This window comes from Cyanistes caeruleus, chromosome 7 (assembly GCF_971803275.1).
Source record: "Cyanistes caeruleus chromosome 7, bCyaCae1.hap1.1, whole genome shotgun sequence".
Lineage (NCBI taxonomy): Eukaryota > Metazoa > Chordata > Aves > Passeriformes > Paridae > Cyanistes > Cyanistes caeruleus.
Genome location: NC_141707.1, coordinates 19,820,744 through 19,892,832, shown reverse-complemented (window position 1 = coordinate 19,892,832; position 72,089 = coordinate 19,820,744). Strand labels below are relative to the sequence as shown.

Here is a 72,089-nt window from a genome sequence, read left to right as displayed (position 1 = left end):
TTATCACAGCATACGATAAAAACAAAAGTCAGGAAGCAAAGGAGTTTTCACAATATTTGGCCATGTATTTGTTATAACTTGGGTTCTGGAGAGAGCAAGGGCACTTCCCTGTGATCTCCTGGGACGTCCCCTAAATCTGAGGTGAGCCTCACTCACATCACTTTGTGCCTACAGGTCCTGAGGAGCCCTGAACTGGCCAGGACCCACATCCTGGAGTGTCAGTCTCATGAAGGAGATCAAAAGCACACATGCACACGTGCATAGGTGTGTATAAATACATCTGTGTGTATTTTGGAGTGAGACATGGGTGCTGAGCAGTGGCTCCTGGTGGAGCAGGAGGTGAGCAGGAGCTCCTCAGCCCCCCTGCAGCAGCGGTGTGCTGCACTGGCTGCACGGGAGCACCGAGTAATTTGCTGCAGGGAGGCAGGGCTGGCCCTGTGCAGGCTCTGGGGTAGGCACTGCAGCAGAGCAGGCTCCTGTGGAATGCCACAGGGAAAGCCATGGCCTCTAGCAATAAAACAAACCAGCCCCCAGCAGTCAGCTGGAGGACCAAGGCTCCCTGTGCTAACCACAAGGACCAGACATGAAGTCTTTTGCTCCCAAAGCAGGGCACACACCTTTGTAGGAACAAGCCCAGGAATGCACTAAGGAACTGCCACAGAGCTGGCTCAGGCAAAGCTGTCCTGAAGCCAAATCACGCTAAAGCATCACTATCTTTTCAGAAAACTATGTTTGAGCTGTGCCAACAGGAACCCTGGAAGTCATAACTTTGCTCAAGATACAAAATATTGTGATACATTCCAGATGACAACAATTTTTTTTATTTTAACTATTTTCTAAATACTGTAGGAGTCTGAACACTGACAGTGTTTGCTAGAAAATGTTGTACAATTCTTGGGAAGTATTGCTTGCAGAGACGAAATGGTTTTGCTCTGTCTCTAGCTGTACTTCCTTTGGATAAAGGAAAAGAATCATTTAAGATGTGGGCTACATTATTTGTAAAGTTTATTCCTGGAGATATTCATGTCTGGAAAAAAAGCCTGTGCTGAAGTTTGCATTTAATTTTGAGAAAATTCTGCAGACAGCTCAAAGGCTAGGAAACATGTAAAGTTCACAGTCAGAATTGCAGAATAAAAGATTCCATTTTAGAACTAGCATCCATCTCAAATACCGAGGCTGATAGAGCTTATAATTGGTTCCTTTCAATTCCTGGTCAGTGCAGCATGTAAAACAATCATGGGGTTTTGAGATTGATACCTGTTCCATATTTCAGAAAAAATAAGATAGCAGATTTTCTATTCCCTGACTGAAGTTAAAATAAAAAAGACAAACAGAAAAATTCTTTCACTCCAAAATCACTCATTTGTTCAATTTCTTCAAGCTGGTATTTGTCCTCCAGAGACATGTTCATCTCTAGAGAGTTCTTTTAAGAAGTTACAAAGGAAGTTAATGGAAGACCAAAGCTAATGGCACACTCCAGGGAAAAGAAACTGGAAAATTGTGTTCTAAAAAGCAGCGTGAGCTGTTTGAGACGTGTGTTGCAGGAGCTTTCAGCTCCCCTGTATGACTAGCAAACACATTTCACTGCGAATTTTCATTCCCTTCTTAATCAGCATTCTTCTTGCCAAATTCCTCTTCATTTTAAGCTATCTGCAACAATGTGTTCATCTGGATTCAGCAGTGTTCTATTTAGCAGTGTTTATTTTTAAAACAGGTCTTTATTGTAATTTGTATAATATTATAGACAATAGGGTAGTTTGCAGTACTCGCTTAATGTACGGGCTCAAAATTATAATTATTGACAAATAAAAAGGCAGAGCCAAGGAGATTTTACAAAAGTTAGTTGCCTATTTCCATGTATGGTTCTTGTAACTCAGGATTTTGTGTAAGACCACTGTGCTGAAGTAAGCATACTGCATCTTCCATGGTGAGCAGCAACAAACCTAGACCAGAGCACACCTTTCTGAAAAGAAAATATGATGCAATCAGCCTACAGTTTTTGCTAAGCCCTGTACTGAAGAGCCCTGTTGAAGAGAAAAATTAGGAGAATGTAAAGGAAATAATATGGAGTGCTGGATTAACAAACGAAAAAAAGGTGACTATAACTAAACTAAATTATGCTATAACTAAAACTCAGTGTAGAACAACAACATGGAATGGAGACGGTAATGGATTGAGTGACAAAAGAATCCAGAACTCTAACAATTAACTGAACAAAACAGTTACCAAAATAGAAGCCATTTTCTAGGAAGAGGCAGGATAGAGGAGGGTGGGGAAAATATTTCATAGAAGAATATACAACCCTGAAGGGAAGAGAAATGAGATTTTACAAGGCTGTTTGAGCTTATGTCAAACACAAGAACAAGGGAGCATAAACTAAAGCTAAGGGAAGGGTCAGACCCTCAAGGAATTTAGTCAGAATTTCTTTAGATAGGGAGTAGTGAATATACAGAATAAAAGGCAAAGGGCAACAATACAGGAAAAAAATACCTCAAAACTATTTCAAATTGTTATGAAACAGAGCCAGCACTCTGAAAACAGTAAGAAACATTACGGAACAAAGAGAGGTAAACAGTTGGGTTTGCTTCCTTCAAGGCTTATTTTCTATTTTTCTTCCTCACAGATGCCAAGTGAGTGCTGCAGAAGCCCCACATGACAAAGAAATACACCATCTCATCACCAGCAGGACTTCTGGATACCCAGACTCTCATGACTTTGTGTTTTTACTGAGTACTTGCTTATCTCACCTTTAGGAAAGCTGAAGTCCTCATATTGCCATCAAGCCACCAGCTATCTCTAAAGCCACCCAAAATCCTCAGATGTCTTCCATTGTTCAACACTGATTTTTGACATGTACCTAAGTGTCTGTTTCCAAACAGGTCCTGACAATTTTGACAAACCTACAGCCTGTCCCTTCCTATTGTTTTTTGTGATCCACAAACAAGTTTTTCTTCTGTTTAAGCCCTGAGGTTGCAGCAGACCCAGAAGATGAAAGTCATGCACAAAATGCAAACAGTAGCCTTACTTCTTAAAGATATCACCAAAGCAGGGAATGAAACTCAGGTTTCACTGCTCCCAGCAGGGGCTTGTCCATGGACTATTTGGGTTCATTCTTGCCACTCTTTAACCCGATAAAGTTTTCCACAAAACAGAGGAATTTCTTGGCAAAATATGCAAAGTTCCTGCACTCAAAGCCCTCCTTCAATTAGGAACTCTCATGAAGGACAAGATGCCACCCTCAGCCTCTCTTCCAGGGAAGGGTTTAGGATCCCACATGCCAGGTAAGCACCAGTGGACACGGAGTTTTCACAGACAGGCACACCAGCTGAGGAGGAAGGCTTTCCTTCTGCCTGGTTGAATTGAAACGGTGGCTGTTTCCTGGAAAACTCCTCTGTGTCCAAAGCCAAAGCAATGCATCTCCAGGGCACTGCACCTGTGGGCTGCAGGGGCTGGGGAGTGGCCAGCCCCAGTGGTCCAGGCTGCCCAGACAGCTGAGCTGTGGAGATGCCTTGATGGGTGCCACTGCCAGGGCACAGCACAGCAGAGCATGCCCTGCGTCCTGCCCAGGCTCACACTGCTCTGCTCAGGACTGGTTCGGGTGATGCACCAACATTTAGGTACAAGACACGTTGCTGTTGCCATCCTCACCCATAATGGGTATCAAGCCCTTCTGCATTAGGTATTTATGCATCTTGCTTTCTCCAATTTCAGCAGGGAGGTGTTCTCAAAGATGCTTGATGCAATAGTTTTAACCAAATTACACCTGTAGATGATACACATGAAACTGTAAAAGCACTGATAAAAGTACATATGCTTCAGTTTCCTGCTCCTGCAGCTTCCTTGGCTGCATGCCTGCCAACATTTTGCCCAGGCTAAACAATATACAGGCAGCAGTTTGCACTGCTCCCCATGGACACTCGCTCAGCAGCCTAATATATTTCAGTAATGATTTTTTTCCTAAGATTCACCTTAAATTTTCTCTTGCTTAATTTCACCCCATCATTCTTAGTTATACCTTCGTGTACTGTCCTAACTATTCTCTCACTCTTTTTTTTTTTTTAATTCAGGCTCCTTTCAAACTTATCTATGTTTCCCATCAATCATCCTCTAGCAAAGTCATAGATATGGCACTTAGCTTTTTTTTAATCCTTTCTCATCATTTGGTCCCTTCTGCTCTGATTGCTTCGTTGCTCCTCTCACTTTCTCAGCAGTTTGTCAATATTTTCCTAAGGATGCTGTTCCCGGGATTTCACGCAGTGTTGCAGGTGTGGCCTAAGGCTGACACCTACCAATCCCATTGCCAATCTAACACTACATCCTTATACATAAAAGCCCAAACTGTATTGATCACCATTATTTCTGCCCTCTCATTCCCAGATCACTACAGATGGAGAGCCCAAGCAATAAATACTGTGGGTTGTAGGACTGAGTTTTCAGGCGATCCCTGCTTCAATTGCAACACCAGCTTGCAAAAAAAGCCAGCACCAAGCTGTTTCTGAATCTGGTCTTCCTCTGCAAGCCTGCTGAGAGCATGGACCCAAATGAAAGTAATAAATGCTTAAGAAAAACAAAAAAATCGGTTTTGAACTTTTTCAGAAAATTGTCTGGGGCATCACTCCAGTCAAATACCGTCAGAGAGTCCTGAGAAAGCCGGTGCAGCCCTAAAGATCCTTCAGCTGCAGCACACAAAGCAGTGACATTTTCACATTGGGAACCTTCTGCAGAAACAGCAAAGGCTCACTTGAAAAACTTCAGAGTTTGCTGTGGATTTTGTTTTTCACTCGGGAGTCTAGAGCTGGGGTACGTAAAGGGCAAACCTGTCATCTGTTAAAGAAAAGGCCTAGGGAAAGCCAAGCCTCTGAACCACAGTGATGCCAAAAACGCCACAGTGATGCTCCTACGCCACAGAGCTCTGCCAGACCACTGCCAGCTCAGCCACAGCCCTAGCACATCTACCAGCACAGAGAGACTGCCAATTCTGCCTCTCATCATAGAAACAAAGAGCTGAATCCCCACCAACACAACTTTAATAAAATTGCCCCTTTTTTTCCACTGGGACACAGTAGATCATATTTTCAGTAAGTTCTGACAAATCTCCCTTAATAGGGAAAAACTCTTTCAGGAATTCATTCTCTGGCACTCTTTTCTGCACATAAAGCTCAAAAACTTATATTTACCATATAACCACATCATGTGCAGTGTGTCTCCAGCAGACAGTGCCTAGCTAAAGAGAAGTGCAAAGATAAACTTTGGTGCTTACCACAGTTTGGGCAGTAAAGTGCTAACCCTCTGCTCACCAGGTACTTTGTGCAAGCCATGAAATAGTAACTTTATGGAGAAATACTTTGTTCTGTAGTGTTCAGAGAGGGGGAGTTGAAAATTAAAAAAAAAGGCTATTTAAGCTCCTTACCCTTAAACTAGCCCAGACCTGAGTGGTTGCGTATGAAATGAGTTTAGCAGTAATCCTGACTCCTTCCTGCAAAAGACAAAGAAGCAAGTGACCTCCCACTCATGTTTCCTTCCTGAAGCTTTCAGAGCTATATATATAATCAGCTATTTCTTCATATTTTGGCTCTTTTGCAAAGACATAACCCTCTAAGACTGATCATCTTAACTAAAATCTTTCCAGCTGTGATTCCTATTCACTCCAACAATGTCCAGGTGATCAAATTCAGGTCTATGGACTCGCCTTATTTCATACTGGATGAAAGAAGAGGCAGTGTGGATGAGTACTAACGTAGTGAAACAGAATAAGAAAAATGTCTGCTCACACCTTTACTTAAGTTTCTTGAAGTTTTACTCATATGGAAAGGCCTGCTAGGACAGGATGTGGGTGTACAGAGACAGTATGGAGACAGAGTTTCTCTGCCTAAACAAGTTACTGCTCATTAGCTGAGCAGCATAGCTCATATCTTCTCTTAACCTATCGTAATTACAAAGCCTAGTGTGTGAGCTTAAACCATTCATTACAGCTCACCCAAGGGACAGAGCCAAGCCATATAAATTCCTGAGACACAAGGTACTCAAACCAAAAAGGGCTCCGTGGTTGTCCCTTCCTCCAGCCCACCTCTCCTATGCATTTTTTTGTGCAAATCCCAAGGCAGATCCAAATTGCACAGAACAGCTGTTCTGAAAAATGCTAGGGAAGAAAAGTAGGCAGCAGTGGGGTATGGCCAGGGCTGGCATAGAGCTGGGAGAGCACCACTGATCTCAGCTGCCCAGGAATAATGCAACACGCTGCTGGAACTTCTCTGAGTCGAACCTAGATATGCATATATTCTAAAAGCAGAATGGCTTACTTCTTAATTAAATTTCTATAAAGACTGCTGCCACACCAGTTCAAAATAATGATCTGCCTAATGCATAGAGGGTCTCCTACCAAAGCTTCAGGTTTTTAGAGTCAGTGCAAGAATTCCAAGGCAGGTAAACAGAACTAATGTACGTAGGAGAGATCATTTCCTAGAGCCTCTGGATTATTCTTTTTGTTAGACCCTGAAGCCTGAGAGCTTCTGGAAGCCTGGCTGCCCCTAAAGCCAGGTACACCATGCCTAAGGTAACTCAGGAAGGACTGTAAATGCTGTAGCTATTTTTCAAGATTCAACAGCTATTTGGCTTAGACTGCAGCTGATTGCTATAAGTCTTTTAAGATGGGTTCAAATATCTTCCTTTTTTTGGCTGAAATGTGAATTTTATCCATTTAATCAATTGTTTTATTCAAGTGTCATGAGAAGAGGCAAAGTGGTTCTGGATTTACCTTCTCAATAGCATCTGTTACCCACTGTACCTCGGTCATGTCTCTTCTTGTTTATCTTCATCTAAATTGAATAGTACCAATCTTTTCACTCTCTCCTCATTCACTCTCTTTTCACATCTCCACAAATTTCCATCATCCCAGTGTAAGCTCTGTAATTCCTGCTATTTCCTTTTCGAGTCAGAGTAATGAGAACTTCAGGAAAAGTAAGTTTTTTACAATAATGTCATTCTAATAGTCTCACCATTATTTTGCTCTCCCAGTTGATACCATTCATTTGACTTTCAACTGCAAGATACAGAGGGGAGCCCTTCCCTGTGCTGTCCAGGGTGATGCCCACATCTCTTTCACAAGTGGTTACCATGAATTGGGAGCCTGTAATATGATCCAGATCTCCCCTCATAATCTCTGCCATCTCTGCTGATGCCGAGCGCCCCGGAGCCTCTCTTTATTCATTCTGTCAGACCAAAGAAGCTGATTGCATTTACTGCTCTCCTAAGGCCAAACCCCAAGGATTTTAGTCCTTATATTAAATCAAGCTTGTCCTGAAGGCAGTGGGAGTTTGCCAGAGCACAAAAACTGAGTCTAACTCAGTCCTTCAAACTCGGAGCAGCTCAGACCTTGTTCATAATGAGCACTGGGGCCAGAAGGTCAGAGGAGTGGGAGAAGCTGTAATTGAAGAACATTTATTGTCAAATCATCAACACAGTGTTTCCAAACCTTGCAAATCCTCCCCCCTTCACTTCTCTTTCACTGGCTTCGAAAGGTGAGACTGCAGAAAGATTTAGAGGCAACAAAAGCCTCCATTCCAGCCCCACCAGCCCCCTTGGCTGAGCTGATGAGCAGCACAACTCCGGCCCCAGGCACTGACTGGGCCACACAGCCCAGGGTGGGCTCACAGGGGTCTCGCTCCTTGGCCCAGCACCCTCCACAAGTACTGTCTTCTGTTTGCCATACCCAGAATCGGTGACAGACTTGCCACCCAGTGCAAGCAGCCTATGCCTCCTGGCATTTGAGAATAAGGGCAGAGAGTCTTTGCATTCATCCATTTAACCTGCCTGGTCCAGAGACCAGGTGCTGACCACCTGGACTTTGTGAGGAAGCACATTTTGGATCACTCATTTAAAAATGTGTTCAGTTCTCTTTATTTTACATACCCTTAGGTGCCTGTAGACTTATGTACCAGCTTCTTCTGCAACCTAAGAGATGCAATAGGATTTTATTGTCTGTTACAAAACTACATTTGCATGTGTTTGTGTAGCAGATACTAGGATGCATTGTTAAGCACGGAGACACTTTGTCACTACCTGCTATTAAAATAAAATTTAATAATCTGTATCCATCAACTGTAGCCACCATAGACCAACAGGGACCACCGCTCAGTCATCATGCATTTCTAGCATAATGAATATATTTGTACAAAATACACAGTGGGCATTTCAATTTCTAATACCACTGTCCCTGTACCATTTGCATTTGTTATTTGTATTCATGAACATTTCCAGAACTAGGCAAGAAAATAAAATCTTTTTCTTCAGGAATCTGAGTGAGTTGCTGGACAACGGATGGCAGGATATCATCATGATCCAGTCTTTCACATGATGGACTTGCAGAATGTAATAATAATAATAGTAATAGTAATAATAACAATACTACCTATATCTATACCTATACCAAAACATAAAGGAAGAGAACAGTGTGGATATCCTGCCACTCTTAGGCAAAGCCAGTTGGGCTAAAACATTATGATCTCAGTTTAAAAATAATCCCATACTAGACCTGAGTCCTTAAAAACATAACACAGGAATATCAGAGAAAGAAAACCAATATTCTTCTCCAGTTTAAGCATCTTGCTTTTTGGATGGCCATGTTTTCACTTAGTTTTTCTTTGGATACGCTTGTTATTTTGCAAAACCTTGAGAAGAAAACAAAACCTCTTCTGAAACAGGATGCCTTTGTCAGGATGACTCAATGATGTCACAGGTCCAGTAACAAGGGGCCTAGAAGTTAATTCATGCTCATAGATTGTGCATAGAAATTGTAGAGTACTACGTTACACCAAACATGCTGAAGAAAAGCTGCATTTATTAATTTGGATGTTTTATGACTTTATATAATAAAATAGAACAGGAAAGAAATTCAAATATTAACCCAGAGCAACCCTGGATGGATTATGGGCTAACCATGAATGAAAATCTCAAATGAATGACATGCAAGGATTATTTAAAGGTCTATCAGAAGACACAGCTATGGCAATTTTGCCAAGCAAAATGTAATATTAGCCTCTGCTCCCAACAAAATTTTCTCACTAACTTTTTATTAGCTTGAGGTACTACTTGGTAAAGATCAGTGTTCAGAAACCATGTTGTTCATTCCTCCTGATGAATGAACAGCACACACAAAAAGCTGCTTGTCAGCTACACTGGAGAAGACTACCCAAAAGGAATTCTGTACCAGAGAAAACAATAAATACAGAACAATTAATTAGATCCTAACACACACATGACAAAACCACAGCTAGGATGGGGCAGAGAAGACAAAGAATTCCTCTAGATCTTGGGCTCAGGTAGTCCCTGTACCAACTCACCTGTCATCCCCCAATCCTAGCTGAGCCTGATAGAAGCAGCGTTATGGTTATGTCTTGTGAGATAAACACCTCTGTTTAACCAAGGTTTGCCCTTGAGAAATCCATTCCAGGCATAGATCCATTCTTCCCCAAAGCATTTTGCCTCGAGGTTCTAGAAGTAGCCTACGTGATACACAAGTACCTGTATTTCTCTGCTTTGGCTCCCAGACTTTGGCTGTGGCATCCAGAACTCAGCAGAAGACAGCAAAGAGTTAAATTCACATGTGCTATGTGAAATTTAGTTTTAAAATTGAACTGTTTGGAGTTATTTTTTACCAGATCTTTTTGTACTGTGCAAGAAATGGGGGTTTGGAAAACAAGTAAAATAGTTCTGCTGGAGGCTAGCAGAGAAAGGATACAAAAATGAGGTTGAAAGAAATGGGCCTATAAATCTGACATCCTGTGCCCTGGTCTTGCAATGTGATCTGCACCTGCAACTAGAGTGATTGATTTCAGCAGCACCCACCCAAACCCAAGCACCCAAACACAGCCCCTGGCAGGGCTGGGGCTTGCACTGCTGCACAACACAGCCTGGCTCAGAACAACTCAATCACACGCTGTGCAAGAGGGAGCGCAGATTTTCAAAGCACTTTTTGCAAGGAAAGATTCTCAGGGAACCTTTTGATTTCCTGTATTTTCACAATGCTTTTGCTGTTGTCTCACTACCATCATATCCTCCAGACAATTTATTTATGTGCCACACAATGAGTGGGTCTTGCACAAACACATACTCCTGTCTCCCAACAAAGTTGCCAGAAACATTATTTAAAGTTTATTGACTAATATTTCTAGGTAACATTCCCTGATTATCTGAATAACTGAGATGACTTGCACAATTGCCTGCTTCAATTGTAAAATAGTAAAAGAACAGAAATTGTGCACTTAAATTTTTTCTTGGTTTTTTTTTTTTTAATTATGCAAAATACCATGATGAGCTGCAGGATTCTAACAGCACCAATAGGTGGTGCTATCAATTTCTCTAATGGCCCATTATAACCAGTTGGAAAAGATGAGTTAATGGTGTGATGCTGAAGTTTGCAGAAGTTGCACATGCCCATCAATAAAGGCTGCAGATCTTTGTTAAGGCATATTAGCAAATATTCTCAGCAATATCTAAAATTAATGTGTCAAGAAAAAAAAAAACCAAACCTCTCATTGCTCCTTTTACTCTTCCCAAGATCTCATCAAGCTCTTAAAAATGTTGCCAAATTGTCAAAGAAGTACCTGAATTTGGATGGAGAACTAACTTCATGTGCTGAGTACAAGAGAATTGCACCTTTCATAAGTAAAAATTTGAAAGTATATAATCTGAAAATATTGTCTAAATGGTAGCCAAAGAAAAATTATGGTCCAGATTGACTTTCAAATCCATTTATTTTCAAATATACTTTATAGTACGTTGTGGATATATTATATTCAAAAGAGAAACAGGTAAGTAAAGCATTGTCCTGGTGGGCACATCCCAGCTGCTATTAAAATTACATCCAGGAAAAAAAAATGGATAACAATAGTGCTGCTTCCAAAATATAGGTACTTCCTGGGTTGATGAGTTCACTTATAAATCAGGCCCTTCTGAAATCATTACCTTTCTGCCATGCTGTATATTTACATCTACTGACTTAAATATTCCAAATATAGTAAGCAAGCCATTATGACCTTCTCCTAATTGAACGAGACAGACAAGAGTGCGTGTTACAGTACATCTATATCTGGAGGAGAGAGAGAATGTGCGCTCAAGACAGCGTGGGTAATGAGATCTTCTCTGCTATTACAAGCAACCTATGGCTCTGGGGCGCCCGGCTCTCAGGGCTACTTATGGAATTCAAGCCCGGCTCAGTTGAGTTTTCCATCAGTCTTTATCTGAGAGGTGACCTGTTATGTCCCGATGGCTGGTGCCATTTCGTTGCTGAGCGTTAACTAGCTCACAGCAAAGCGACTGCATCACCCCTCCCAGCCTTTAGCCCTAGCCAAGATGAAAAAGCTCATTTGGTCTGGCTCAGCTATGATCCAGTTTATGGCCATTCCTTTGTTCCCAATGTTCAAGTGAAGAGGGTTAATTACTTCCCTTTGTTACAATTAACGATGCTAAACGCCAGGGAAAGGGCAGAGCTGAAGAGCATGAATTACAGTTCCAAGCAACATTCTGGCATTAAAAAAAGAACTCTTCTGGCAAGACAAAAAAATTGAAATTTCCCACATAAAAAGGCGTATTGATTTGCAACTGCTATATCACATCTTACAATGCTACAACCCTTTTGCTTTAATAACATCATTTTATTTCAATTCTTGTCATTTAGAACATTATATATACATACCAGCCCTGATTACATATTTCAGTACTTCCCTGATAACATATTCAGGTCTTGTTGCGGTCAGGAAACATCAGGGAGGTGGGAAATGCTACTGTGAAACATTTTGAGGAATAAATAGATACACTTCCAGTAAAAATGTTTCAGCCATCTCTGTCTTTTTGACTGGCACAGTCACCTTTAAAAGGAAAATGTGCAGATTAATGGTTTTGGAAAGCACGCCTGGCTGGGCAGCTACACCCTGCCAGGGCCAAGCTTTACAGTGTGGGGGGTCCCAGGACACAGCCCCAGCTCCTTCGCTGGGAGTACCCAGCACAGCCAGTGCTGCCAAAAGCAAGGAGCCCCTGTCTGAAAAGGGCTGTCCCATGCCACCAGCACTCACAACATCACACTCTGGTCCCCCCAGGGCTGAGTGACACCGTTTGTGTCTCTACATAAACACTGTTGGCTTCTCCCTGACACCCCTCACCCTGCCTCAGCATGGGTCTGAGGAGAACATGCCCATTTTGGGGGCTAAAGCTCCCTCCCCTCAAGCCAGGGATGGTGTTAGATGCCCACACCACACTCCACTTGGCCATCATAGAAAAGTCCCAGTGCAAACACACATTTCTCTCATGTGCCAGTAATCTTCAGGAGAAGGCAGGTCAGTCACAGGCATCTGCCAGAGACCCACCCTTCCTCTTGCACGAGAAGCTTCTCACAAGCTCCATAGCTGTGCGATGCCATCCAGTCCTTCACACACCTCTTCAGGGCTCCCCCACATCATCTTCCTATGAATAAAATACAGTTTGCTGCCAGCACCCTAATGAAAGCTAACAAGCCATTGCCCAGCTCTGCAGGACGTGCAGGAGATCTGCCCTCCACAAGGACAGCACCAAAGCTGCTTTGCCACGGGTGGAGGCTGCTTCAGCCTCCTCAGTCCCAGACAGGTTTCCACACCCAGGTTGGCTCCAGGGCTCCCACACATGTATTTCCATCCCCTATCCACCCTGTGTGGATTGTCCTGGGGTAGCACTTGGGTCCAAGAGGGACACTACAAATACTCCAGCAAGAGAAAAAAAAAAATGTAACCAGGGAGCAGTAGTCATGTTTCACATTATCATCATTCTAAAGCCCAGCCAAAATATTTTCCTTTTATAAGGCTAAATGTCTCTTGACTCCCATTGAACCCCCAGTATAAATATCCTCTCTGCACCATGTACATCTATGTAAGATGCTGTAGAGAGGATATAAGCTGTATAAAACCTTGATAGAACAAAATAAAATGTGCACCAATGTGCAGCTGATAGATGCAGCAATTGATTTGTGGATTAGGTTTTTATTTTCAGCCCATTGAAAAGAAATAATGTATGGAGGCAATCTAGTACTAAGCATTTTAGAAAATCTATTTGAGATCATTTCAGCAGAAGCTCTGGCAGTTTGTCATAAGAGGGGAGGAGAGCAAAGGATAATTGTCTGCAGTCTAGTAAAACACAGAATAACTGCCATCACACTTGAGTGAGCTTATAGCCAGCCTGTCCCAGGGCCTCTAGAAGATAGAGCAGTTAATGTTCCCTTTTATTTCAGAGGTTATGTCACTTGTATCACAGATTTATACCATGATACAGCAATTTCATCCAAGCAGATGGATAATGATGTCAAAGGCAGAAACCCTGTTTTTATTGAGTTTTGCAAAGATTGCTCAGATAGCTGCTTCAATTGAAAAGCCTCAGCAGTACTTCAGCTCTTAATCTTTGTAATCTCTGTGGTATTAAATTTCATCATTTTTGTTTGAAGGAGGAAAATTCTGCAGTAATGGCTTCCTAATAGGAAACACAGAGGATACAAAGCTGGGGGCTCTCCATGCAGTGGTTCCATAAGCACTGCTGATTTATAGGGCTGTTTATGACAGAAAGGAAAATTATCTTCTGCAGGTATAAATCAGGTAAAGAGTAGGAAATTGAACTTAGATATCATCTTGTCAGATGCTTAATGTTCTTCCTCCTGTCACTTTGGATAGGCCCAATTTGTAGAATACTGCAGAGGTAAAAGAAGACAATTAACAGTGACAGTAAAGTAATAGATGAAGCTATAAAACCAACCTGCTGGTGCTAGATGCTATGTATGATTTTAAGATGAAGTAGTGCCAAAAGTATATATTAGCTCAAACCAACCATTTCCTGTGTTCAGCAATACCCACTGTGGCACTTGTTTGTCACTTTCATTGAGATCTACATACTACCCTTTACATATTAATGAATCTATAACATCTCACCTTTCCTGAAAGTCAAAGGAGCTTCTCACCAGTTTATTTGTTGTTTACTTATCAAAACCACATGGATTATTTGCTTAAAAAGCTTTCTCATTACCATGATCACATTACTGGCAGGCACACACCAACTAGATGGAGACATGAGCTACTTTCATTTTCTGAGGAGGAAATAACGGAGGTCTGAATGTCATAGCCAAGCTTAAAATCCTGGCAACTTTTTTCCCTATTTAGTGTTATGCCAAAGCAGATACTAAAAAGGAAAACAAAACAAAAACAAAACCCAAGGGCCAGCGGAAATGAACTCTGCATTCCATGGCAGAGAGAGGCTCAGAAGAAGATATTTCTGGCTGCAGCTACTTGCAGGAACTGCACTACTAATAGGACAGAAACTGAGTAGCTGAGAAGACCAAATACCTTCATGGCTTCTTCTCTATATAAATTCAAAGGTCATACTGTATGATCGATGATAGAAAAATTTGAATGTACAAAAATGGAAAAGATCAGAATATTTTATCTTTTAGAGATTACAACGGGTGGGAAGCTACAATTGTGTGTACCAGAAATGCTGGAGCCATAAAAAATCCAGTCTGAACATCATAGATCAAGCTGAAGGTCCAGTGCTTTAAGGAAAGGGGAAAACCTTCAGCCATGAGAAGTATTCAAAGTAGAACTAAAACATCCTGTGAGAAAATAAATAACGAAATAGGAACTAAATAAGACATACGCCAAAAATGTTTCCTTACAACCTTTTTGGCAATACAAGCCTGCATTTACTTTCTGCAATAGAAACTGCAACTGGAATTAAAACCAAAACCAAACAAAATCTTAATATAGACAACATAGACAAGGGGAGTGAGGTTGCTTCAGTGCAGCTGATCATACACACCCTGGTTTCTACCTGTGCTATTTTTTTAACCTTGTTGTAGGACTGCTCATTTCCTAGCACACACTGTTCCTCTCATCTGTATCGTAGCTGATTTCTCTCCCAACACATTTGTTACTCAGGGCTGAGGTGAGCAGAAGGGACATGTCAATTTGTTTAGGCACTTTCATTGTTTAAGCCCAAACCAAGAGAAACCTAAGGAACAAGCCTTTGGAGTTAACAGCAAGGCCACCACCCAGCGCCAAGCCTAGCCACTTGCTCCTGAAAAGCAGAGGATTCCCAGATGGTGGGGGGTGGGGGCTGCCTCTGCTGCAAACAGGGCACACGTACTGTGTGACAGGAAAATCTGTGTGTCCTCACAGCTCCCAGCTGTCCACTCTTAAGAGCTAAAGACAGCTTCTGCCATTTCACAGCGCTATTTATAAGTATCCCTGCAGAAGGAGCCTGGAACTGGGCACTGGCTGCCATCAGCAATCCAAACTGGCACAGCTTTCTCCTGGGGGTGTTTCATTTCATGCTCCTTGAGGTGCCAGTGCCACCAGTAACTGCTGTTCACTGCCATCCTGCTGGGCCCTGGCCCACCCTGTGCAGACGGGCACTGGAGGTCTCCAGGGCAGAGGAGCCCAAGCCTGGCACAGCATCGGCTTTGCTGTTAAGTCTTGAGAGATTTCCTTGCTTGTCTGTTTTTGTTTAAATGCTCTCAACAAAAATAATTTAGTTTGTGTTGGGCAAAACAAATGCCAAGGCCTGCATTTTCCCACTGCAAGATAAGGGAGAAACTTATGCATTCTCATACCAGAATAGCCACCACAAACACCATGTAATTGTTGACATAAGAGCTTCTTTCCCCAGTAACTGCATTTCCCAGAGCTCCCTGTGATTTCTTGGCTAAGAATACTTTCTCATTCAGTGAAAACAGACTCATTCTCTAGAGATACACCTTAGAACTCCAGTAAATAATAATTTTAAAATAACTTCCTTGCACTCCTAGCATACTTTCAGTATAAAAGACAGTAAATTAACATCTTAAAAGCATCTTTTCTCTCTAACATCACCTGGCCTCCCACCTTGCATGGAAAATGACACACACTGCCCACAAGTACAGATTTTCAACTAAGCATTACAGAAACCATTAACCGTTTATCAATAATACTAAATATTTCAATTCATAATTACTTGGACAAACACCACATTAGAATAAGACTTCTGAGGAAGTAAAAAATAAAATTAAAGCTGGTTTTAACCAACTCTTTGGAGCACCGAAATCCAAAGCATAACAACAGCCATAAGACATACATTACTCAAATGCAGCTGGAAGTACACTCCCCCAAGCAGCCCCAGTTTGGAAGATGTACAGACACACACCTTCCTTAGCCAGCCCTGGGTAACCAGGCATTTGACTGGCCATGACATCAGGTTTCTCAATCCTGCTGCCCAAGGGATGTTTTTCCATCTCAACTATTATGTCAGTGATGAAAATTAGAGTGACACCAGCACCCTTAAACTGAAGGGTGCATTTCTGAAAGCCACAATATTTGAAGGAACTTCCCTTCAGCCTCAGCGCAGCAGCCTTTTCTTCAGAACCTGAAGAAAACAACAGCCGGGAAACACACGCCTGACACGGAGGTGGAAGCAGCACCTGTGGAAGGATCTTATAATCACTGAGCCAGGTTTTCAGTGCTGCAGTACTGGCTCAGGAGGAAATCTCAGAGCTTTAACCAGAATGCACTATTCCAAATATGTAGCTGGATGCTCCACTATAAATATGAACTTTCAGCTACTTAACACTTTATAAACATATGCTTAGCAACTGAGCTTTTTGATATCCCATATTTTTATCAAGCTACTTTCTAAGCCCAAAAACAAAGATAATGGACAATCAGCATTAGTTTCTCCAAGGGAAGGCAAAATAGAACAAGATATATTCTTGTACATTTGGTATGCATATTTTTGGGAGTTATACAACTTTAGTTTTGCAAAGCAATTTTCTGAACTTTCACTGACAAACAAATCTGATCTGAAAAACTCTTACATCAGCAGGGTTGGTTTGCAGATGTTATTTGTGCCATTTATTTATCAAAAATAACTAGAAAATGTTTTTAAAACATCATTCCAGACTGTACAAATAGGAATGTGACATGGGCTGTCTGTTTTACTTATACTGTTTTACTGCTTCGTATTCTGAGCAAACAGAGAGGCTATTTTCCCCAGGGGTTCAGGAGGGCATACTATTTCATTTCTTCAGAAAATTGTTTCTCTGGATTTCAATCTTTTTAGCTAGATATGACAAAATATAATATCAAGAACACTTATGCTTTTTATCAGCTCTATTTTCAAAGCATAAATAATAGATCAGTATATATTTAAGTCAGGTGACCGAGTCTTATTTCTGAAATCAAATAAGCATTTTGCAATTTTTAAATGATGCTGTACATTTTCACTACAGCATCATTATGCCTTTAAAATGCTTTCAAAAGACTAATTTATAAGCATGAAGTGATTCTGAAGATATTTCACTAGTGTTAATAATACCTCACTCAGGTAGCATTCAATTTTCTGAATCCTTGGGTTAATGAGGCAAATAAATCAAAATTAAATTGGCCCAGGGAAAAAAAAAAAATCAAACAAAATTGCATCCATTATGTTATACATTCTGAGACTCCTTCAGCACTGTTCACAACAGCAAACAATATTGCAGCTCTCAGAATCATTACACTTACTCAGAATCTAAGATTAATCTCACAATCTGAGATTTAAAATCAAATAGATCAGACTTCATGACTAGACAAACATAACACCTTATTATGACGTATCAGGAGTATTCACAAGATGCTGTGAACAGCCTTAGCCAAGTCCTTTCCATTAAGTTCCCATAATTTCAGCTGCCTACCATTTCTCCAATAATTCAACCAATTCCTTCCAGGAGGATTTTACCATTGCAAACTGCTAGGTCTTTCATTTTAAGATAAGCCTTAAAAAGAAAATACATTCTGCAAGCAGGCTATCATTCACCATTTTTTAAAAAGCCCCAAAATCACACAGATGTAGGCAAATAGCTGAAACAAACAAAAATCCTAGCATTTCTGAAAAATAAATACTTCTAGTCATGCTGCTGTAGTAGGAATTGTGGAAAAAATATTACCTTCACCCCTTCCTCTAAAATATGAGAGAAAGGAAATATTTTATAGATACTATAAAAAGGATCCTACTGTTGGGGAATATGAGTGTTGTCAGCTCTTTCAAAAAAATGGTTAATAATATACAATACAGAAAACTAAAGAGGCTGAAGTTGTTACCATAAGTAATAAATTCACCATGAGCAAATAACAATCAACAAATACTGATATGCAATGAGCACTTGCCATTGTTATCCTCTTATGACTTGTAGTGAAGTAACAAATGCACTTCTCTACCCAGAGTCACCTACCTGCACAAGGGCAGCCTTTCAGCCTAAGGAACTTACTATGAACATGAAGCCCCAGCTGAAAAACTTCCTCACAGAGCTGTCATCACTTGCTAAGTCAGTAGCATAGACTCAAGACTTCCATATACACAGTATTTACATTTTTTTAATGGAAAACACTGCAGAAAAGTAGATTGGTTGGTTTGTTTCCAAAAAAAAGTTACTACTGGCTAGTAACATTTAAAATTTAATGACAGTAAAAAAATCCAACAACTAATTTTTTGCGTATTTTAAAGGAGTTAAGGACCCAAATGTCCTTAGGTGGCACAGGCCAAAAGCAACAACAAACAAAACAAAACCACGTTGCATGTTGTCCCCAGGTAGCACCTTCCCTGTGGCTTTCCAAAACAATTTGTATGGCCAAGAGCTTGCTTAGGAGCAAGTTATATGGTGGCCTAATAAATTTGTTTAGATTTTACTCCCTGGGGACAAACACCACAAGAGCTACTTGCTAGAAAATAATAAGCAAAACCAGACACCCTTCCATTGCATTAGAAAAGCTTTTCATTTCATCAATCTATAACAAGTGCATGTGTACAGCAAGGGAGCAACCTCCACAGGCAGGAATTAAATGACAAAGCCAGCCTAGCAAAAGCATCCCTCTGCTCACAGTAGGTTTGGAAGGGAGTGGCCCCATTCAACCCCTATTCCACATCAGCCACTGGGGTCTGCTGCCTCCTGTGCTCCAGAATGGCCAAATGGTGTTGGGGACTAGGGCTTAAAGAAAGCCATTCCAAAAAGTGTTGATTTCACCTCAATATAGAACAAAATAAGCACTGTCCCAGACCCTGAATTAAAGTTCAGTGCCTAACTCTGGCACACCAACAGCACTCAGTGCTTGGCTGCTAAGGAGGCAGGTATTTTACATGAAGTTCTACCTCAAATTATTCCTTTGAGTTTAGGTTATGACAGACAATACTGACAGAGTCACCATTCAATGGTTACTCAATTGCTTGCTCAGAATGACACAGTAATTTTATTCTGATTCTTAGTCCACAGAACAGAAACCACAACTGCTATCAGCCCTCTCAAGGCCTCATGCTCTTTGGCAAGGAGTTTTGATTTGTGTTTTTATAGCACTACCAGGTAGTGGTTCTGCACTATCATTATCCAAATAATTTATAACAAGTGAGAAAGAACATCTCGGAAACAAACCAAATGCATCTGGATCTGCTCAGGAAAAAGATGAAATATTGCCAGGGCACCTAAAAACAGCCTCTTAAATCAGTGTGTGATGCACGTCTGAGATGCTCTGATGTTCTGAAAGGCACTTAAAAGCATGTAAACTTGCATTATTACCATGCACATAACCAACTCATGAGTATTATCATGGGAGCAACATGAACACAGTGACATGTCAACTGCCTGCAGGATCAGGCTTTGGACATAAATTAAAATATGAAATTTAGATTACATTAAAACACAACAAAAATGGTTAAAGACACGCTCTCAGAAAAAAAGTATTGTAGAAGCCAATGGCACCAGACTCCTTTCTACCACTAAAACAATGTTAATTTAAAAGCTGAGATTCATTTGAAAACATTCACCTGTAAATCAGAAAGTCCCCAGAGATTAATTTCTGCACTTACACTATTTGCAAAAAATATTTAACTTAAAGGCATCCCTTTTTTCCTGAAATAATTGCTTGCAAGATGAGAACTAAAACACAATCTGAAGTGTAGTAAAGGTAATTGCTGCACTTACTGCTCGTGTCATGTTGATGTATTACCATGTATCAAAGGTCACAGTTCTGTACTCATACATTATCAAATTTGAAAGAGCAATATTCGAATCCGACCAACCTTTAAACTGCCCGGAATCTGTGTGAAAATGGATGCAGGCTAACTTGGATTTAAAAAAAAAAAGAAAAAAAAAAATGAAGCCATGTTTCGGAAGCTGAGGGGTCAATCAAGCCAGACTGACAGGGTTACGTGCCACTTCTGTGCATCTAATACCCTCTTAGATTATCAATGAGCTGCAGTACACTGATCACAAGCTAAAGCAGCTGTGCTAATGAAAATGAAACAGTCTGAAAAAATTAGGTAATACAGGCCTGTGACACAGGGCAGTACCTTGTGGACAATAATGGAGGAATAAGGACATAAATCACCATTTAGATACAATAAAACCTGCAATACCCACCCTGAAACGTCTATGGAATCGTGGGCCTAAGTCAGCATCTTCACAACTCCACAATTCTCTCTGAAGCTGCCACGTATTTTCAATCCTGAGTCAAGGCAGGTTTTCCCTGCCTCTACTTGAGCGCACACAAAATTTTGCAGTCCCGTGCCAGCCTGACCTTTGAGGGTGGAGAGCTGGCTGCTCATGCCATGAGCCAGGAGTTCTCACAATTGGTTGTAGCACAGACAAATGGGTCTTATCAGAAACTACTCAACCTTGAACAACTTTCTTCTCCTACATATGCCAGTCCAACTGGGGGGCAGGGACTGCACTAAAGATGCAGGGGCCCCCCTCATCCTTGTTTGGTAACGCATGGGGCCCTTAAAAACACCCAAATAACTACAAAACTCAAGTTGATTGAGTACAGCCAGCGCAGAAGAAACTATTAAACAGAATTATCACCTTAAATCATCAATTAAGCTCTGGAAAATAAATTGTTTTTTCATAATTAGTTTTTTCCTTGAGAAGTTACATACACAGCAAAGACAGCATATATTCAAATAACAAGCTATGCAATTTAGTTTAATATGCTTTAAAATTTGTTTCATTTGGTAAAATAGGAAATTTCAAAAGGGGAGCAGAAGTTCAAATATTTTCTCAATTGTAAGCAAAAAAGTTAAGAGACATTTCAGGAAGTCTATTAGAGCCTAAGAATTCACACTAATTAATGTTTTTGCCATTGATTTTAATGGAATTTCAACTGCAGGTGATGTATAGTTAAGGCTACAGCTAGGATTAAAATGATACTTCTGATTTAAGATAATATTTATAGTACATAAACACACATACCCTTTACTAATGCAACAAGGCTATTACAACAATATCATCTATAAATACACAGGATCTCCTGTTTAAATAAAAGCTCAATATACAAAAAATACAAGTACAAACATTCCTAAAGAAATAACAACTTTCACATTTCCTTTGAAACATCATTCAAAATAGTTTTCTTAAAATGAATTTTCTTGGTGGTTTTGTAAAATGCTTTTGAGTGCTGAACAAGTCAAAATTAAGTTCCGTCAACTGAGCAGAACTCCTTGAAGCGATGCAAGGAATTACAGGGCAGACAACTTGAGAAGAGCTGGAAGGTCTTTGTTGCTTGAGTTTTCTACAAATCCAGCTTCTCTATTTTCATTGAGGCAGCAAAATGGGGAGAGAAAGAGAGAAAGAATGATTATTTCAATATAAGTTACAAATTTAGAGATGACTTTGAATTTACAAATTGAACACGTAAAATTGTCAGCTCTCCAGAATCTGCACCCCTTGTTTTCTCCTATATCTCATTATCTCAGGATTCTGATGCATGTATTCCTCTCTGGAAGTTGCAATCTCCCTTTTGCAAATTATTTTTGTCACACACAAAAGGAGAATACATGATTTCACACTGGCAAAGGCTTATGAAGCCCTCTTGAAAAACATTAGTAATTGTTCACTGAAAATCCTAGCAGTACAATGCTAGGTACATACAGTGGCACTCCTGAAATAGGTTTATTACCACAGTGACTACTGTGAGAAATAACCAGGATTACAAGACCTGGTCAGGACATCCCCTTCTAGCCAAAAATTTAAGTCATGATCAAATTGATTTTATGCAACCTTGAAAGTTATATTATGATACAGTGCTTTAGATTTTTCACTCTTGGAAAGTTAAATAATCTATTGAGAATCTTTGAAGTGTTTGCATTAATCCCAAAACCCCATGGTTTGGGAACAAATTATTGTATAATCAATACATTTCATTTTAAAGCCCTTCTCACTATCCTGCCTATCATACACCTCTCTAGGTCTTATTCTTCATAGTCACAGAATCGTTATTCTTTCAGAGAAAAGATTGAATGTGACCTGACAAGACCCCAGAGAGGTCCACAAATCAAAAGCAACAGTGAAGTCAAATTCCATGAGACTCACAATCTTAAGGGACAACTCAATTTCTTATTTTTTTAAATGCTGGAGGGTAGCAGTTCCTGTTGTTAAACACTATTGGAACTTATTCTATTTGTTGTGTAAATAAATATCTAGTAAAAACCCAAGGCTAAGAAATTCCCACCTACTCAGGATGCCATTGTTTTCCTCCAAACACTGAGAATCCAAAGCAGGAAGTACACTGAATTTCAGACAATCTCAACTAGGATGCATTTCTGACAGAAGTTTACAGTTTGTCCTCTGACAGAAACTTTGGTGCACTGCTACACACCAGGACTTGAAGCCAACAACCTTATGCCAGTCAGCTCCATCAGCTGTAATTCCTTGCCTTCATCACCTTCCACAAACCTGAGATATATGAATTCCACCTAAAGACCACACCATAGAAGAAAGGAGCACTGCCAAAGACTAGTAATCATTTCACATACTTTTTCCTGTCAGCGAATCAAAACTTCCTGACAAACACCAAAAATCTATGATCCATATTCTGCCATTAAATACATTCTTAAGCAATCACATGCCATCAATCAAACATAACCCACTGGTCATGCAGCAATCTTTTATTGCCCTCTCATTCTCCAACTTCATTTTAAATCTAATCCCTCCTGCAAGGCTGTCTGTTCAAATTATTAGGAACTTTCAAACTTCCAGTCTTTATTCCTGGAAAACTTACTCTCCTCCTAATGTTTATACACTTGATGTATCTGCAGCCTTTTTTTAAATTACCTTGTATTAGGGATATGTTTTCTGTACAGCCTCCTCCAGAGGCTCACTACACCTCTGGAGCCACATCTGGACAGGGTTGCATTTTACTAGTTCTAGAAGGGAACTGAAACACGAGATGCTGATACCTGAGGCATTAATCTTTAACCACATGACTGGACAGGAAAGAACCTCTTAGAGAGATTAGGGGGAAAAAAAACAAACTAAACCAAAAACAGTCTGTAAGACACAGAAGGAAATGAAGGCCTAATGATTTCACTTGAGAACACTCAGAGAACTGGTCAAATGATTATTTGCCAAAGACACAAAATTAATGTTCATGGTTATTGTTCTAGTGCAACATTCTCAGACAGGACATCCCTTACCCCATTAACAGTTTTCCTCATTGTAGAATACCTAACAAAACCTCACTCCAGAAGCAGAATAAATAAGGAGAGGTAGCTTACTTAAAACTTATCCAGCACTCTTGTACTGAATGTGTTTAGACTTTACAAAAATTGAAGACTTTTTAAGTTTTTAATAGCAGACTTAGCTACTGAATAATGAAAGTTTCCTTTAGCTGACTCATTCCTCCAGCACCACAAATCCACAAGTGCACAAACATTGCTAAACTCAGAACCATGTACCAACAAATAAGTGTTTCTCCTAGCTTTTGAACCTTAAAAAAGTTTGCAAGTCTCTCATAACAGTTAGACAGATTTTTCCTACCAAGTTATTGTCATATACTTATTCTGGAATTAACTCTTAAAAGCAAAGAAACCTCTCCAATATTGTGTAATCTCCAATTGGATCCTTATTATTTCTGACGTAAGAACACGATACTAACATAAGTTAATCACCATGTGGTTACAGCCAAATCCTACTACATTTTCTGAAAAAAATCTCTTCAAGCTCCTATTTGTTATGTCTTGATTAAGACTTTGTTCTAAAAGAAAAAAGACATCCCTTCCCTCCCCCCAATAGTTCACTGTCATTTTTTAAGTCCTTCCATTGGCTTCTACTCATGTATCACACGGGGTTCATTCTTCTTGACTTCAAGGCAACCATACCCACCCTTAGTTATTTGCTTTTGATCATCTCTAGACCAGTCCTAAACCATCAGCTTTTGCATTATCTTTATTTGCCATTCCCTGGGAACTTCTTTTTCCTGCATGGAGGCTCAACAGATTTAAGAAATTGTCATACCAAGATTTCACTAAATATTTTAATTCTGTCAAAATGTCCAAGGGCAATCAATTGCATTCTCCTTTAGAAGAAGTATTAGACTTTGAAATACTATTGCCTTTTTTAACTCACTTGTAAAGTAAAATTTAAATTTGACCACCTCATTTTGATTTATTTTGAACTAGAACACTCATTTGTCTTTTGTGGCAGTTTTTATACAGTTGAGATAACTCCTCCCTAATTTATAAACCTTAAGTGAATAAAGGACATCTCTGCAGTTATTCATGATATTCCAGAGTCAAGAAAAACTGCACGAACAAGCTTGCTATCACTATCCCACTCAATTTTGCTTTTCATCCCAGCCACAGAAAGAAAGAGGGCTCCTATGACATCTTAGAAGCCTAGTCCTGTGCAAAATCTCAGTACTTCTGAAAAAACTGAGATTCCAGTGCATGCCAATAAGTCAGAAGACAATAAAACATGGAACCACAGTGTTTATTTTTTTTCCCCTCTACTTTCTTCCATTTCCTTAAACTGCAGCTGGATGAAATATGACTGACAACTGCTGTATTTTTTTTTTTGTCTACATACTCCTACTTCCAAGGTTTTTTTGGTGTTACAAAGACATGACTAAGTGTGACTAGTGCTGTTCACTTACAGGTACTTTTGGATTCAATTCCTGTTGGATAGGTGCCTTCTACTATTGCCTCACTTATAGTACATAGAAGCCAAGAAGCAACTGCTGCAGAAACAGAATCCTCTTCCCATATTTATATCAGGACTGGGGCATCCACACTTGGCAGAAGGAACATGTGAATGCTTACTGTAAATTGAGAAATGCTCAGTCCATAACAGTCATATGTATCATCATGAGTCTCAATTCACCCACAGATTAACCCTGTGCCCTTATTCACTAGAGCTGCTTTAAAACCCTGAAAAACTAGAAAGTTAAAAATGGATTTTTCTCTACCAAAATTCTAGGACATCCTTAATATAATCTTCGAGCCTTCTGAAGCAGTTAATGGAAACAACAGCTCAGGCACTTTTTTTAAATATGAAAGCTCTCCAGAACAATTCTATCATGCACTTAAAACAGACTTAGATCTTCCTGTGATTAAAAGTTATAAGTATTTTTAGGTCACAAAGCAAGTTTTCACATTCTAAAATATATTTGTTTTCATATCAGGGCAACTGTCTCTACTTGATCCTTCAAGTGAACTTATTAAACAAAAAGTACCAATCACTTCTGTGGGTAGTTGCTCATGTCACATTTAAGAATCTTGGGAGAAATAATACCCTACCCCCCTCCAAATACTAAATCTCCTTTTTTAAAAAAAAAGTTCCTATTCCCAAAATCCTAAAAAACATCAATTTCTTTGGCAAAAGCAAGAATGTGAAAATATACGTGTCCCAGGCTAATGAAAACGTTTTTAATACATAGGTCCATTATTAACAGTTTTCTTAGTCAATTCTACAGATATTACATGCATCACAGCTTAGCCACTGCTTGTCATGGAAAAGATCTGAAATTACTCTACAAGAGACCAGATACTTCAGATGCACATTTTTAAAAGGAAGTAATAGGTGTACCTAGAGTAACCTTAAGTTCTGAACTGACAGTAATTCATGCCTTCATCTCCCATATGATGAATCAGGATATCAAATTTTACTTATTTTTAGCACTTATAATGTAAGTACATCCAACAATTTGCTGTGCTGAATTACTCACATGGTCTGTGATTTTTTCTCTCCAAAGAAATAAGCCTTTAAGCAGATAAATCAGTGAGGCACAGAATGAAGTGCAGATTAGCAACTTACAAAATAGTAAGTAAGCTTTTCCATCTTCCAGGCAAAATTATTTCCATTTAAATAGATTCTGTAATCTAAAATATATTCTCTGAAAGCATTAAAAAATTAATTCCCCTATCACTTTGTACTCTGTACTTTTCTTGTACTGTAAGATATGTCCTGAAAAGGGACTGTTTTCTTCGTATTCCCAACTAAGACAGCCACACACAAAATGCTTATTTGCTAATTGTTCATATAAGTATAGACAAACACCTGTGAGTAATCCTTTAATCACATGCCTACATTCTGTCTATTAAGACTAATTAAAATGTTAATTGCAATTTACATAGTGAAGCAGAAAAAAATTCCCCCTTAACCTAAACACAGACCACACTTGATTCTGCCTGATACAAGGCTGAGCTTCTAAACTATACCCAAAGAATCAGAAAATAAAGCATGCAAACGTGAATACTAAGGTGACATTTAGAAACATGCTTTTCCTGCAGAAGACTCTTAAAGTACTAAGACTGAGGGTTTTTGTTGTCTTTGCAGCACAAAAACCATCTCCTTTCAGAAGACATTAGATTAAAAATTGTTTTGAAATTTCCCCTCCCTCTGTAGTGAGGTATAATAAAACTTAGCACAACTATTACTAGATCAACCAAGTCACATATGTTCAGCATTTATTTCTAAAAAATTCTGATTGACTTAGGTACCTCACAGACATCAGAAAACTTCTAATCCAGGATTCCAGCTGTTATATTTAACAGGAAATGCGTAACAAGTGTCCTTAGCTTAAAAAGCAATGCAATTTTTAAAAAATTACATTTTCAGTAATCCAGCAGCAAATATTCATTGCAATTGTAACATTAAATAGTATCAACAAGCTTTAGGTACAGTTAGAAAAGCCTTTTGGCAAATGCACATGCACTTTATCCTTTTCATCAGGGATCTATTTCTATTCTATCAAAGCCACCTTAGCTACAAATAGACATGCTCCTTTTAAGGTGGCACATTCCTTCTGAACTTGCACAAAGTAACTGTAGAATAGCTGCATACAGCAGAACACGAATTCTCTTCAGTTTTAGGAATCACAAAGCAAGTATTGCTGCTAGATATCTTTATTTTCCTTTAACAAAATACACAAAGGCACAAAATTCACTTATATCTTGTCATTATTGTACAGGTATAAATAGTGCTTTGTATTCAAGTACAATCAAGTGCAGAGACTTATTATATTTTATGTAAACACAAAACAGTTTTGCATGTAGGTGCCTCTGGTTCATCTGCAACGCAAACACCAAAGGAGATGCCATTTATCCAAGTGCCATTTAAGTGAATTCTGTCAAAAAGTTAGACAATGAATAATATTAACACCACTGCAATGACACTTCCATATGCTGAAGTCAAATGTCAGATGACAGTTTAGCTTGTAAACATCTGTGTATTAAACATATACTCAATCCATTTTAACAGGGCAGCATCAAAACGCACCTTAAGTTCACTAGACCAAACTTACTAGGTCAGATGCCATCAGTAATTGCTCTTTATGTGTGGCAGCTAAAGAGATGTCAAACTGTAAGTCACCCTTAGCAAAGCTTGTACTCTGAAGTTTTCAAATCTGCAAACTAAACAAGGGCTACAACTGTTAGACTTCAACCAACTACACATTCTATGTGTTAACTTAAAGAGACATGCTTAATTTACAATACCCACTTTTACACACAGCTCTGACACATTGTGGCAGTTGAGGCAGTTTAAGCCCAAGCAAGATTTTTAAGTTGTACCATTAAAAAAAGCTCACCTGAATAGTAACAATAGGCATGAACAAAGCTAAAAACTAGCTACAGAAGGCACTTGAAGTATTTTATTCTGCATTTATGAAAGATTCTTCACTTTGTTCAGCTGAAGCAGACTCTGAAATAGCCTCTTCAGTTGTTGAAATGTTTTCTGCTTCCTCTTTTTCACCTTCTTCAGCTAGCTTATCATTTAGATGCTCAGAACTTGGTGCTTTATCATCTGTGTCACTTGTCTCAACGAGCTGGGCCATATCATCTTCAGATTCTGTTAAAAGAAAAACAACAAAATAGCTACTTCCAGAAATTAAGAGGCAGCTAATATTCTTAAAAATCAAATGCAACATTCTGCAATCACATACAGATTTTGACTAGTAACTGCATGACATTCTCAACTCATAAAAACTTTCATTTTTCTAAGACAGTCACAGGTACAACAATTAAAATTTAAGGGAAAAGAAAATACTATGGAAAAGAGCTTAGCTCCCACTAAGACTATGTATTATTTGCATATGTTCATCCTCAACAGAAGCTTTCTAAGCTTGTTACTAAAGTGAGACATTAGAAACACACAATGGTAATTCAATTTCTTTGTGTTTGGTAATGTCAGTTTCACCCACTGTTTAACCTTGTTTATAAGGGTTCTATCTGCACACAAACAAAAACATTCTACTTGATGGAAACTACTTTAAACATAAGGAGTCTGATAATCAGGGAAAAAAAACCCCACCCAAACAAATATATCCAAACCAGCCAATGAAAATTATTACATATTCTGTCTTCCCAGGAGTAGTGTAGGAAAGCTGTACAGGAGTGACTATACTTACTCTTCATCCAGGATGGGAGTTTCTTTGGTAAAATGCATATTTTTAAGATCAAAAACATTTATTTTAAGTACTGCCTTTTAAAGAAGTAAATTCTAGCTTCACAACAGGATTCAGTAGCATATGAGAAGTAAGAGTCACATTTTGAAGTAAGCATAAGCACTGAAAAAATGAATGTAGTGTTGCACTAAAAGACACAAAGTTACTACAGAATGGTATTGCTGATGGCACTTGATTTATTCACTAATATTACTCCGTACTATACAGTACTAATGCATACTGAGGTGTGAAGGTGAATAGTGTGCAAAATTGATGCAAAGTCACAGCTCAAAAATGTGAGACTTATCAAATGTTTCTAAATCCATAGAGTGGTTTGGGTTTGAAGCAACCTTAAATATCAATCCAGTTCCAACCTTCCCCTAGACCAGGTTGCTCAAAGCCCCACCCAACTGGGCCTTGAAAACTTCCAGGGATGGGGCAACCACAGCTTCTCTGGGCAGCCTGTGAGGAATGTGTCTCATTCCTCTTCACAGTGATCCAAATACCAAATCTAAACTTACTCTTTCAGTTCATATCCATTCTGCCTTGTCCTATTCACTATATGCCCTTGTATAACGTCCCTCTCCAGCTTTCTTGTGGCTCCTTTACATCCTGGAAGGTGCTCTATGGTCTCTCCAAAGCCTTCTCTTTTCCAGGCTGTACAGCCTGTCATCACAGGACAGGTGCTCCAGCCCTCTGGCCGTATTTGTGGCCCTCTGCCAGACTTGCTCGAAAAGGAGAATGTCCTTCCTGTGCCAGGGGCCTGTTGGGGTCTAACCCAGTCTGCAACTGGACTGCAGACCAGACACTTGCTTTCTTCCCACCCACCCTCCTGCCGCCCTAGTGGGATGAGGAGGAGAATCACAAAAAAAGTTAAACCCCCGGGTTAAAATTAGAACAGCTTAATAATTCAACAAATTAAGATAGCAATGACTACAACAAAAATAATTAAATCCAAGCAGGTGGGAAAGGGGAAGGAAAAGTATAAAATAAATATGTGATGTCAAATCCAATGGCAGGACATGGCTGGCTTTCTGGGCTGCAATCACACAGGTCATGTTGAGATTCTTGCCAACCAACATCCCCACATCCTTCTCCTCAGGGCTGCTCTCCATTCTCTGCTCAGCCTGTACTTGTGCTTGCCTTGATCCTTGATTAGACATGGCCTTCCTGAACTTCATGAGGTTCACAGTCGCACCTCTCAAGGTCATTCTGGATGGAATCCCTTCCCTGCACCACACAGCTCAGCATCATCAGCAAACCTGCTGAAGGTATGCTCAAGCCCGCTGTCAGTGTTCCTGACAAAGAGATCAAGAAGCACTGGTCCCAACACCAGCCTCTCAGGAAAACAGTGTCATCAGTCAAGTGCCACATGCTCATGTTGATCAAAATATGTTTGGTATCTGCAAGTAATCAGACTGCTTCAGGCTGATACAGAATTCAAGCAGAGCTGAAAGTTTTAGAACCACTGCTCTGGCTTCTCAGCCCATGACTGAGTAGAGGAGCTGCTGCACACCCCTAGCCAGCAGGCCTTGTACAAATGCCATCTGTCATCACGACATTTGATGTCTCTTTCCATACAAAGAACCTAGCTAGTTCCAAGCTTCATTTCAGACTGCTCAGAGCAGCCCAGCTCCTCCATCTTTTTCTCTGACTTATCTTTCATTTTAAGCAAGTCTGCAGCTGGCTCACCTCCTGATTCCTTCCCTGCTTTCACAACCACAGGCTGCTCAACACCTACCCTGGCTTCTTGTTCCAAAATTTTTCAACACCCCTATTTCTGCCCAATCAAATTAATGTTCCCACTTACTTTCCAGGCCATCCCACTCTCTCCTCCTGCTCTTCAATTTCCATCTTGATCCCATCTCTGTCTGTGCTCAATCTTTATCTCCCAACTGTCAGTTTTCTTTCTGTTTCATCTCTGCATTTTTTCTTCAGCCTCGAATTCTATGAATAAGTTTGTGCACTTTCCTGCTCCAAACCCTCCACACTTGAGTTACATTCCTTTACTGCTGCTTTCAGGCTAGATTCAAAGAAAGTATGGGATGCAAGGAAGAGGCAGCTCTATGCCCTCTCAACTCATTTGTAGCATAGCCCAACCATGACCTATATACAGAGTTTCAGTCTTGCAGTTCTCAACTGAATCATAATTAGCACTCTGCAGCAGTGACTCGTTCTTAGTCTCACAGAGGTAGAGAGACTGTTTGCCCAGTCTGATCAAGATGCCAAGCATTTGTAACATCTTTGGTGTAAGACCAGGGACAATCACAGGCACCAGCAGATACTTCTAATAGAAAGGAGAAAACCTGATGAAATGCATATTCTAACTATATTCAAAGGAACAGGATGGTGCTTTCATTTTTGTATTCTAATAAAGGTATGGAGACACAGCTTATTTAAACAAAAATTGACAGGTATTTTATTACTTTTCTCTTCACTTGCTCTTGGTTAAACTTATTGAAACTCTTGAAACTCTCCAGAATATAGAGTAATACAAATTTACAGGGAAAATATTGGTCTTATAATTCTGTCTGAGAAAGTTACAAGAAACTGAAGAGTAGGTCCTTTAAATGAGAGCATTCAGAGTAAGTGATGCTAACTCCAACCATAAACATGATCAGTCTTCATTAAAAATATATAGTGATTCCATTTTAAACACAGCAATTAATGGAAAGCTTGCCTAAAGTCAACCTGATTTAAATACTGCATGAATAAAGTCATTGTAAGAGCAGCAGCCAACAAGTGAAAGCTCTGACTATAAACTTAAAAAGATGACAAAAGAAAATATAAGTGTCCTTGATGAGGAATACTTAATCCTTCATTTAACCCAAGAATGTAGCTTCACCCACATGATCTCAATAGCAAACATAATCCTAGGCTTGCTGCATATTTTAGAGCTACAACAATGCAACCTTAAAAAACCTGCTCCTGGTTACAGCAGTTTTTTTCCCCCCAACACTCTTGCTTAATGCTCAGTACTTAGAAAGCACATGCACTTCACACTGTAAGAAGTCAGCCACCCTTCCTCTTGTTGCAGAGAGTATTTCACTGAGTAACCAGTGAAATCACAATACTGCATCACTACTAAATTAAGTATAAAATGTCTGTTAAGTGGGAATTTACAAAAATGGTGTAATTGCTCTAAAATACAGCTGCATGTTCTTTCAAAGCAGCCTTGGGACAAGTTTTCTTCACTACTACAGCTCCTCTTCAAGACAGATTTTTCACTCAGTGCCACATGTCTGAAGTGTCTTTAAAGAACATGTGTCTCACAGTAACCTGTTAATGGCTTTGGTATCAGAGAAAACTATTGTGAAGCCTTTGCAACAAGCCAGATAATAGCACAGCATTCCCTCTACCCTTTACGTCCTACCAAAAAGACAACTCAATATGTTCAGCAAAACTGAACCATGGTTGACTGGAAACATTACACATTTTTAAATAAAAAGAACTCGTTCACAAGTCATTAAACTCAAGGTGAGCTGACCTATGTCTGCTTAGGAAATCATTTGAGTTCTAGACATACTAGTCCTTTGTCTTCCATCAGTTTTATTCCTAGCAAAAGTTTCTGTAACACTTGCCCAAAGCTAAGCTCCATTTGTGGTAGAACTCATGGTGAGCACACACTTGAAATGTCATTATTTAAAGATCATTACTGTGACCCCTTCACAGTTCAGTTCAGTTTTCTGCACCTGCCTTTATAATGGAAAGCCTTTCAAACAAACTAGCAACTGCTGTGTTCCAAGAATCCTTAAAAGTGGCAGTATCAAATAATCACAAAAATATTTGAGCAAGATGGTCAAGGGATTCCATACAAATCTAGAGATGTCACATAAAGATGTCCATGAAGTGCTGACCACTGTGGTAAAGTCAGAAGTCCAAAACAGATGGAAGTTCAAATCTTCATCTAATGAAGATCTCTAAATACCAGTGCCAGACATTCAACACAAAACACTGATGTAGTCAATTTTTCTTCAATTTTGTTTCAAAATAGTGTGAAATGCTAAACCTGAATCAAGAATACATCATAACAGTACTAAACAAAGGCAAGGCAAAATTAATCAAGAGGCTAAAAGTGCTTCCTGTTTGAATATGATCCAAACATTTATACATTTAAGACAAGTACGTAAGAAAACCAACTAGCCTTTGATGGGAGGGAGGGAATCAAAATCAAGCCATTCACATGAAAGGTAAGAAAAAAGCTGAAGTTTATTGCTTCACAGTGGTACTAAAATTTCCTAAATTAATCTGCTGAACAAAGAAGCATGATTGTATCAGTAATCTGCACCAGACTGACAGCTGATGACTCTGTTTTCCAGAGGTTTAAAACAAAGTTCAGAAGTTCAGCGCCAACAGCACTCCCCAGAAGCACTCTTCAGATCTCTTATCCAAAGGAGCTGCATGTAGGATGCTTGTCACTACATGAAGCATACAAGTGAAGAAAAGATTCAGCTTCATGCTCTATCCATTAGCAAAAGCAGCTGACTGGTAAAAAATATTTATAGCATTTCTTTATCACATTATTTTCCAGTCTCTGTGAGCTATACAGCTATGGCATAAATGAATTACAGATAAGAGTTTTACTCCCCTGTGTTGTCAGCACTGTGGTGATGTTGGTTTCCTGATGTTAATATTTGTCTGCATCTAAGTGAAGACATTCTCTATTCTTGCTATAACAGCAGCTATTTTACTGTGATGAACAAAAGCCTTTCCCAGAGCTCAACCTTAATGATATCTTCATACCTTAAACTTACAATCAAAGAATGTGTTCATTTATTAATAAAATCCAACTGCATGTAAGCAGTTATGCTTCATACTGCAGAAAAAGTGAAAATATTTTCTGAAAGTATTTTTTCATTCGGAAGAGATTCCTTTGTGGCAAGTCACAGGCAGGCACGGGCCTCCTCTCCATCAACAAGACATTTCTCAGAGTTCTGCAAAATACTAAGACATACTCTATTTCTGGCTGCTTAGTAATTATCAAAACAGAATGGTTTGTATCATCTTGGAGCATACATATTCAGGAAAGTTCAGCTATTTAACCTAGAAGACCAAAAATCTGTATAGCACTTACTTATTTCTTACACCTCTTCTGCGAAATTTCACCATATACTTCCTATCAGGAAAAGACAACTGGGCAATGAGGCTCACAGTTACTTCTTTTCCTGCTCTTCTTAAATAAAGCAGCACATTAATACAAGACCACTTTAAAAAAAACAAGCAATTTTCATTGTTAAAGGTAAATTGGTAAAATCACATTTACTGCATTAAATCCACCCTATTTTTCTGCTGAAATGTTTAGTAAAATTCTACTTCTATAAAAAGCAAGTTGTCAGTTTTCATTCCTACATCTGAAATGCTTAACAGCAATCTCACAGTAATTCTTCAGATTTTAAATTTTTTTACATCTATAGACTGACTCAGCAGCTCAGACTCATTATAGCCATAATTTCATAATAATTTCTTTCAATTATAATACGAGATTAATTAGCAAGCACCTCTCCTTACCTCTCTCTAAAAACCTGCAGTAATGGATAATATTCAGAAGCCCATGAGGCACATGTCTCCAAGAGTAGAATATCTCTCTTTAAAGACCTCTCTATTTGAGTCAGACAGAAGAAAACAAGCACACTTTTAAAGATCCTAGCAACAAAGTATGTCTTTTTCTATAAGAATCTTCAAAGTTCAAAAGTCCAAAAAGCTACCAATCTACCCTCCCCTTGCTAAAAAGATGACTCCGTGATTTAAGGGCAAATGAGGTATTTGATTGTCTCAGTTCCATCCATTTGATTCCAGTCTTACTTTCATGCCAATAACAGCACTTTTACTGAGGTAAGAGTGCACTGTGGCACAGTAAAAGAAACCAAGTTTTTGCTACAATGCACCCTCATCAGGCCATGCCCAGAGACTGCCAGCATTAAATGTGACTTCCCTAATGGCCCAGAAAGAAAAGCCCAACATTATTTTGTACTCCCTGTTAAAAATAATCAAGCAGAAGCACTCTATTACAGTCTGACAGTTTCCCACAGTTGGTGTGTTTCTAGCCTGAACCTCAGAGCTGCACACTGATAGTACTCCCCCAGGATCCCTGCTTAAACTAACATAAAGTCCTATCAAGCACTCAACAGCACATCTAACTGGAGATCCTCTGGTTTGAAATTATGATTTCTGGAGTCTTTTAAAACACTGCATCTTCCTGTTGGCTGTACACCAGATGCCTCCTGTATCTGTAGGCTATAAAATGTCTCAAAAGGAACTATGTTAAATTAAAATTGACAATTTGTCTTTGAACTACCTGAAATTAAACAAGGCAGTTTTACTAGATTTTCCTGCCCTGAGGAAAAGAGCAAAAGGAACAAAGGCAGAAATTCCAACACACCTCAACCACATGACCTGCCAAACACAGTGAAAGTTAACTACTTTAGGACATACTCGCTCCTTAACTATTTCTGTAATTTACAGTGCTTTTTTCTACCCATTTGTCAGTAACATTAGAGTGAAAAAAAATTGTTATGCCATCTTTGCACAAGAAAATGACAAATATTAATAAATTGTAGGGTACAGGAAGGAAGACGCTACCATCAACAACCTTAGCTAGGAGCAGAGACAAGAATTGAAAAAAAATACATAAGCTGTACTTTCTGTGAAGTCAGAATAAACTGTAGTATTCCAGTTGGAATGGACCAACTAGAATCATCTAGACCAACTCTCTACACAACTGGGGGGTTGATCAAAAGCTAAAGCATGTTAAGGGCCTTTACTGACCAATTGCCTTTAACACCTACAGACTTCAGTCACTGATCACCTCACATGGAACCCTGTTTTTGTGTTTGAGAATTTCAGCTGTAGTCATTCTTATAAGGAAACTTAGCTCAACAGAGAGCTAGATGATGGTGAATTTCATCAGATATTTATAAAAGAGCGAACTTCATGCATATTTACCTTTTGTCTGTTGAGTCTCCTGGGGCTTTCTCTCTCTAGGTTCGAGAGGCTCAGCTTCAGATCGCATTTCTGTAGTTTGCTTTTTTTCAAAGCTGAAGTCTGGAAGTCGTGGAGCCTGAGGCCTAGTTTTTCTTGCAGGATTCAGGAAGAAGCAGTAGGCACACCTAAATGCTACACCACAAAGGACACCCAGTAAGCAGCCTCACTAACTAACTTCACATTTCACCTTTATTCCTACACTATATTCATATATATATTCATATATGAACCATATATGGTTCAAAATACTAAACACAGTTACGTGACTACCAGTAGCAGAGAATACCTCCACCAAATTTACATTACTTGTTCTATAGAGGTCCTTTTTTAAATTCAGCAGACATTTGGTCTTTACAAACCTGCTTGCTTTCAGCTCTGAGGAACTGAGTACTGCCCAACATCATGAAAGATTTGACCACAGTGAACAAAATAATAGAATTCAGTAGCACCAGATGTTGCCACATGGTGCTGTTTCTATTCTCTCCTACAAAAGAATTAAGTTGGCAAATGATTTTTCTTTTCCCATCCCTTATGATGCCACTTTCCTCACACTCTGAGTAAGGAGGTATTAGGAATTCCACAAGGTATGTCTCACTCTGCTTTTTGAGAATAATTCTGCTCTGGTGGTGTTTAATTAAGAAAAAACAGTTTTGTTTTGCAGAAGTAGTGGATACCATGTAATACTTAACTCTTTTTGTCCTCCCGACTCTCACCAAGACAAGGGGGTAAGTGGCAATTTCTGGTACAATTGAGTTGTGAACTCATAAGATCTAAGATAACATATATACTACATATCTTTGGTTTCATAGGAAAAATTTAGCTTCTTCTTACACTGCAGTATATTTACTCATAAAAATAAAACAAAATTAAATACAAGATTTAGGAATCCCTAGTTTCCTAAACATCAGGCTTACACTTGTGGTAGAAAGCAAGCAAAATACAACATCTGTGTTCAATAAAGAGCTGTGTCTGTCTTAAGTTACTGTCAGCCATAAATTCACATATAGGCCCCCAGGGCTTGTTCCCACTCTTTTTCCGATACATCCCCAAGATCTTCTTGCCAAAGGAAAATTTAGTTTAAGTTCTGGTAAAAGAGGCACACTTTAATGACAGATAGTTTCTCAACATAAAACCCTTCTGAGAACCATTCATAGCCAGTAGCAATGTTCAGGGATGTATTGGAGGAAGCTTATTTCTACTGAATAGTTTTCTACGCATAAAATCCATGACCTGAAGGTCACAGTAAAGTACTTCTCTAAGTCGTGAAGTAAATCTTAAGATACAGAGTAATAAGTTACCAAAAAATGTTCCCACATGAAGTGGTACTTCACAATGTCAGCTAAGTACTCAGCTGCAACCAAAATGAAGCATGATGCATGTTTGTTATGAAACACAAGCCAAACAACAGAGTCTAAAATAGATTAGCTCTTACCTATGTATTCAAACTCCTCCTTCAAAGCCATACCATTGTGAGAAAAACATTGCTGACATATAAGGGCATACCTAGAAAGCATGAATAACACATAGTTACATACCTTTAAGTAATGACACACAGAATGGAGATGTATTTTACCTTACATATTGGCTAACACCTTGTATCTTTTCTTCCAAAACATGATTTGCACAATAAAACTATTACACTTGAAAGCAAACTAAATCTGCAGATTAAATGATACTTTCTGAAGTTGGTTTAACCACAATGAAACACTCTCAGCTACACTTTAAATTATGATTCAACATATTTTTAGTATCACCAGTGTCAGAAAATAACATCCAAATAACGCCTTTATTTCATTAGAATACAGTTAATTTGAAAAGTAGCCATAGTAAACATGTTAAGTTCTGATATGTTTGGACAGTTCTGAAGGCAATCTGCAAGGCATTTATAACAGATATAAAGCTGAAGTGCTGAGATAAATGATTTCTTTTTTTCAGTTCAAAATATAAGTCATTCACCCACTTGAGCACATCTCTTTCTTTGTATCACACAGCTAATAGTACTTATAACAGAGGTTAGTTCTGCACAAATATTACCAGTTTCCCTGCAAAGATATTTCAAGTGAAGCACTGAGAAAGAATCATTTCTCAATTATAAAAATTTTGGACAAGTTTATTTACAATTCTTTTAACCTTGACATGGATTAAACAGAAAGGTTAGGAAGCTTCCTTTCCCCTAAGTGTTTAGGGGGAAATTTCTTAAAGAACATTTTACCTGTTCTGAGGACCATCACCAACCAAATATTCAATAACTCTATCCACAACTCCTCTTTCTCGAGGAAGAACAGGTCTTGCCAAAGGAGGGCCTGGAGGATGAAGACCTAGAACAGGAATTATATCAAAATTATTTTCCACTGTATAAATATATATTATATTTATTGTGTGTGCTAGTGTAACAAAATAATTGCATCTACTTAATATACATGGACATATTTCTTAGTCCACCAGGAAAGCTATAAGATTCTTCAACCCACAATAGTTCAAAATTCCTCTTCTCCTCCTTCAGCTTATAATTTTATTAAATCACTCCATTTTTACACCTTGGACCTGTAATAATTTTATAATTTCTAAAGAATTCAACATATCAATAGTGTTTGATTATTAACAAATAGAAGCTTTTTACAAAAGAACAACTAAGTTCTCTTCGTATACACTCAACTCTGCAAATTTTCACTTGTAATTTACACCCATAAATCTGCCAAAATCAAGGACAACAGTAGAAGAACTAGAAATCAGGGCAACCTGATCTACTGAAAGGTGTCCTGCCCATGGAATGGGGATTTCAAAGAGATTAATTTTAAGATCCCTTAAAATCCAAAGCATTCCATGATTTTATGAAGATGTCACCACAGAAACACCCCCTGGTTTCTGTGTAATTACTATACCACACGAGCATGCCCTCAGTGTGCATTGAGTCTATACATTAAACCTATTCAGCTATTTGTCATTTTGGTAATCCCACATGTAATGACAAGTTGGATATTTTCAGATTTATGCCTAGTCAAAAAAGCCAGAAGGCCACTACAAATACTATTTCCCCCACGTATTTCAAAAACTACTATCAAAATGAAACTCCTTAAAGAACAGGTAAGAGCAATGGTTCTTTTTCACCTCAACATACAGCAGTTAAACCAGAACACTGGCACGAATTTCTCTTTCCACAAAGTTTTAAAATGCCTAGTCCCTTGTACAAGTCTACTGCATGGGTTATCACCTTTCCCTGATACTCAGCCTAAATCTCCCCAACTCAGCTTTGTGCCATTTCTTTGGGCCCTGTCACTGGTCACCAGAGTGAAGAGATCAGTGCCTGCTCCCCTGCTTCCTCTCATGAGGATGTTGAAGACCACAGTGAGGTCTCCCCTCAGTCTTCTTCAGGCTGAACAAATCAAGTATTGCAGCCACTCCTCACAAATCCTCACCTCCAGACCAGGAGGCAAAGACAACACAGCAAGCCTTACTATTCAATAACCTGATCCAAGATGGGCTTCACCTCTAAATATAGCATTAAAAGTAACTGCCAGTAGATTACCCTTTCAAGCCTCCTACCTTTTAGTCTTCACAGATAGAAGCAACAAAGGAAAAGTAAATAAGGGTAGAATGTACTACATTAAAATACATATAACATATAAACCTCAAGCTCAGTGCCACATACTAACACTTCTGTCCTCTATAGCAAACATTAAACATTGTAGGAATCAAATATTTTCAGCAGTGCCCTCTTGTAGCGCTATACACAGAACAAGACTAATATTTCTAACAGCACATCTTTCAAGTCACATCTTGTGAGTATTGGATATTTGACCTAAATTGAGTGTCTTAATCTTTAGAAGCACAAGAAAACTCTTTCAGGAAATACTGCAATTTACAACCCAGCAGTTAAGCAAAAAAACTAGTTCCACACTCAACATAAATGTTCTTAAAATAGGCCTTATTTTCACAAAAAAAAAAAAAAGAAGAAAATTAATTCAGGGGATAACAATCAGTAAATGCATTTCCAAATTATCCCTGTATTCCATTCTCAAGTAGGAACCTAGACAAAGAAAACCGTCACATCAGCAAGACAGAACAAATTCTGTGCAATATAAACTGTATCCTGCTAAAGCTGTCCAAAGTAGAGGTCAGGCAAAGTTCATATCCTAGAGCTTCACAAAAACCTGAAAGATCCAATACTTCCATCAAAAAAGGGCACTGATACAATCTACAATAATATTAAAGCTCTGTAATAATTTTGTGAATACCTCAACAAACTCAAATGTTTACTTAGGCCTTTATTTAGAACACCAAGTTTGCAATTACTTGTAAATCAAAAATATATGAACTTTCTAAAAGTCAATAAACAAGGTAAAAATTGAATAAAGTTACCTAGAATGAAACATCACAACACATTCCAACAACAACTTCAATTACCTGCCTGCTAATAACTCAAACCAACCATCTTGGTTCTCATGCTGTTATGGACACCAGTAATTAATATAAACATCAAAAGCAATCATTGTAGAAAGACTGGTCATTTTTGCAAAGCTTGGCAAACTCTCAACTACCTGCTGGTTATTAATTTTCAAACATATGGGAGCTCTGTGGTAATACACGTTAAATTGATTCTCCCCTACAAAATACAGTATAATGAAAATGAATTATTAATCTTGGGTAAAATAGAGATAATTAAGGGTGTCCATATTTGTTGCAGGCCATGCATATGCTTAGATACCATATTATTCTTATAGATACTGAATTTACGTACTTTTCACTACAACTACACAACTGAGATTTTATATGCCTGGAGAATTTGGAGAAATTCAAGAGAAAAAGAGGGCTTCCATTATTAACTGACAATTGCAGTGGCTCCAATTGTTATCTATGGCAAAGTAACGTGTTTGGTCAAAATACCAGTTATTTAGTGGGGGGAAAAGTGCCTGTCAGGTATTACTGCAAAGATTACATTAAAAATTTAAATCACAAACTTGGCAACTGTCCTTTCAAACAAGTCAGTCACTTTATATTCCTTCCTCCTCTAAAGCATTTATGCAGTAAAGGCCAAGTTTCATCCAGCTTATTCAACATGCCTGAATCTTCCCCTAAGAATAAAGCCATCATATAGCTAATACTTTATTCTACAGTCAGTTTCCTTAAAAAGGAGTATGTAATTTTAAACTCATTACAGAATTTTTGGTAATCAGGTATCAGTAAATGTGGTTAGCAACCAAATGACCAACTTCCTGGTGCAAGGAGGTAACTTCTGGTACTTCAAGATAATCAAGACTTAATAATAACATGTCTTACAGTTCACTTCAGGGAAAAAAAACCAATTTAGCAGTTTCATAACACAGGTAAAGAATTAATAACATCAAATAAGGCTTAATGAACTCTACAGCAGAGATCTCAACTTTCCATGGTGAGTTTATTCCCCTACACTAAACAACAGGAAAAAGCATTTTAACATTTAATTTCTCAAGATCTTAAAGAGCAAGTGCCAATATATTATTTACAGCTTTACTTTTTGATTGTATCATGGAAGTTAGCAAGGAAAGACATACAATTAGTAATACTTAAGCAGCTTCAAGTAAGAATCAGGAACAAAGGGCAGAGAAAAATATTCTTGATCCCTATATATAGAGCAAAGAACTCCACATTAAACTGGTGCTCAAGAGATTCCTTGCAAACTGTGCCCCTTCTATTTTCAAGACAGCATTTCATCTCTTTTCTTGTCTTTTGATCCAACTTGTCAAACATCCCACAAAGAATGAAAGGCCTAGCACAAACCCACACACAGCTTTACCATCCATGAGGAAAACAAGAACAGTGCTGCCCACCCCTATTCATTAAAAGTCCATCCCATCTGAACACCAAATAAGAAATCAAGGGAAAAGCACTTTCAAGATATGAAATCAAATTTTAAGGAATACTCATTCCCACCGTACTTCAACCAGTTTCTAAACTTTGGATTCTTTTACCAAAATAACACTGCCATTTTAGTATTCAGCTACAACACAGACAACTTTTCTGTTGTATTTGGTTTTCCACTTTAATCTATGAGTATAGGCTGCATGACTGTAGTTTTTAGAGTAAAAATTTAAATAAATGTCAAGATGCATGTTGAAAAAAATATGTGCAGAGTTTAGTGAGACGCATGAATGTATTCTGAAAGTGTTCTCCTCTGTACCTGATTTATTCAAGCATAGAGCTCTTCTAAACTAAGAACATAAAAAGGTATGCTATATTGTTGACTACAGAATACCGCAAAGTTTTATTGCCATTTAAACAAAGAAGCCATAACAGTTAAATGAGCTCAGGCAATAGGTTTCAGCATCAAAAGGTGCCAGCTGTAAAGAGTTATGGCTAATTGAATATGGAACTCCTGCTTAATCAGATAACTGCTCTGCTATTTCCAAATGAAATGCCATTTCCATACTGTATGAAAATGGCCTATTTTATTAGTAACCAGAGAAAACAATATAAACTGTAAATAACATTAAGTGCTGTGTTTACCCATTCCAGGCACTGAAGTAGCAGGGGATCCAGGGCGTCTTGGTAAAACATTTGATTGCAAGGATGGCACAGCAGTTCTTTCCGGGAGCCCGCTCAGGGCTGGTGTCTCTCTCTGCAGATCAGGAGATGCTGGAAGCGGGGACTTTGGAGAGCCTTGTTTGGGAGTTGCAGGTGGGGGTGCAGAAGTATTTCTTTGAGCTGCAGTCCTCTGACGAATTTCTGACAAGAACATGTACATAATGGATTTAATATCTAGCATTATATGCAAGATATGAGTAAAAGTACATTCATATTGTTATAGCAATTAGCAAATTACAGAATCAAACAAAACCAGGTAGGTCTAAAACTAATCATCATCAGCTGAGTGTGTCACAGAAGTAAATATCACACAGAAGTAAATACCACAGAGAATACTAAATTTCAGTTATCATAACTGTTAAATACTTTGGGCAAAATTTTTCTAGAAGGAAATTAGAGAACAGAATCATAAAGTATCTGCTAAGGCAGAACATTGGACATATGAACAGCTGGACTCAAATCACAATTAATTGAATTGACTTAATGTCAATGGCTTAAAAATGCTCTCAAGTATATAGCTTTCCATGGGACCAAAATTATTCATTTAGTATCTAATATGCCCAAGCTATGTGCCCAAAGCAATTAAAAAAAAATAATCAAATTGTATAAAAAAAACCAATTCTAAAACCAGAAAAAGAGCTAACACTTCATTCAGGTGATATAGTTTCACTCACTTGTTTCACTCACCCTGCCATTAAACCATGTGCATGGATTCTCACAAAGCAAGAATGGGCTCTGCCACAACACATCCCTACTTTTACCTCTTCTCACACCACTATTGGTTACTATTAATACACTATCATGAAAAACTTAATATATTTCCTCAGTTGTTCTTACCTGAAGCCAAATATCACCAGAGTCACATACAATGGTTTAAATGTTGTACTAGTCACGCAAGCCTGACATTTACACACTATTGCAACAAATCAAACTGAAATGTAACCATTGCTTTAGTGTGCAGATATTTATGTGGTTAACAAGTTGCAGGTTAGTCTCTGAAAGGGACACCCCAAAAACATACACACCTAAGGCTATAATACCCTACAAAGCTAGCGTATAGCACGAGGACTTTGAACCAGCTTGCATGTCTTCCTTCACAACAAATGGAATTTAACACTACATTTGGACTTTAAAATCATTTCCACGAGTCTCAAGATTAGAGAGATTTTATCTGCTGACTTTGTGTCAGGCTGGAAGAGTTTAAATGCTTAGTAGGCAGTTTACAGCTCCACTGGCAACCAGCCACTGAAAACTGGGTGTGCTGAGTCTGAAGGAGCAATGCCTGTCCCCAAAAGCACAACACTACCACGCTAAGCTCCTGCTTTGGGTGGAGGAGGAGAGCATGCTACGCCAGCTGGCACTAGCTAAGAGCTGCTATCACTGAAGTACTAGGTCAAATGCAACAGTTCTGTGGGAATACAGCCAACCTAGTGCCATGAAAATTGCAACATACATAGGTTATGGTCATGCCTACTTACTGTACGTATAATTAGGATTAATACACAACAGAAAAAAATATTTAAAATTCTTTGGCATCACCACTTTAAAAATTACAAGTTAAAAAACTACAGTCTTAACTAATAATCTATCTAGTTCAGTTTCCTACAGAGCAGAACAAATTACTTCTTTTCCCCTGCCACACCATGTGCATGACTGCATTACTTCACACAACTTCATCGTCCAAGTTACATCACCCAATGAGTCTGAAGGTTCTGTATTTTAACTTGATTTTAACAAGTATGTTTGCCCCATCACTATTTAAGCTGTTCAGAATCTGGAAACCAGGATTAATTGGTGAGGTAGTTGCAGAAATTCTATCAGCATTTCCTTGGCGAATTGCTTCTGGTTTGAAAACTGCTCTTGTGTTGAGAGTTTTATCTAAAGTAAGAACTCATTTATTATGAACCTCTCCATTAACATGTCTCCAAGATCTTTTTGTGAGACATTAGCAGTAATCTTTTAACTTTTACCACACTAGGATAACTGCATTCTCTCTATGACCAACAGACATGGCCCATCTCCAAATACAAAATATTGATTAAAACCCATAATTTATTCAACCATTATAGTCAAGTTGGTGTTATGGTTTCCAGTCATGTGTTAGTTTCAAAAATTAAACTAAAAGGTATGCAATTTCTCAAGTCTTCTCAGATTCACATATGTACAAAAAATGATTGATAAATATAAAGCCTAATTCCACTTGTTCCAAGATCATTTTAAACATCTGTAAAGACATCTTAATCCATTCTTTTTCCATTACAAAACCCTCTTTATTATTGTTTTACATAGAAAAATGTCAAAGACCGTTTCTACATATGGATATTACTTTGACATTTTGAAGACTGTCTTTCTAGATCGTGTGGTTTAAGCATATTAAATTTAATTGTTTAAGAACACTGAGTCTGTTCCAATAGGTCATGGCCATATTCACATTTATTCTGAGTCCATAATACACTATTTCTAAGCAATTTCCATGCTGCCTGCAAGAGCTTTGCCCCTTTTGCCTGCTCCTTCTGAAGGGTCATTTTTGGCAAGTCTTCTTTAAACGACTTTCAATTAAAAAGATACTGCTACTTTAATGACACTTTCTCCATATTTTTGTTCCTATAAAGATGCTGAACCAGTACTTTACAGTCAGTATTAGAGAGATGTGCTTCAGTAGTTTTAGTCTCATCACAGAGTTAAGAATGCAAGACTCATTGCTAGTTTCCACAAAATATTAGGTTATTCACAATGCCTTTTTTTTTTTCCCTTCACTTAGAAGTTCACTTGGGTTTCACACTATTCTGGGATTCATACTTAGGAGAACTTGCCAACACTCTGTTGCTCCCCAAGTAAGAGAAGTCACCAGAATCCACATTATGAGAAAGTGAGAAATGCTCTACCTTGGCACAACCAACAGCCCATCTATTCCAGTATTTCCTTTTACAGAGTGGCTGTAGATGTTATTCGGTGACAAAGCACAAACCTGAATTTCTGATGCTTACATTCCTGAGACCATCCCCAGGATCCATAAATGCATTGTCATAGACATCAAGAGTACAGCCCTGTCTCATCATTTTAGTATCACATATGGAACCTTCACATGAACTCCCCTAATTCCTTTTAAATCTGCTCTGCCCTTCCACAGTAAGAGCCCTAATATTCTTTTGAAGTAACTGAATATTTTACACATCTTGGATTGCCTTAAGATGCAATGTGTTTAAAATGAGCCTCTTGCAAAGTTCCAGATTTCCATAATTCCAAGTTGCACAACTTAGCTAAGAAACATGTCCATTGACCTCCACACTAACACAATTTACAGCTGCTGATGTAGTTCTTCATGAACTTTAATGAAGTTCTGCAACATTCCAAGGATTTTCTTCAGTAACAATATTTGTGCATCCAAAATTTAATGGCATGAAGACAGATAAATAGCTTAAAAATAGAACTTTTATTCTCCAACCACACTACAGTTCAAATTCTGCAGTTGCCAGCACTGGACTTCAGACATAAGCAGACACATTACTTAAGAGGTATCTACTCAACTGATGATTCAGTATGAGCTCTTAAAGACTTTTACACTACTGCAGTGGTGAGGCAGTGACATGTTTCATGTTTACAAGCATAACTATTTTATTTTTCCCTCACTTCAAAACACCCTGATTTTTGTAGAGAAGAATACATTATTTTCAGAGCTACACTACACTGCAGGTCAATAAATAGTTTACATAACTTGTTGGCTTTAGTATCAAAGACCAACCAAGCATTTCCTTCCTTCCTTCCTCCTCATGCTTATATCCATCCCACAGCCTACAACCATCTTTTATTGCATTACCTTTAATTCAGGCCACAGAGTGATCTCATTTACAATACACCCCTGCTAAAAGTTGTATCACAAAATGAAAAGAGCAGGTACCAACAACACAATATTGTTGATAAATATTTCACTGCAAATATATACTTACTCTTTTTCTCCATAGCCAAAGTTATGAATAATATAAGTATATATTCATTAACTGTATGCCTCAAAATATTTCTGAACAGATAAAATTGTGCTTAAATTTTCAAATTCCTTTCCTTCTGGATTAAAATTGCCATTACTTTTTTAAGCAGTACATGTCAAAACCATAAAAACTGCAAAAAGAGCTAAACACACAGGAAAATTGGGGTGCTATCAGCTGTTTTTCTGAGAACCAACTACTATGCAATATTGATTAAACCTTTGTACCAATTAGTATGATGTGCAAGCTTTCATTTCAACCAGTAAGTCAAAAACATACAAACTAACTAACCTTTCATCAGCTGTCTCATACACAATACTGGCCAACTGGATTATATATCAGTCATTATTTATCCTCTTTTCAAAAAAACTCAATTACAGAGCTCAAAAAAATGAGTTCTGTAACTTGGCTAGTGTCCAAAGCGAGCAAAGAGAAGACCAAGGAAGCTTTAATGTTAACTTGCTAACAAATATTTTATTATTCCAAACCACTCTAATTCTACCTCATACTACATGCCCCAAATTATACTACAACCACACAAAGGTGTCATCTAGTTACAGTAAGTTATATACTGCACAGATCAGAAACTAGTATGTATTTTGGACAGATATTCAGTGTGAACAGCAATAAGCTAGTAGGTTTTTTGCTAGTTAAAAATTGAAAAAATTACTGCATATAACAAGTTATTTGGAAATTAAGTCTCCATAATTTCACAAGCCAAAGCTGAAAACAGAGCCTCCCTCTTGAACTATAAAGCACTTCAAAAATAGAATAGTCTGAATAGAATAACCACTTACACAGGGACAAAAAGCTACACCAATTCCAAATTCAATGTGTCAGAAAACAGATCAGAAAAAAGAAAATAAAATTGTGCTGTTGTTTAGTGTAGAGGAATAAACTTGTAATGGAGAGTTGTGATCTCCCTTCTCTGTATATGAACAAAGTTACATTGACTCAGAATCATTTAGGTCAGAAAAGACCCTTAAGATCGTAAAATAAAACTATAAGCCATGACAATTCACAAAATTTATTTTCCAGAATCCTTTCCAAAGCTAAACTGCCCTTTTATTCAAGATCAAGCAAAAATGTCCACGCTCTCCAAAAAGTTGAATCTGTTTGAAAGAAAATTGTACGTTTTCTCAGTTGGGTCCTCACTTAGAGGTTATTGGTTCACACCATGACAGTCTCAGAAAGCATTCTTTGCTAATTAAACTGTACTAAAAGATTCCTTCCACCAAGCCCATGAGACCAGTTTACAGCTAGCTCTAAATAAAAAGTTCGAAGCACAGATAGCGTGGGCAAACTCCCCAGCAACAACTGTTTCACATATCTATTCATACCACACTTAGTAACATAAACCACAGCCTACAGTGACTGGCTCTCAGAAATAATTCTATCTCAGAACCTCTCCATCCCAGCCCTTCTATTAACAGTCAAGACACAATCAACACAACACAGCATATGCTGGATCCAACTGATCTGCTTTTGTCTGGCTGGATCACTATGCTTTGAAAACCCAAACATACACATGATTAACAGACAGTGACCAACTCACTTCTCACCACTGCTCCTTACACATCCTGGGTAGATGGGAAGAGATCAGTCATGCACCTCCTAAGGAGTTTCAAAACTGCTGCTGCTCTCTCTTAGTAAAGCCAGAGTGACTAAAGACTTGCCACTATCTAATTTATAGCTAATTATCTGTACATTTCTATATAGAAACACACATTTCTATATAGAAACACACATTTCCAGGCAATTTCATCCCCTGGTCAATGTCACTTGCGTTCTACAAAGAGATCCATCACCCTACCACTGGAGTACTGGAGGGATTCCTAAGATAGCTCAAGAAGGATAAATTTTATGAAGAGCTCAAAAATAGCCAACAACAGACTACCTACGCATTACAGGTAAAACAGAAAATTCTTGGCAATCACCCACGAGCTGTATTAAGGCAGAGAAAAGAACAGGGTGTCAAAATGGCCCTTCAGCCTGAACAAAACTATGAATGCTGCAGAAATGGAGCATGGGACAGCTAAGGAGCAAACTTGAAAAAAATGCAGTTGTGTCTAAGACATCAGAAGGGATTAAAGCTTCACTATTGAAGTACTGCACTGCAACTATTCACTGTCAATGTCAACAAGTAAGGACAGTCTTAAAGTGATTTCACAGCAATTTGAAGCTAAGCAAGAACAAAAAAGCAGATTTGATGATGCAGCTCATAAACACTTTTGTTAGTAAATTCAGGTGCTCTGCACTGAACAAAAGGGGCACTCCAAGAGTGAAAAATGGGAAAAACAGAAGTTTGGTTACCCACAAGAATTAAACACATAGTTGACAATTCTAATACTAAATTCTAAAGCAATATATTTCATGGAAATATATTTTATGAAATATGCGTATCAGATTCCGCAGTTTATTTTGAGCATCAGCCCTTTCAGATTATAACAGAAGGTTAACAAAAAAGATCTGTCTTAAAGTACAAGTACAATCCTCAGTATTACAGTACAAGGCAGCCTTTATACTTTGTTCAGAAAACCATTTTCAGTTTAACTACAGTATAACTACACTGAACCTTAACAAAATTAATAGTCTGTTTGCATAAATATCTGCACACATATCACATATTTAATGTAAGCATTCTACTGTGTGTGAGATCTGTCAAGTTTTGAAACTTGTGTGTGCAATCTAGAAAGAAGGCTTCCTTGAAACACAGTCAAGTTTTTTCTACTTTATTTTAATCAATAGCACCTTTAAATGGAACACTATAAACCAGTAAAGAACTGTCCATTTTTTGCAACTAGAAAGTAGTTGAATTATGCACCAGCTTCTTTTTCCTCTCTGGGAACCAAATAGAAGTAGTTTAAGCACTGCATTAGGAAAGGTCTAACTAGCCATAAATAGAAACACAATTGAAAAGCTAAGTCAATGAATATCACACGAGATTTGAAAACACCTTAGTATTCTAGAAAAGTTGCTAGTGTGCCACAAGAAGTTAATTTTCTCTCAGCTTTAACATCAAGCAGCATTAAATATCCTGCTGTCTAGAACATCAGGCTTTAGTAATAGATCCTTGCTTGAAAAATACGGAACAGTAATGGGCACAGCCTAATGAACAGTCTATTAACCCTAAATAAAGGTCAATTGATCTACAAATTTTATCATAGACAGACTTCTAGACTGGAAATTGCTGTGAAAGATGAGTATCTATGCTAAAGAGCACCCATTTTACAGGGCTATTACCTTGTCCAGGTCTTGAGGTTGCAGATGTTCCAGCAGATGGTAGTTCAGTCTCCTGCCAATTAATTATAAATAACATTATCTGAATGCTCAGCTCCATAGTACCTTCCATATTACATCAGTATCAATAACAAGACTCACCTTTGCACTCGATTCTGGATCAAACCTTTCAAGGATTAGTTTAGCAGTCTTGTATGTTTCCTTTTCCATTACTTCCTCAAGCTGGAAAGAGAAAGGTTCCACACATCAGTAATTTTTCAAGTATTTCCCCCCACCATAGCCTCCCATTTACAAGCATCTTATCCATGTTACCAAAAGGTGAAGCTCATCCATGAACCAGGAGCATTTTCAGATACCTGAGGATCTGCTATATTCAATGGAAAATAAATTTTGCTTTCAAAAATAGTTTCTAAACTCTAATGGACTACTTGTACTTAACAGCTTTATTGCAAGGAAACACCAAATATTGCTAATTGTTTACATATAATGAGGAGAATAATTACAAGCACCAACTTCAATAATGGAATGTGCAAAAATCTATCAGCCATCATTATTGGAAGTTATTAGACATGACAAGCAAATGACAGGCAATTCCTTAGATTTATTTCCTCATAGCACTTAATGCTATTAATTTAAGGAAGGTCGTTAGCCAAGTGCTTTACAGAATAAAGTCCCTGTGCCAATTAACTGCTGTCAGCATCGATTTTAGATTATTTATTAGCAGAAGCAATTAGCTTGCTGCAAATGCTGTGAAAACTCACTAACTGGAGAAGAGCCATGGAATTGCTCAAATGACTTTAAAGGCTGGATCTACATCTTTACAGCAATTCAAACTGCTTTTCAGAAAAAGGAACATGTTAAGAATTTAAACAAAAAAATTTACTGAAAACTATGCATACTTTAGGGAGTGTAATTAAAGCACTTCATTATTACGGCGTTTTATTTACAATGCACTCAAGTGGCTTTATAGCTAATACATGGGCTTAATTAAAAAAAGTAATCACTAGTAAAGTATTATTTTAGTGGTTAACAGCCAACATCAGAAGCAGTTTAACTTTAAAACTGAGATAGCTGAAGTTATGACAAATATCTACAGAAATTATAATACATTTTAATGTATCTTAAGCAGACCTTTCTTCCTAGATATGCTGACTAATGGCCACGTTCAGCTAAAAGTGGGGACTTTGTTCTCAAGTCTGCTGTTGGCATAAACTGCAAGACTGAAAAGGTCAGTGGTCAAAAAATTAAATTCCCTCAAACTCATTTATCACTGCTAAAATAACAAATGGTGCAGGTTAACATGAATTTTATGCCATTATTTAGCTAGTGAGAATCTAAAGTTTCAGCCATTCTCCACATACAGACTGTGCAGGAGCTTTGCATTTAGACAGACCTTAGGATTACAAATAGACCTCAGAAGCTAAATAAAAATTCACTCCATTTAATGGCTACTGTGTATTCATTTAACACTCACTCCTCCACAGATTTCTTGAAGTTTGAGCCAAGGAATACTATCCAGGCTGTTAATTAAGGACTGTTGAAACAAAAGGGAGTGAAGAAGGAAGTAAAAATCAATTTCCTAAACTTGTATTTCAGCATCACTTTGGAGTTAACCCACTAACTTCGTAAAACAAATGCCACACAGTGCAATAAGAGTAGAATTAATGACCTAATAGGAAAAATAAAGTATTTATTGCCTATAAAAGTAAAAACTGTAAGACAGACTTTTATACAAAGGGGTAAGGCTAGTGAGGTGAAGCAGAGAAGTGGGGAAGCATTAACAGTCAGTGCTAATATTTGGCTGCCAAATCGAAATTTTAAAAACCCAATTCAGTTCACATCAATGAACATAAAACGCACGCTATTGTCTGTATAGCCAAAAAGAAAAATGAGAAATAATTTTCTGCAGGACAAAGTGACCTTTAGGGGAGAGAAAAACCAGAATGCTCCATCACTTGACACTTTCTTTATCTAAAGCACTTCTCGCCACAGAACTATTAGATAGTACAGTAGCTATTTGTGGATACATAAGTTTTGCATAAACAGTAACATTATTTCAAAGCATAATTCAACTCTCACCACAAGATTCAGATGTGGAAGGTACCCTTCACATTGCCTAGTTTTTGGGTAATTCAGCAAGTTACTTACTCTTCATATTTTGAAATTCATATATAGCTTTAAAATTCTAGTAAAGCTGAATCTGAACAAGAATTCAGTATCACAACTGACTCTCTAAAAATTTCTTGAAAATATATAAAAATTTTCAGGATTTCTACAAGCATATTCACATTTCTCATGCTTTCACTTACAGAGTATGCTTTTCCAAAGTAAATTGAAATTTGGCTGACAATACCAAATAAAGAATCAAAAAGGTCCAAGTTTATTTACTATGTGTAAATCAGTGTAATTACTGGAAAGTAAGAGCCTGTATCAAATTTAAATACTACTTCTGTGTTTGCATAGCAGAGGAAACGGGCTGTTGTGCCAACACAGGCAACTCATTTATGAATACAACCAACACACTGACTTCTGGAACACTCACCATCCTGAAGCATAATCTTGGAAAGGTTAACTTAATGCTGAGCTCTAACACAGCAAAATGCTCAACACCTTTTACTCTTTTTCCATAATCCAGTCTTCTCTGAGATCCAACACTTTTCCTAAAAAATCATTTTCCTTTCAGCCAAGGGCTAACCCATAGTCTATCCTTATCAATAAAATTATAATGCTGAGCAACCCAAATCACAAGTGAACTAGGAAAGGTAATACAGTCTGAGCAAGAATTTTTCATGGAATTAATGAGATCTTAATAAAGAAGCATGTTCCCAAATTCTCTTCCTATGAAGAACTGCCTGGATAAACTCCTTCCCAACAGGCAACCAAACAGAATTCCTGTGGGAATGACATCAGCTGCCTAAATTGAGTAGTATGAGTAATATATTTTAAGCTTCTTGTAAAGACAATTTAGCAATCAAAGACTTAAGCCCTGGCATGATGCAAACCACTCATTATTCACCATACTACCACATGAGTTCATAAATTGAGAATTACTTGGTATGCCAAACCCAGCTACGAGGAGGTCTTTCTGTATGTTCACACAAAGCCATGAAACTCATTTCAGTCTACCATTTAAGATATACCAGTACACATTACAAAAGTTTCATAAAATTCGGAAATAAATAATTTAAGTCACAGTAATCAAGTATACTCTGAACAGATTCATGACAACATTAAAACGTCCAAGGCAACTGACCCTTTGTCAGTAAATATGATTTTTAACTCTATTTTGAGTTTCCAGTTGCGTATTTGCAGTATTCTAGCATTTACCAGTTAGACAAAAATGGGCTTATACAAGAACCAAATCCTAGCAGAGTTTTTATCACATACTGAAAGTTATCAAAATATCAATGGTTATCTGCATCTAGAAGGCTGTAGACAAGATTAAACAGTAATTAATTTAAGTTAAGGAACTCAAATGCTGGTTTGGTTTTTTTCCCATTACTAACAACTCCAAGACAGTCTTGAAATCAGACTAGCTGGGTATTTTTTCCAGATTAACAGATGCAATTTCAAAACTCCTACCTGAAATGGTTTGGAAGTCTGTTAAAGTCTAATATTACATTCAGCCTGCTATTCAAAGTAGCTGAGCAAGCTTCAGCAAAGTTTGATTCTAAAATTAGCAAGGTAATTACTATACTAGCTTCACAACTTTGTCCTCAGGCTAAGAATTATCCCATCTTTAAAACTGCTGTTCCAGGTAAACTCTCCACTAATTCCCCGTTGTATCAGCTTAATACATGTCCTGCGCCCTTGCTTTAATATGCTTAACCCTCTGAACTTGTTCATCTACCCATGTTCAGGCTTAAGGGCTGACATCCTCATTAACTGAGAAACTCTGAGGCCAAAATCACAGCTAAGTAGTCACGAACACAACCACAGTATCCTTTATGATCAAGGAGGGGAACAAAGTTGTATCTTGATGTAGTGCCTTAATTACAACTATTTAATTTAATCCCTACCTCCAGTTAACTCAACAAGCTTTAAAATACTCACTAGGAAGAAAACAGCATAGAGTCAGTTCTGTGAGAAGTAAGTATCACACGAACTTTGAGTCAAAGTACAGGATAGACACTACTAATGGTAATTTCCAGATGAAGTATCTGTATTTGTAAAGTGTTTTATCCACATGAGTATCCACATGACTATGAAACCAAAGCCAGGAGAGAAGTTAAAGAGAAATTAGTTACTATTGAGCAGTCACTGCAAACCCACCAGGGCATTACAGCAGGTGAGGAGCTTTCACCATTTACAGGTAAGCCCTGTAACACCCGTATGTCCCTCCAGCACACAAGTAATGTCTGTAGGGAAAAGGTGGGCTACATGTCTCTAAAACACAAGTACTATAACAATTTTCAGAAGGACAACTGTCTTCAATATAAGATCAGCAATTAGGTAGCTGAGCTGCAACATAGTGAAAAACCACAGCTGTTGCAGCAGGCTCAGTTCCTAGACAACAATTTGCATTACAAATAAACAGGAAATACAAAATTTACTTATCCTAAATACTTTGAGGACTACAATGTAAATTTCTTAACTAATCCTATTTGCAAACTCAGCAGCAAATCAGAATTCAACATGAAAAAAAATATCTCCCTCCCCATTATTTCACTTGATTTTTGTTTTACTAAAAAGTAGGTTATTCATAGCCAAAGACATTCCTAAGGAAGTTATTCAAACAAAACAAAATCAAATCTGAGTATTATCAAAATGAAATTTTACAGAATGCAATTTATTCAGTACTTTTTATCTAAAACACGAATCAGACTCTGTCTTGTTACCTGCATCCCCTCTTAGCTCATTTCAACATGTTCTGATTCATGAATAATTATCTAATTTTAATGCTTAATTGAACATCTTAAATTATAATGAACCTCTTGAGTCCATCTTCTGAGTAAAAGGTACAACACTGCACTGATTCAAGAGGTTGCAGTAAGTCCTCTGTTTCTGGTTCCTTGCTAGGAACCAAGCACCCACAAGATCACATGATAATCACAGACTCTGAAAAACAGCCAAGTTATACATTATTGGACTACAGAACTGTTTCAGTAACCAATTTAGAAGTTTGTCTTAAATGATTAAAGCTTGACTTGCATATATACTCATGGCAATTTACACTTTCATATTTAAATTCTCTATAGTCACACTCTACATTCATTATTGTTTATGAAGTATTCATGCAGCTGTTTCATTTTTGTGTTGTGCATTGTTTCATCCTGGTTCTTCGACAGCATGTTGTTTTGATGTTTTGCATATGCAAAATACACATTTAGGTTTTTTTCTGACTAATCTTTCATTCAATGTCTTTTGTCCTAATTGCTTCTCACACACAAAAACTCTGTATTACTTGTTCTTCTAGAAAAAAAATTTTCATGATTACAGAAAACTAAACTGAAACTGAAATGAAGACTTCACATTTAAGATTCCAAAAACTCTTTTGTTCTCCACTGTGCTTTTTTTCCTTCAACAACTTTTCCTTTAAGGCTGCCATATGACTATGTTAATTGGAAACATTAACTAATTTCAGTTAAGTAGTTTTCATAAAATAACATAGTAGTCATGCTCATTTCTTTCTTTCCTAGAAAATGTCAGCCTCTCGAAATGTCAGTTCCTCTCGAACCCCTTTATATCACCACTACAACCAAAGGACACATCCATTTAAATATTAGCAAATCATCTTTACCAAAGGACAGTGACATAATTAGGTTACAGCTTATCATTCTTACATCTACATTTTTAAAAGTGATAAAACACAGATCATGACATAATACCAGACTCTTATCCAACTCATTTTTGGTACCTTTCTTGTGGGCTTTTTATTAATTTAGCTACCATGGCAAAATCCAGAAGGTATGAACACTTTGGGAAACTTACAAATAACAACACCTCATAATAGAAATTTTGGAGTTTTTGGAGGGAGGAGGAGCTGCTTTGGCAGGGTAGGGTTGGGGGCGGAGATTGTTTGGATTGTGGCAGTTTTACCTTATAAGGCAGATAAAGCCGGTAAGAAAACAGGTAAGAAAAGAAAACAGCTTCCTCTCTCAGCAAGTTTCCTTATGGAGTGATTAAACAGAGAGGAAACAGCTTTCAAGGTTAAAAACTTCACAAAGAGAGCAAGTTATCCAAGATTTGGAACCTTTTCCATCCTAAATTTTTCATGTCGAGATTAACTGTTGATCATGTTTGGAGCAAATATTTGGCATACACCAGTTTTGGTGAACCATAACAACCATTTTTTCTTAAAGTTTTACTTACTATTTTTTTCTTTTGGGACTTTAAATCTTCCAGTGCATCATCTAAAAGAAGAACATTATACATTAGTTTTCAAATATAAATTAAAATAATTCCAGCACACTCTAAACATTGATTTCACCTTGCAAAATCAGGAAAAATTATGCACTGACCACTACCAGCTCTAAACATCAGCAAACTTTGTATAAAATAACTAGAGTTTTTATGTGAAAATAAATCACTTAAAATGCTGAAACTGCTTATAAATTATAGCCCACTGTTATCACTTTACAGTTATAACTATTAAAAAATTTTATGTACCATTTCCTCATTAAGCAAACCAATTCTAGCCAGTGCCCCGCTTTGACCTACATTAAAACTGGTACAACAATGAACCAAATACATTTAATCTCTTGAGTCAAAATACGGAAAAAAGCTTGAGGTCTAAGCATTAATATATCTGAGTACCAGATTTACTGGCTTCAGTATTTCACATAAACCTCTTAACACATACTAGTTTCAAATGCCAGGTCAATTCCAAGCTTCAAAGCTCAATCTATTTCCCCCTTTCTATACTCTCAGACTACAGCAAAGCCCCCAGTTTTGTAAGAACAGTTTACTGTGGGTGTTTCTTTCTGATCACTTTACCTCCTGTACTCAACAAGAACCTCATGAAACACCTGCCCCTTCAAACGTGGCCAAATGGCAATTACTGCAAAGTACTCTCAAGAAACCAACATATCTCATCTTAATTAAACCTACAGAAAAAAAAAAAAAAAAAAAGAATTCATACTAGAGAAGTCAATACTTGAAATATACCTCATTTATTTTCTCCACGCTTCGGGACAGATCAGCCTAAATCTTTAACAGTTGTTTGCCTGACCAGTCCTAAAAACTGAAATTCCATCATCTCCCTGTATCACCTTCCCTGGAGTCTAGCTACAAATTTTCCTCATTCACAGCATCATTCCCAAATCTGGTGTATACCGGTTATTCAGCACAAAGCTTTATTGTATTAAATAACCACCTCCAGTGTCTCAGTATGTTATACTAACTTATCCCAGAATAAAATCTTAGCTTTGATCAACTTGGTTGACAGTTTGCTCTCTCAGATACACTTTCTCCTGCTTTACTGCTTCAACTCTACATTTGATTTTTCTTTTTTAAATATAGGACTTTTATCTCTGAGGTAAAACACTTTATTTTTATCCAGTCTGTGGAACCACACAGAAATAATCCCTTTTGGCATGTTCTATCATCTACTAAACCCTTTAAACACAGGTTCAACAAAAGCACTAGACTTGCCTGTATGCTCAAAACAGCAATAAAGACATTTAAGCAAACTAGAAAAACATACATTTTTTTCTTATTCAGCCATGAAATGCAAATCATTCGTTTCACCTTAGAAATGAATCACACAGCACCACAGAATATATGGACAATTTTATTTCTACATAAAAATGCATGTTCTGCACTTGCATATCAATTGCAAACATTAAGTTTAAGAAAAATTCTAAAAGTGATGTTTAACTTGTAAGCTGTCACAAATTAAATACATCATGCTGTTCTGCGAGTCATAAAACACAGTGCAACACTGAGGTTTTCCTGTATTATTGCTCACATCACCATGAGATATTGTTACAGGCTGGACTGCTTTCAAGGAAAGTCTCAAATGAATTCTAACTACTGCAGACAAGTGCCACAGATGCTGTTTTTAAATAGCATGCAGATTCATTCTAATGCAAAATTTAACAACTTTTTATTTATATTTGAACACCTCCATTGCTTTTCAGTTTTGTTACATGACTTCCAATTTTCCTTAGCTCTCAAAAAAGAAAAAAAAAACACCTGCTTATACCTTTCCCACTCAGGAAAACATAAGTATGCTTTGGAGAACTTGGGAGAGAAAAGATATCTTGACAAATAAATTAGACACATCTGCTATAAATCTCTTCCCTTTTGTATAAGGATAACAGATTAAGACTGCTGGAATACTTGTGAGATGCAAGTATCAAGGGAACTACTACTACTTCCCCTTGCTCCTACACCAATTTTATTCAAATACAATTTTGACACATGCAAAGACAGAAGAAAGCATAATTTTGTAAGTGAAGTGGTAGATTAAGCAGTTTCCCTCCTGTTCCTTCATGAACTATGTGGTAGAAAAAAGTTTAGCTAATACTACCCATTTCAGTATCAACTAAAAGGCTACCCTTGTCTTCCTGGAAGCTGAAGGATCAAAAGCATTTGCATTATCATAGCAAGCATCACTCTGAACTAGCTATGTATTCTAAAAAAAAACCACAAGGAAAAAATACTTACTATTCCTTTCTGTCCGTTTGGAAAAGAAAAAAATGAGCAGTGTTCTTATACACCAGATTCTTTAGAAGAAAAAGAAAATTTTATTAATTAAAATATATTACAGTAACCATTTCTGAACTCATTTAGCAAACAAAACATTTACCAGATGAGATTTTTTTTTCTTTTGCAAATACAAAGGACAGTATTTATATACGAGACTAAAAATTTTCTTGTTGACAAGCATCTTGTCAACAAGATACCAATATTGCTCTAAATAAAATCATCTTTTCTATTAAAATTAACTGTTACTTGAGGCAGAAATACTAAGGCAGCAGCAGCAATATCATCACTTCCTAAAAAATGTTCAGCTGAAAATTACTTAGTCATCACTTTTTATTTGATAGATTTATAATGCATTTTATGAAAAAAAAAAAAAAATAAAACTTACCAGTTAAGGCCCAAAATTAAGGCCCAAGAGATTTGTGGGAAGAATTCTGATACCAATGAAAACCATGAGATAAAGCTATTGTACAAAGGCTCTCCTAAGCAGAATTAACTGACCTGAGTCCTAGTGATTTTAGAGAGCTCTAAGTCTATTCAGTTTCTGTAGGGTTTCAGCTGACTTAGCTGCAGCAGTTTATGTCAAGATGAAGTTAAACTGATCTATGACTATTTTACATTTGAAAGGTCTCTCTGCAATCATCAGGACTTCATTTGTTTTAAAGCTTAGAATTGCTTTTAAATATTAAGCTGACACTTCTCCTGGTAAGTTATTCAGTCTAAGCTAAGTGGCAAACCTCATACACCAAGCCATTCAGAGCATCCAAAACCCTCCTGTGCTAATTAAATAATAAAGCCTAAATTAGCAATGTTTCATTTAACAGAAAAAAACAGAGGCCAGACAGGTTATCTGACTAAAAGCATGCATAAGAAAGCAGGCAAAAGGCTCCAAGAGCTTTGACTTAATTCATAAGAATTATTTTTAATTCCTAAAAACATCATCTTTATTTAGAACATTCTGTATTTATATAATGGTTGACCAGATAAAAATGCCTTCACGTATTAACAGCACAGACCAAGTTAGGCAAGTTAGATGAGGCAACTGGAATCTGAGAGCAACCTATCCAAGGGAAGAGAAACAAAGAAGTTTAACTATCCCTTGCTCAAAGGTGTGCTGTAATAATTGATCCAATAATGCAGGTGGATTTATCTGATTACACAACCCAAAATGTGTCTTCATAAAGTAATAGAAGAAATAAATGCTTACAGGGTTTAAATTGCCTTAAATACCTTGTTACAAAGATACAAGGCAAAAGCATTATTTCTTTTTTAATGTATGCTGAATAGTCTTTTACCTAGAGCTGTATTCTAAATATGAAATAATTCAGACATCATGAAACAACAAAGCATTTCCTCTTTAAGAAATCCAAGATGAAAGTTTACTAGCTGACCATTTCCACCAATTTTACAAAAAAAAAAAAAAAAAAAAAACACATTTCTGTGTAAATCAGGACATGTGAATTAGATCCAATTCAAACAGAAACCAGTTCAAGAAAAGCATCCTCCTATTTAGAGTATTTCAGTACACATTTAAAATTAATGAAGTGATATTCCTGAAACTTAACTTGCTCTACCAACATCAGTAACTTGCTGAGACCCTGAGGGACTGACCTAAGGCAGAAATAAGTTGGTGACTGACTGCAAGCTGGAAAAGGCAGACATACTCCAGTTTGATTAGGTCTGAAAAATCTCTAGAGCTATTACTGGGTGGCACCAGGCTTTCAGCATGGAGTCACCTCTTGACCGAGAACAAAGACATGCTGGCAGCTGCTTGCCATTCATATCTGCCAAAAAAAGCTGAAGGGGAACAGCTTAAGGAAAAAAAAATCTGATAAACAGTTGCAAGTCATAAGAGAACAACAGTCTGATTCTAAGTGCTAGTAAGATGATGTCTAAATCAGAATATTACAGAGAACCATCCTGAGAAAAAGAAGCAGAACTGGAAGACAAACTAGAGAATAAAAGACTAACATGTAAATTCAAACCACAGCACCAGAAGCCATCACCTTCAATAATAAAAGCTTTAATTTCTACACTAATTCTAACAAACCTATGTGAAAGGAGGCTGGTAATACTTCCTCTTTTACAAGCCTTTCCTATCAGCATGAACAAGCTTCACACACTAACAACAAAGACTTCGAAATGCTTGTCCTTAAGAACAAAACTAATTCATATCACTGCCAAACGTTAATTTGAGCTCTAGTTTCTGTAATAATCTTTTCCAGTCAACACACTGCTGCCCATGTATCTTCTCCAGAGGAGTCCACAATAGCAGCCTATCAGTGAAATTATGGATAACACAGTATGACATACAAAAAGCATCTTCAAGCTGGGGGTTTTCCACATGTTACGTTATGCTGACCCACACTCATCAAACTTACAAAGCCTCAAATATTTACTTTTGACTTTACCTTTCAAGTCTAAAGCTAGGACATCTACAAACGATGCTTTCATACTAAGGTGCTGTTATGACCATTTTAGCAAATTAGTAAATGTACTGTGCTCACTGTTGGTAGGAAAGATGCTCAGTAGGCTGCTCTCACCTCCCTGAAGGACTGGAGGAAAGGCAGCAAAGCAGCTGTTCAGTGAGGTGGAAGCCCATTTTGTTCCTTTTGGAAAAGTAGACTTCTAAGACAATGAAAGCCAGCCATCAGGATAAGTGTGGAACAAATATGTAGGCAATACTTTCCCCAATCCACATACAATGAAGTCTGCGTATTTTCTTGCTGAAGAAAGCAGTCAATGATTTTCCAGGAAAACAGCTGATCATGTAAAACTGGTTTTCAACACACTTTGGGTGATGACCTTTCAAGTCAATTCTGAGTTAACAGTCATCTAACACATGAAAGTAAGTTTCTCCATTCATTTTTGTATTTTTCCCAGGTTTATACACTACATTTTACACGTAGGTGATGCACCTTTGGTTCCTTCCATATAGTAATGTTACTTTTCAAATTGCAGTAAAAACAAAACCCAAGAATGCTCTTGTGCTTATACTACATCACCTTACAGCTGTTCAGATACAGCTCTCTAGCCCCAGTATAATTTTGATAAGCCAAGTAACTTCAGATGCTATTATCTTTTGATGATAAGACTTAGTTCTATACTAAACTTAGACCCATGAGAGACATTCCCCTCAAAGAAAGTGTCTGCCTAACTACATGAATTTATTTTAGAAGAAAAAATTCAGCAAGTTATGACATCTCAAGAATTGTCAAAGCAAACTCAAACCCCTGCTGAGATGTATTTTCCATCTCCTTTTATCAAAGAGACAGCAGTTAGAAAATAAAAAAGGCATATTTACTTACATCAATGGAAATGCAAAAAATGGAAGTGTCATTGTCAGCCTTGCTGTCCATTCGTCAGGAAGACACCACAAATATACAATTAAGCAAGTAATAAGGTAAAGAACAGAGGAGTAGAGAAGAAGCCTTCCAACCCATAGTTTCTGTAGCCTCTGATTTTTTTCTCTGAATTCTTCTAATGTCTGTATTTCCTGCAAATAAACAGGGTTCAGCCTTATTAGTGTAAATAGCCTTATTAATGCAAATAGTAAGAGGTTTTACTAAGCTGCCTTTAAATGTTTGCAAATATCAACCCTATCAGTTTGATACTTGATTAGAAAAGTCAAGCAGCTTTTTCATAAATGACAATATTTGCCCATGGACAGCTTTCATAGCATAAATACTCCACACTAAAGATTATGGTATGGGCCACTTGCACCTTATTAGCAACTGATAAGGAAAGTTTAAAATCATCACTTTTTCACATTTGTAACTCATTAGTATATTCAAGACAAGTGAAAAATACAAGTATCCTATGAATGGCAGTCTTTACTGTCACATAAATGACTACTAACCATACTCAGCATTCTAAAGCTTTCATCAGATACCTGCGGAATTTTAAATGCCTCTAACACTTTTCTAATAACATGGGAAATTACTGGAACCTCTCCATCATTTTACTTGTTCTCATTTCAGTTCTTTCCTCACATTAAGAATGAAATCCTGAACATCTGTATGATGCTTCTGGTATATTAATAAGTGATCAAGCAATGCTCTGCTATTAATGCAATTAACCATTTTGACTGTATTTCAAGTGACAACAGAAGTACTCACACTTTCATTAAAAGGAAAACAAAAATATCAACAGCATATTTCAAAACACAGAGCACAGACATATTTCCCCACAGAGCACAGCCATCTGTCACAAATGCTGGTGAAAAATCACAATTGATTACTGAAAAATCTGTATTTGTTACACAGTTATTCTGTCCCTGACCTTATTTACTTCCACTACAGTTACAACTTCTACACATAAAACCATACATTGAAGCTTTTCTAATCAAACTGATGAATGGAACTTTGCATTAGTGACATTTTCCATTACATGGGACTTTAACCATTAGTTATAACTGAATTGCATAATCAAGGCAGCTTCATATTCATTCCCATTTCAGGCTCTCTAAATAAATATTTGCCATGTAGTTTCTCACTATCTATTGATATTTTTTAAATTACTAAACAGTAAGGGGGAAAAAAGAGAACAATTCCTCTGATATGCAGAATCTCTACTACTGGAATAATTACCAAAATAATTTAAAATTTCAAGAGAGTATTTTATCTAACGTGAGAGAAATACATGGCCAGCAAAAAGAAGGTATATTTCTAAACAAAAAAATCAAACAAAACACCAAAATGCAAACACATACCTTATCTATTTTTTCTAATACTTCTACAGTGGAAGGTTTTGCCTGCTTACAAGGGAAAGAACAAAGATATTAATATCACTTTTAAAAACTCAGTATTTTGAGGATTACTGTACATTAACAGTTTCTAAACAAAAAGACATTCATAAAAGATTAATAAATTATCTGTTTTACATAAAGGTAAGAAGATTTCCTACTTAAGTGTGACAAATAGAAGGGACCAGAACGAATCACTGCTTTACAGCTGGCATTACTCCTAACTGAAGGCTCCAATCCTACATCACAAAAAATGAAAACCTCTAATGCACCTACAGCAATAATGAATGTGTGGGTGGAAACTAAAACAAGAACAGAATTGATGAGTGGCAGAAATAGGCAAAACACAGAATATATAGAGGAAGCCCTAACCTGAGTACTCCGGCTTTTTATTACTATTCATTCCATATAAGGACACATGGTGTAAATAAATCATAAGCAACTGCAAATAAGGGCTGTCATCACTAGTAAAATTCCCCATAGGAGCAACTGGAAATCCACCTTCTAGGAATCTTTCCTAATTTCTGAGAATTATCAAGCCACAATCTTTTACCACCCTTCACACCACAAATTCAAAAACCACAGCTCACAGTGCATCACCCTGAAAGTGAAGTTCTATCATACAAAACTGACATTCCACCTAAAGTATCACCTTTAATGGAGTTTTGTATGGAAGGCTCTGAAGTCAACTGCCAATAAGCAAAGGCAAACCTATGACTAAAACAACTCACACCTGCCAGGAAAGTAGTCAAAAACCTCATGCCTCTTCTTCCTTATAAACTCAGTACACCACTCAATAACCAATAAAAGCAGATAAAAAGTCAAACTTGTACTGGACTAAGGAGCTACCAAACTATTTGTCAGAACAGCCAGAAATGTATTCTGCACATACCCATTTTTACCTATGTCGCCAATGCTTCAAATCATAGATGCTGCAGCTTCTATCCCAATGATGCACCACAAAAGCATTTAGATTCACAGAAAGAGTTACAACTGTATTTTTTTAAGTTAACCAAGAAAGTGCCAGAGTGGTCCTGCAAAGGAATTGTAGGAAGCAGCAGAGTTTCACAGCTTAGTGATTTAGCAAAGAATACTTTTGGTCATGATATCTCACTATTGGACTTTTAAGCGACATAAAGGAAAAGTTTAAGACTATCATTCAGCCAGCATTAATAGTCAACATGTCCTAGGTACTCCCACCTTCTAGACTAAAGATTATTACATTGTTACACAATGTTACTTACCCTCCATCTTGAAATTAGTCCACCCATCTTCTATTGTGGACAAATGTTGGCAGAGCTATCAATCTTCTACAAGAATTCACAGCTAGAAATAAAGCATTAAGCACTTAGGAACAATCTAACAACAGAATCAAAGATTCTCAAATTCATTCCATCTTCTTAAGGAATCAAAATATTGTTTAAAGCCGTTGTCTAGGTATCTATCTATGTGTAATTTTTAAATTCAGTTTTCTGATTCACAGACAATCCTGTAAGTCGGTTGATCAGCTAAGATGTGGCCAAAGTTTTTTATTTTGGAAATACAAAATCAGAGGGGAGTTCTCAAAAATGCAGGCACAAATGAACTGCAAAAAGAGCCACCAAAATGCTCCATCAGAAAAACAATTTTAAAAACTTAGTATTGGGCAGGATTATTTAAGATTTAACTAATTTCCAGTTATTTCCTCTGCTGCCCCTAAGCATAACTCAGTATTCCTTTTTAGCTGTCACTCCAGGCATTTAACATTAACATCTTTCTGTTCATGGGAAAAATTCTAAAATAAATCTATTTCCTTTTTATGCTCTCATCAACAAGAATATGCTGGATAGCACTATTGTTCTTTTGTGTGCTCAGTTTTAAGTTCAAAGAACCAGTTTCAAAGATTTCATTTGCTATACAAAAGCACTACATTGGTAGGTCTTCCCTGCTCAACCCAGTAATCAGCACATCAAATGAACTCTAAAACTGTTCCAAAGGGGCAAGAGCAGCTCACTTCACCCTACACAAACCTGGAACCCATGAACAACATTATTTGATGATCTGCGTCTAAGCTCCTGAACCAAAATTGTAGCAACTTTCCATTACAAGACAGTTGAATTAATTGAACCTTAGGATGGCAGATTTTCTCTCCAGTCATTTAATACACAAGTTTCTTACCTATTGAACAAAAAAGTAATCTGTTCAAAACAACCCTGACAGTAAACTAATGCTCAATCCCAACCAGGGTTCAAACCTTTTTCATTCTGGAATGAAACACTACTACTTACTAAAACAAAGCACAGATCTAGCTGGACAGAAATAAAAGTGATCATTATCTTGTTTATTAAGTTTCCTTTGGCCGAAAATGGAAATACATATTTCAGTCCAAATTTGTTTTCAAATTGTCTGAGGCTGTTAGAACACTTTCACAGGTATAAGATATGCACTGCTCACTAGCACAAACACTACTGTAGTGTGGTAATCTCTTCATTTTTTAGGAAAGCCAAGGACTTCAGAACTATAGGCCCTACTGGCTTCAGAAACCAATCCTTAAAGAAAAGGAAGAAATGCCATGAAAACGAAGCAAGAGCAGATGGGCAAATTAGCTCTGCTGCTGCCAAATTAGCAGCACAAAGGGGTGAGATATAGAAAAAGCAATTACCCCTTGGACTCGAACAAATTCTCAAAATAAGCACTACTGGAGCAACTCACCTCAGTAAAACAGCCATCTTTCTTTTTTTAAACACACAATCTAACACAAAGAATTTTACACAGCTGTGACTTTGCATATACAGGCAGGTTTTTTGCAGGATGGGTAGTGCAGCAGATCTGAGCTTACACTTTCTTCCCAGATATTTCTACAGACATATACAACTTTTATATTGTTTTGCAATAAAGATACTGTGTCAAATAGCCAATTGAGAAGTCTATAAAGCAGCACAAGGCTCCCAAATCTAGCATGTTTCCCTAGCATTGCCACTGCCATTGGGAGCAATGGTAGCACTCAACTGTGGACAGAGACACAAAGATGCTCATGCAGCCTCTGTGTGTGCTATTTGCCTTCAAACCATAGTCTGAGAACCCCTCTGCTAGAAGTGTTAGAGGATCTTTTGGGAACAAATTATCCACGACCTATTGGTGACTCTGACTTATATCAATAACACATCCACAGTGCTATTGCTACACAAGTGTTTTTAAATCTGGCAAATGCTTGGAAGAGAAACAGGTTCAACAAGTGTCATTATGCGTGTGATTTTACAGGAACTATGATGATGACAGGCTTTACAGAGGCTGCTCTGCAAGTCCCTAATACTACCAAAACCCTTTCCCCCAAAGAGGTATTAAGAGATTAGGGCCACTAGATTCACATTTACAGTTTAGTCACTGAATCCTCAGTGAGGAGATGGAACGTTTTCTATAATTGCTATGGAGTGCCTCTGACATTTTCCTTCTTCTCTCTTCTTGACATGACGACACAAATTGTCTTCAGCTGCTTCAACCTTTCCTCCTTCCTCACCACTCCATCTACCTACCATTAATATCCTACCATTCATGGCAAGAGATCATCCACAAGTTGCTTCTTTCCCATGCTCTAACCAATAAATTATTGCATAAGACTTTTCCCTCCTGAAGACTGCACTCTAGCACAGAGTTGTGCATTTCACTGACTAAGCAGTAGTGCAGTTGGACTTATTTCCACACAGGTTATCACTGATGTAATACATGAGTAAGATAGCTGCAACATGTCCTAAGCTTAAAACAGACAAAAGAAGCATTAAAACACCAAACAGAGAAGCTTATGAAAACACTACTGCCAATTTTATTACCTGACTCTCTCAAAAAAATATTTATAGCAGCTCCTCTAGTCCCAAAACATTTAAATTATTTATTAAAAAGCAGAAGTTCCAGACTAAGAGACTAGAGCAGAAAAAGCTTCTCCTTTGAAAAAGGAATAAATCCACTAAGTCATCCACGCCCATCCACCCAGATGGAGAAAATAGCTTCATGATCTCATTACACTTTTATCAAGTCAGTCTCAAATTTCTTCAGGCTCATTAATGTTTTAAAAATTAAAAGTTCTCCAAAAATTCAGTATCCCAAGTAAATTTTAATAACAGACATGCTGAAATTCAAGACTGAATAACATCAAGAGAAGAAATATTACAAGAAAAAAAAAAAGTTAGAAACTTGTAATCAAGGCCTTGCATACAGAAATACAGACCTCTCCCCTATAGCAACGGGCAGTGCTTTTGAAAGAAGTCTTTTTTGCATACTTACTGATTCCACTCTATGTAATTATTTTTAGGTATTTATTATTATAAAGAACACAAATTCTACTTCTCACATTGAATCTCCAGTTCTGCTTACAGTTCGCTCAGAATTCACTGACCTCACAGGTCCTCATGGGACCATGAAAAGTTTTTCCAGCTGAGTGCCGTGGACAAGGAAACCAGCAAAACCAAACCAGGAGCATCACCCACCGCTTACTGCTGGCCTGTCCTAGGACGCCTCAGAAACAACAAAATACTACACTTTTTCCCATTTAAACTTCATTTTCGGCTGTTTCCGTCTGGAAGCATCCCACAGAGGTCCTACGCTTTGTAGAGCCTTAATTAAAAAGGCAAACTAGCTCCCACACGGGCTGCACAGCGACGGGGCGACAGGCGGGTGGGTCAGGCGCTCTTTTTTGAAACCCAACTCCTCGCAGCCTGCGCGAGGGGCCGCCAGCGCCGGGGCCCGGCAGGGCGTTGGCAGAGGTCAGCGGAGCCCCCGGCTCCCCGGGCCGCCAGCCGGGACAGCCGCACGGCGCCGCCGCTCCCCCGCTTCCGGGCACGGTGCCCGCCGCCCCTCCCGCAGCCGGGGGCTTCCTCCTCCATGGCCGCACCACGGCCCACCCCGCCCCGCTGCCCCGCGGCGAGGAGGGAGATGGGGAAGGAGCACCTGCCGCCCCGCTTAGTGCCCCGGGGCCGGTACCTGAGCGCTGTTAGCGGGAGCGCCGGGCGCCCCTCTCCCGCCGCCCCGCGCCCGTCTCCCACCGCGGAGGCGCTCGGGGCGGGGCCGGGCCGGGCCGCGCATCCCCCGCCATCACGTACCTGCCGCGGGCCGGGCCGCGCATCCCGCCCGCCACTAACGCCGCCGCAGGAGGAGCGCGGGGCCCGGGCGCTGCTCCCAGCAGGCCCCGCGCGGGTGCGGCAGCCAATCAGGGCCTCACTGCCGCGGGGCGCGCTGGAGCGGGGCGGGGCCGGGCTGGGCCGGGCCGCGCTGCGGGCGGGAGGCCGTGTGTGGGGGCTTTGGGCGGCGCGGGGCGCCTTCTGCTCCGCTCCATACAGGGCCGTACCTGCCCGTACCCGGCCGTACCGCTCCCGGCCGTACGGGACCGTGCCGTCACGTGCCCGTCGCCTCGCGGCCCGGCCCGGGCGGTGTCCCGAGCGGCTGTGCCAAATCGAAGCGGGCGGGTGTCGGAAGGCGCTCACCGCCGGCGGGGCCGGGGACTCCAAACCCATCTTCCTGCGGCTCTCGCTGATCCCTGTTACAGAAAATCAAGGTGTTTTAATGCAAAATCCGAGGAGCGTGAGGGTCAAACTGTCATGTGGAGGTTCGCAGGCTTTCTGACACTTGGTGTTCTGCCAGTGAAGCGGCGCTGACAAAGAGCCGCCGTGCCGGCCGTCTGTTCCGCGGGCAGGCGCGGAGCCCCCCGAGGGGCACAGCAGAGGGCTGCTCTCACCGTGCCCTTCGTTCCTCTCGGCATGTGTGGAATATTCTTGGAGAGAAGCAGAACTCTGAATTCCTTTAAGTCCCATTACTGTAATAACTGTCCTCTATCGGCTTTCTTACTTCGCTGACACCCATCCCTTGCCTCATGCCGAGAGGACACAGGAAAAGAGAATAAATACTTTCTCTGCACTAGCGTTCTGACATGCCTTGTTCAGAAGTTTTACCACTGCAGTACACAAGTGCATGTGCATAGATGTGGAAGAAAGTCCTTCAAAGTGCCTTGTAGCAAAAATTCCTATGTGAAAGCTGTACATCTTCAGCTGTCCCAGAAGTGTTGAACTTGTATGTAACAGTGCATCACAATACAGCCTATAAATGTTGGGGGTTTTCCAGTTTTGGTAGGTTGACCCTGGTTAGGAGGTAAACACCCACACAACCTCCAGTTCCTTCCCTCTCAGGAAGACAGGGGAGACAGGAAAAGTCAGAGTTCATAGGTTGTGCTAAATGAAAGTTTAATAAGTGAAAGAAAGGAAAAAAAAAAAAAAGTGAGTCAAGGGACATAACTAACCACCTCCAACAAGCAGACTGATGCCCAGCAGGTCTTCCAGCAATTGATGATTCTGGAGAACAACCCACCCCACACACCTTCTTATTCTGAAATTCCAGTTTTACTGCTGAGCATGACATTATGTGGTATGGAATATCCCCTTTTCTGTTTCCCTTCCCAAAATTCTTGCCTACACCCAGACTACTCTCCAAGGGAGCAGTGCATGAGAGAAGGTAAAGCCTCGGTGCTGTGCAAGTCCTGTTCTACAATGGCCAAAATGTTGCTGTGTCAGAAGTGCTGTTCTAGTCACAGAGTACGAAACACAGCAGCATATGGGCTGCTGTGAAGAAAATTGCTTCAGCCCAGCCAGAACCTGTACATGAACTCAAAAAGAACAGGCAAAGCTTTTAGGCCAGGAGAGGACAAAAAAGATATCCCACCACCTGTCGGGGCAGCATAATCAGCCTCAAGCTTTAAGTGTAGAGCTGCTGAGTCTGATCATCTGCAAGCATTCATTCTTAGTCTGGACTTTGGTATGTTGATCCTTTTAGCTCACACCAGTGTTCAGTGTGACTCTTGGTGCTCTACATGATTACATTATCAGATATGTAGTAACTTTAGCTGTAAGTCATGTTTTAGAACTGGCTTCAAGACACTTCATCCAAATCAAAATAATGGTGGTCAATGGAGAGCCACTGACTCTACTGGAAATACTCTGCTATTGATTACAGAGGTCGCTTACATATACAACTTCATTTTTCTCACTGAGGCCTAGTCTGCTCCTTCCTTTCCAAGTGGAAAAAAACACTCAGTGACTGAGCCTCTCCTACTCTTCATGTTGCACTCTAGAGCCACTTCTACTTAAATCTCTGTAACAATGACTATCATTTTACTGAGAGGATATGTTTCTTTTTTGTTTCAGATCAATAGTCCACTTCTGACTTTGATACTTCAAAGTGGGATGTTGCTGGAGAGAGGCCGATTTAACTCTTCATTTTTAAGCTAACACATTGAAGTTTACTGATATCTTTTTCCATGGTCCAGCATCATATCCACTTAAAATAACTGCAAATAATGAAGATACCAAGTTTAAAGGCATTTGAAAATGCTGCAGGCAATATTAGTTTCTCCAAGAATCTGCTGCATTTTTTTTTCTTTTTTCTTTTTTCCAGAAATATCATGAGTACTTTCAAGTCACAACAAAATTGATTCCTGGTTCAGTGCTGAACCAGAATTGTGAAGGACATCCCAAACTCTGTTTCTGTCCTTGGGGCCTTTTGCAGAGCTGGTTTTTATGCAGGCCTTTACCATGAAGTTCTACACATTGCTATTCAGTTACGGATCTCTGTAACTGGTAGTTTAAAAAAATATTGTTAGCTACCATTACTGAACCTTACATGCAGATAAGCCCCTCAGCTGGGTGATGTTATAAAACAGCATGCAGCTCCCTGTTTGCTTAAGCACCAAAATCTACCTTAAAAAAAAAGATATTATGCCCATGTAGCTGCTAAGGATACTAAAACTGAGTGTAAAAACATAACTTTGAATCAGCCAGCTTAAAATTTTCATTAATCTGGTTCAAAACTGCCCCCTACAGAGTATTTAAAACTCTTAAATAGATTCCCTTCAAAATCCTTCATTATCAGTGGGATTAGTGTTTAACCTGACTTTGCATAACCGCTCTAGCAGCAGAGTACATCTTCAGAATTTTCCTCAGCAGTTAGGAAATAGGCAGCATTTAGCTGTTCTATATGCAGAACTCTGAACAATCAACTTATTTTAAAAATCAAACAATAAGCTTCTTTTAAAAAAGAAACCCTAAAACTGCTATTGAGAAGAGTTTTTCCATGGTAACATTTGAATATTCTAAATAGGTATATGAATATTTGAATATTCTAAATAGGTATATGGGTCTGTACATCATTTGGAAAATGCTGTCTGGTTAAGAGATCTTACTTAGTGTTGCCAAATTGTGTTTACTCGAGGTTTTTTATTTAAAATTAACCCTTTTGGACTTCTCTGGCTGGTGAGGCCATGTGGATACTGGGGAATTTTAGATGGGGAAACAGAACCTTTGTTTACACTGTAAATGGAGATCTGATTGCAGCAAATGGAGGTATGTATACAGCCTGAAGCTCACGAATTTCACTACCTGTATCACTATGACTATAGTCTGTGCCATCTCACCATTTTTTCATGTCCCTGTTACTGGAAATTAGGTGCTGCTGTACATCACATTGCTCAGGCTGAAACTGGGGTACTGTGCCCCACCTACTTGGTCTGCCTTGGCTGTTCTGTGCTCATTGCTGTACACCACAGGGGCCTCCTCAAGAACACACCTTCACTCCAGGCCACTTCCTTATGCCCTCTGGGCACCTCAGTGATTAAAGCAAGCCCAAGCTGTTAGGGACACAATCCAGGCTTTCCTCAGCTCTGCTCTCCAGCTGCAAAGCCACTCTACCACCACTGGTGGAATAAAGGTGGTGCCAGGTTTGGGTGGCTGCAGCATCCTGACATCCCATCCTCAGTGGAAAGTACCACAGCCAGTTGTGTTAATGGACACCAAAATTTAATCTGATCAACAATGGACCACATGTCTCAAGGTCTGGAATCTGTTTTCTCTGATTCTCAAGCACACAGAAGGAGTGATTGCTTGTATTTCATAGATGTCAAGCGCATAGTAACTGGCACATATTTTTGAATGTCCTATGTAATTGAGCTTTTGAAAAAATATAGTTTTGTTTGTGTATATTTTATTTATAATATATTTGGAAAAGCAATATAGGAAGAAATTCTTTTTTACCAATGCAAGGAAATACGTATGCAATTCATACGTATGTGTGGACCTACCTGTAGTAAAATATCCTCTACTTAGCTCTTAACTTATGTGACTGATTACAATGACTCCAAATTACATTCTTGTCTTGTTTTGTTGCAAGTTCCAGTTAGGATTGGGACTGTGAAAAGAG

General features: G+C 38.3%; 1 protein-coding gene and 1 long non-coding RNA gene across 10 annotated transcripts; one reads left to right on the top strand and one right to left on the bottom strand.

Moving 5' to 3' along the window:
• Window positions 1-83: 83 nt before the first annotated feature.
• LOC111931793 (uncharacterized) lies at window positions 84-4,528 on the top strand. The gene is made up of 3 exons (XR_002865741.2): window positions 84-264; window positions 2,624-3,281; window positions 4,378-4,528. It is a non-coding gene; the product is annotated as an uncharacterized LOC111931793 (long non-coding RNA).
• Window positions 4,529-27,167: 22,639 nt separating this feature from the next.
• LNPK (lunapark, ER junction formation factor) lies at window positions 27,168-68,253 on the bottom strand. 9 transcript variants are annotated; one of them, XM_086898864.1, is made up of 14 exons: window positions 67,800-67,820; window positions 67,249-67,358; window positions 64,124-64,205; window positions 62,847-62,888; window positions 61,444-61,631; window positions 58,097-58,155; window positions 55,799-55,839; window positions 49,628-49,708; window positions 49,490-49,541; window positions 42,186-42,404; window positions 37,915-38,020; window positions 37,135-37,205; window positions 35,664-35,834; window positions 27,168-28,126 (listed from the first exon to the last, which is right to left on the bottom strand). In XM_086898864.1, the coding sequence occupies exons 3-14, from the start codon at window positions 64,148-64,150 to the stop codon at window positions 27,930-27,932; spliced, it is 1,254 nt and encodes a 417-aa protein (XP_086754990.1). In that variant the 5' UTR covers window positions 64,151-64,205; window positions 67,249-67,358; window positions 67,800-67,820; the 3' UTR covers window positions 27,168-27,929. The 9 variants fall into 9 exon arrangements, with proteins under 9 accessions (XP_086754990.1, XP_086754984.1, XP_086754987.1 ...); XM_086898858.1 differs by lacking the exons at window positions 67,249-67,358; window positions 67,800-67,820 and adding an exon at window positions 67,952-68,253 and having other exon boundaries at window positions 62,847-62,891; XM_086898861.1 differs by lacking the exons at window positions 67,249-67,358; window positions 67,800-67,820 and adding an exon at window positions 67,952-68,245.
• Window positions 68,254-72,089: the final 3,836 nt, after the last annotated feature.

Excerpts from the sequence above, each read along its gene's own strand:
- LNPK (XM_086898858.1), bottom strand. The coding sequence starts at position 64,150 with ATGGGTGGACTAATTTCAAGATGGAGG. Across the intron at positions 55,840-58,096 it reads CAAACGGACAGAAAGGAATA|ATGATGCACTGGAAGATTTA; the intron begins GTAAGTATTTTT and ends TTCTTCTTTTAG. Across the intron at positions 38,021-42,185 it reads TACTTCAGTGCCTGGAATGG|GTCTTCATCCTCCAGGCCCT; the intron begins GTAAACACAGCA and ends TTCCTGTTCTAG.